General features: G+C 44.5%; 3 protein-coding genes and 1 pseudogene across 3 annotated transcripts; all 4 read left to right on the forward strand.

Annotated features, from left to right (window-relative positions):
- The first annotated feature begins 12,531 nt into the window (after positions 1-12,531).
- LOC123430234 (nudix hydrolase 13, mitochondrial-like) lies at positions 12,532-14,846 on the forward strand. The gene is made up of 4 exons (XM_045114113.1): positions 12,532-13,055; positions 13,142-13,229; positions 13,320-13,403; positions 14,135-14,846. Exons 1-4 carry the CDS (start codon positions 12,979-12,981, stop codon positions 14,519-14,521), a joined length of 636 nt encoding a protein of 211 aa, XP_044970048.1. The 5' UTR covers positions 12,532-12,978; the 3' UTR covers positions 14,522-14,846.
- Positions 14,847-27,754: 12,908 nt separating this feature from the next.
- LOC123428085 (GDSL esterase/lipase ACHE-like) lies at positions 27,755-28,183 on the forward strand. The gene has a single exon (XM_045112249.1). The coding sequence runs from the start codon at positions 27,755-27,757 to the stop codon at positions 28,181-28,183; it is 429 nt and encodes a 142-aa protein (XP_044968184.1).
- Positions 28,184-28,270: 87 nt separating this feature from the next.
- Positions 28,271-28,740, forward strand: LOC123428086. Its single transcript, XM_045112250.1, has 2 exons — positions 28,271-28,294; positions 28,444-28,740. The coding sequence occupies exons 1-2, from the start codon at positions 28,271-28,273 to the stop codon at positions 28,738-28,740; spliced, it is 321 nt and encodes a 106-aa protein (XP_044968185.1).
- A 2,480-nt stretch (positions 28,741-31,220) lies between these two features.
- On the forward strand, positions 31,221-33,749 carry LOC123428088 (annotated as a pseudogene).
- The last annotated feature ends 38,340 nt before the right edge of the window (positions 33,750-72,089 follow it).

The raw sequence follows: 72,089 nt of genomic DNA on the forward strand, positions 1-72,089 counted from the left end.
AGGTCATTCTACCGCCTCTACTAACGACTCTGACGGAATTGTCATTCAACTCATTAAGCAAGTCATTTTGAGCTTTAAGTACTTGTTCTACCTGAGTAGTAACCATAGAGGCATGTTTACTCAGAAGCTTAAGATCATTGATGTTTCTGTCCACACAAGCACTTAAATGACTAAGCATACGAGCATTTTTTTCCAATTGTCTGCTAACATAATCGTTGAAACTCTGTTGTTTGGCAAAAAAGTTATCAAATTCATCCATGCATAAGCTAGCAGGTTTATTAAAAGGAATATTACTCTCATCAAACCTAGGCAGAGAATTTACTTCTACTACCTGTATCGGGTTATCGAGACCATGGATCTCTTCGATAGGTGGTAGATTTTTGACATCTTCAGATTTAATGCCTTTCTCTCATATAGATTTCTTGGCTTCTTGCATATCTTCAGGACTGAGGAATAGAATATATGTTTTCTTCGGAGTTGGCTTAGGAGGTGGTTCGGGAATAGTCCAAGCATTCTCATTGCACAAGATGTTATTCAATAGAATCTCAGCTTGTTCTACAGTTCGTTCACTAAAAACACTACTGGAACAACTATCTAGATGGTCTTTAGAAGCATCGGTAAGTCCATTATAGAAGATATCAAGTATTTCATTCTTCTCAAGAGTGTGATCAGGCAAAGCATTCAGCAGCTGGATAAGCCTCCCCCAAGCTTGTGGGAGACTCTCTTCTTTAGCTTGAGCAAAGTTGTATATTTCCTGCAAGGCAGCTTGCTTCTTATGGGCAGGGAAATATTTTTCAGAGAAGTAGTAGACCATATGCTGGGGTCTACGCAAGAGAAGTGAACCAAGTCTTAGCATCATCCTTTAGCGAGAAAGGAAACAGCTTGAGCATATAGTAGTGGCGGATCTTTTCCTCACTAGTGAATAGGGTGGCTATATCGTGCAGTTTGGTAAGATGGGCTACAACCGTTTCAGACTCATAACTGTGAAAAGGATCAGATTCGACCAGAGTGATTAACTCAGGTCGACAGAGAATTCATAATCCTTATCGGTCACAAAGATAGGCGAAGTGGCAAACTTCGGGTCGCATTTCATCCTAGCGTTCAGAGATTTTTCTTTCCACTTGCATAGTAGTTTCTCAACATCATAGCTATCCTTACATGCAAGAAAATCTTCAGCTATCCCTCCCTCCATAACATAGCGCGTATCAGGCATATCAGGCAATTCAGGCATAGTAGCAGGTTCTACTTCAATAGTACCAGCAGTTTCAGAAGTATCATCACATCTAGTAGAAGCTCTAGCAATATGTGCATCAAGGAATGCACCAAGTGGCAAAGCAGTATCAGGCATAGCAGGCATAGTATCAAGCATAGCATCATCAGGCATAGTATCAAGCATGGCATCATCAGGCATAGTATCAAGCATAGCAGCATCATAAGCATCATGGGCAGCAGAAGTAGCATCATCAAGCACACGCGACATATCAAGATTTCTAGCCGGAGGCGAAGTCGCAAACTTACTCAAAACTGAAGGTGAATCAAGTGCAGAGCTAGATGGCAGTTCCTTACCTCTCCTCGTAATGGAAGGCAAGATTTTAGTTCTTGGATCTTTCGGATTCCTCATAGTGGTCAGCAGACGTCAATCCCAAGTGACTCAGAGAATATAGTTGTGCCTCCCCGGAACGGTGCCAGAAAAAGCCTTGATAACCCACACGTGTAGGGGATCGCAACAGTTTTTGAGGGTAGAGTATTCGACCCAAATTTGTTGGTTCGCACAACGGGAAGCGAAAGAATATTCTCAAGTATAAGGAGCTGAGTTTGTCAGATTCAACCACACCTGAAAGATTAGTGTATGCAAGCAAATTATCAGTAGCAAAGTAGTATGATAGCAACGGTGCCAGAAACGGTCTGTTGACGGCAGACTATTCCTAACTGTTGTATCAATGGCGCCAGTAGGTTGCACGTGGACGGGAAATATTCTTCCCCGACAACAGTGTCGAAAAGGTCTTGCAACAAGTAACAACGAAGTAGCAAGGAACAGCAGTAGCAGCAGCAGCATAGTAACAGCAGTAGCAACAGAAGCAACAAAGTGGCCCAATCCCTTTTGTAGCAAGGGACAAGCCTAGACAAAGTAACGTAGCGAGGACCAGTAGTAAAAGACTCGTACGCAGTGGATCGGTGATGGATGAGTATGACGGATGTGATTCATCATGTAACAGCTATAACATGGAGAGATATGTGACTAGATCCCGTGCGTCAATCTAATGTAGGCATGTATTCCGTATGTAGTCATACGTGCTTAGGGAAAAGAACTTGCATGACATCTATTGTCCATCCCTCCCGTGGCAGCGGGGTCCTATTGGAAACTACGGGATATTAAGGTTCTCCTTTTAATAAAGAATTGGACCAACGCATTAACATGCGGTGAATACATGAACTCCTCATACTATGGTCATCTCCGGGAGTGGTTCTGGTTATTGTCACTCCGGGGTTGCCGGGTCATAACACATAGTAGGTGACTACAACTTGCAAGATAGGATCTAAAACACACATATATTGGCAACAACATAATAGGTTCAGATCTGAAATCATGGCACTCGGGCCATAGTGACAAGCATTAAGCATAGCCAAGTAGTAGCAACATCAATCTAGAACATAGTGGATACTAGGGATCAATCCCCGTCAAAAACTAACTCGATTACATGATAGATCTCATCCAACTCATCACCGTCCAGCAAGCCTACGATGAGATTACTCACGAACGATGAAGAGCATCATGGAATTATCGATGGAGAAAGGTTGATGATGAGGATGGCGACGATTTCCCCTCTCTGGAGCCTGAAACGGACTCCAGATCTGCCCTCCAGATGAAGAACAGGATGTGGCGGCGCCTCCGTATCGCAAAACACGATGAAACCTTCTCTGTGATTTTCCGAGCGAGACAGAAGATATAGAGCTGAGTTTGGGGGCGGTGGAGCCACGTGGGCCCCACAAGCCCTCACGGCGCGCCCACGGGGGTGGCCGCGGCCTGTGGGCTTGTGGCCCACTGGTCCACCTCCTCCGGTGGATCTTTGCGCAGGTATTTTTCTTTTATTCCAAAAAAAATCTCCGTAAATTTTCAGGACATTCCGAGAACTTTTATTTCTGCACAAAAACAACACCATGGCAATTCTAATGAAAACAGTGTCAGTCCGGCTTAGTTCCATTCAAATCATGCAAATTAGAGACGAAAACGAAGGCAAAAGAGTTCGAAAAAGTAGATATGACGGAGACGTATCAAATGGCAGGTAGATACCGCATATAGGTAGGTATGGTGGACTCATACGGAACAACTTTGGGTTTATGAAAGTGGATGCACAAGCAATATTCCCGCTTAGTACAAGTGAAGGCTAGCAAAAGACTGGGAAGCGACCAACTAGAGAGCGACAACAGTCATCAATATGCATTGAAATTAACCAATGTTGAGTGCAAGCATGAGTAGGATATAAATCGCCATAAACATGAATATCGTAGAGTCCATGTTGATTTTGTTTGAACTACATGCGTGAACATATGCCAAGTCAAGCCACTTGAATCATTCAAAGGAGGATACCGTCCTATCATACTACATCATAATCATCGTGAAATTCATGTTGGCATCCAAGACAAACCATTATAAGGTCCTAGCTAATTAAGCATGGCATCAGAAACTATGATCTCTAAGTTGTCATTGCAAACATGTTTCTCTCATAACAATGTTGAATTAGGAATGATGAGCTAGTCATATTTACAAAAACAAAATAGGTCGAGTTCATACCAACTTTTCCAGGCTCAGTCACTTCATCATATATCGTCATTATTGCCTTTCACTTGCACGACCGAATGATGTGAATAATAATAAGAGTGTTCGTGCATTGGACTAAGTTGGAATCTGCAAGCAAATTCAGAGGAGAAGACAAAGTAATATGGCTCTTTGACGGATAAACAATAATGCATATGAGAGCCACTAATCATTTTAATCATGGTCTTCTACCTGGACCCGAAGAAAAAGAAAACTATTTACACGGGAAAGCTCCCAACAAGCAAAAGAAAAACGGGAAATCTTTTTGGGTTTTATTTTTTAATTACCACTAAGCATGCTGGAAAGTAAACTTACAACTATTTTTTTTGTTTTATCATTTTTAAACAAACACACGAGAAGAATGCAAGAAAAAGAAATAAACTAGCATGGATGATACAATGGAAGAGTGTGAACACCGACTATCAAAGTGAATGTCTGAGCATGAATATAAAGTCGGTGAGAGACATGTACTCCCCCAAGCTTAGGCTTTTGCCTAAGTTGGTCTAGTTCCACGGCTGGTCTGGGTGATATCCAAAATCATAATGGGGGTTGTAATAGGATGCGGCAGCTACCGCCTGAATAGCCGCCTCACGAAGCCGAGCAGCCTTCACCTCCCTCTCATACTCCTCTGCCTCTCCTCTAGTTATGTAATATCTCCGTTTTCCCTGAAAGTCAAAGAAGGCAGGAGCAGGAAGGGTAATATGGAAAACACGATGTCGGTTAAATATTAACCAGTATAGGAGGGATTCATTATCCCTCTCAAGGAACTGATAACGTATCATAGCGGCACGGTCAAGGAAAGCTGTATGGAGCGGGGGATCTCCTGAGCGGATGGGTATTCCAAGAGAATTTGCTATGCAAGTGGCATAGATCCCACCGAAGAAATCTCCTTCATTAGCATTATTATTTAGCCTCCTAGCAATTATAGCTCCCATGTTGAAACTTCTATCACCCGTTACTGCGCTCTTAAGAATACTAAGGTCAGGTGCGCACAGGTGACTATGGTCATGCTTGCCGTTAACGCATCTACCTATGAAGAGGGCAAAATAATGTAAGGTAGGAAAATGAATGCTCCCCATGATAGCCTGTGGAATATCTCTAGTTTCTCCAACAGTTATACTAGAAATAAAATCTCTAACCGAAGACTTAGGAGGGTCATTGAGACTACCCCAATCAAGTATCTTGCATATTCTATTAAAATCCTCTAAATTCATAGTATACGATTTGTCATAAAGATCAAACAGTATGGATGTGTCATGGCCAACTAAAAATTTGAATCTACGAACAAAAGAGGCAGTGAGTGTAGTATAATATTCACATTTGTTGGAGATGAATTCTTTGAGCCCGGCATTGCGAACAAATGTATCAAACTCGTTCTTGAAACCTGCATCAATCATGAATTCATCGGAAGGCCATTCACATGGTTGGCACCGGTGCGTTCCTCGGCTGATAAGGATCGGGCTCTGATACGTCCATTTTGCATCATGCTTTCATGTTGATATTTATCGCTTTATGGACTGTTATTATACTTTGTGGTGCCATACTTATGCCTTTTCTCTCTTATTTTGCAAGGTTTATTTGAAGAGGGAGAATACCGGCAGTTGGAATTCTGGACTGGAAAAGGAGCAAGTCTGAGTCCTCTATTTTGCGCAACTCCAAATGCCCTGAAAATCAACGTGGAATTTTTTGGGGATATATAAAAAATACTGGGCGAAAGAAGTGTCAGAGGGGAGCTGTCAGGGGCCCACAAGCCTGGTGGGCGTGGCCTACCCCCTGGCCGCGGCAACAGGGCTTGTGGGCACCCTGGTGGCCCACTGGCCCCCCTCTTTTGCTATATGAAGGGTTTCGTCCGGAAAAAAATCAGGGTGGAGCTTTTTCATGGATTCTCCGCCGCCACGAGGCGGAACTTGAGCAGAACCAATCTAGAGCTCCGGCAGGACGATCCTACCAGGGAAACTTCCCTCCCGGAGGGGGAAATCGTCGCCATCGTCATCACCAACACTCCTGTCGTTGTAGGGGAGTCATCTCCATCAAAATCTTCATCAGCACCATCTCCTCTCCAAACCCTAGTTCATCTCTTGTAACCAATCTCCGTCTCGCGACTCCGATTGGTACTTGTAAGGTTGCTAGTAGTGTTGATTACTCTTTGTAGTTGATGCTAGTTGGATTACTTGGTGGAAGAGTTTATGTTCAGATTCTTGATGCTACTCATTACACCTCTGATCATGATTATGATTATGCTTTGTGAGTAGTTACTTTTGTTCCTGAGGATATGGGATAAGTCATGCTAATAGTAGTCATGTGAATTTGGCATTCGTTCGGTATTCTGATATGTTGTATGTTGTTTTTCCTCTAGTGGTGTTATGTGAACGTCGACTACATAACACTTCACCATATTTGAGCCTAGAGGAAGGCCTTGGGGAGTAGTAAGTAGATGATGGGTTGCTAGAGTGACAGAAGCTTAAACCCCAGTCTATGCGTTGCTTCGTAAGGGGCTGATTTGGATCCACTAGTTTAATGCTATGGTTAGACGTTGTCTTAATTCTTCTTTCGTAGTTGCGGATGCTTGCGAGAGGGGTTAATCATAAGTGGGATGCTTGTCCAAGTAAGGGCAGTACCCAAGCGCCGGTCCACCCACATATCAAACTATCAAAGTAACGAACGTGAATCATATGAACATGATGAAACTAGCATGACAGAAATTCCCGTGTGTCCTCAGGAGCGTTTTACTTCCTATAAGACTTTGTTCAGGCTTATCCCTTGCTACAAAAGGGATTATGCCACTTTGCTGCACCGTTGCTACTACTTGTTACTTGTTACTTTTCACTTGCTACGTTTCACCTCACTACACCATCACTTGTTACTGCTACTTTCAGTGCTTGTAGTTATTACCTTGCTGAAAACCGTTTATCAGACCCTTCTGCTCCTCATTGGGTTCGACACTCTTACTTATGGAAAGGACTACGATTGATCCCCTATACTTGTGGGTCATCAGGCTCCCGAATTGCGAGACGGGGACCCCTTTTGCTTGAGGAACCACCATGATAGTTCTTCCTGGACATCTTCCTTTTCCTGAAATAATTCTAAAAACTTTAGTGACTCAAAATAAAAGTGAACAAAGTTTAACAAAACTCATAGCAACTACCCCTACAAGTGCCTAGAGGCCATATCATGCATCAAAACTACTTGGGACCAACTAAAATTAACATGCAAAACTCAAGAACAGGGTCACCAAGGCAGCAATAATATGCAATGAATAAAGCACTAGAATAAAAATTAATTGGACCAATGGAGGGGTCACATACCAAGGAACAATTCCCCAAAACAGTTTGGTGAATGGGGCTTTGCACAAGGATATCAAAAAATGCAGCAAAATGAGCAAGAACACGGGTTTGAGCTGTGGAATGATTTTTTCTGAAGGTAGACGAAGAAGATGGGTGCTGGAATAAGTGGAGGGGGCACGTGGGACCCACGAACCTGCCAAGCGCGCCTAGGTGGGTGGGCGCGCCTCCTAGGCTCGTGGCCCACTGGTGCACCCCCCTGACTAGTTATCTATCTCAGAAATTCTTAAATATTCCAGAAAAAATCATACTTGAATTTCAGGGCATTTGGAGAACTTTTATTTTCAGGTCATTTTTTATTGAACGGATAATGCAGAAAACAAGAAAATAACAGAAAGTAAAAGTTGGGAACAGAAGGTTGTGACTTCTAGATTCATCCATCTCATGGTCATCAAAAGAGATCCGTCAATGAGGTCGATCAAGTCTCCTTGACAAACTTTTTTTCGAATCACATAAAACCAGAGAATTTTCGAATAATCACTAGGTTACCTCAACGGGGGTGTGCATATCCCCAATAACAAGTATATCATATTTCATCTTGACAATAGGTATAGGGAATTCAAAGCTTTCAATAATAATTGATGAAGATTTTTCATTAGCATTAATGCAATGAACTCGATATTGTTTCTTCGGAAAGTGCACCGTGTGCTCATTACCATTAACATGGAAAGTGACATTGCCTTTGTTGCAATCAATAACAGCCCCTGCAGTGTTTAAAAGGGGTCTTCCAAGGATGACCGCCATGGCATCATCCTCGGGAATATCAAGAATAACAAAGTCCGTTAAGATAGTAACGTTCGCAACCACAACAGGCACATCCTCGCAAATGTCGATAGGTAAAGCAGTTGATTTGTCGGCCATTTTGAAAGAAATTTCAGTAGGTGTCAACTTATCCAATTCAAGTCTACAATATAAAGAGAGAGTCATAACACTAACACCGACTCCAAGATCACATAAAGCAGCTCTAACATAATTTCCTTTAATGGAGCAAGGTATAGTGGGCACTCCGGGATCACCTAGTTTCTTAGGAGTCCCACCCTTAAAAGTGTAATTAGCAAGCATGGCGGAAATCTCAACAGCAGGTATCTTTCTTTTATTAGTCACAATATATTTCATGTACTTATCATAAGGAGACATTTTAAGCATATGAGTCAAACGCATTTGCAAAAAGATAGGTCTAATCATTTCAACAAAGAGGTCAAAATCCTCATCATCCTTTTTCTTGGATGGTTTGGGAGGAAAGGGCATGGTTTTCTGAACCCATGGTTCTCTTTCTTTACCATGCTTCCTAGCAATAAAATCATTCTTATCATATCTCTTGTTCTTAGGTTGTGGGTTATCAAGATCAATAGCAGGTTCAATCTCCACATCATTATCATTACTAGGTTGAGCATCAATATGAACACCATTATCAATATTATCACTAGGCTCATGTTCATCATCAGATTGTGTTTCGGCATCAGAAATAGAAACATCATTTGGATTCTCAGGTGTAACAACAACATGTTTACTAGAATACAAGTTCCTATCATCTTTCTTTTTCTTCCTAATACCAGGATGACTAGGTGCATCAGTATTAACTCCTTGAGAATCTTGTTCAATTCTCTTAGGATGGCCCTCAGGATACAAAGGTTCCTGAGTCATTCTACTACCTCTAGTAACAACTCTAACAGAATTATCATTCAATTCATTAAGCAAGTCATTTTGAGCCTTAAGTACTTGTTCTACTTGAGTAGTGACCATAGAAGCATGTTTACCAATAAGCTTAAGATCATTAACATTTCTATCCACACAAGCACTTATATGATTAATCATACGAGCATTTTGTTTCAGTTGTCTGCTAACATAATCATTAAAACTTTGTTGTTTGCCAACAAAGTTGTCAAATTCATCTAAGCATAAGCTAGCAGGTTTATCATAAGGCATATCACTCTCATTGAATCTATGAAGAGAATTTACCTCTATTACCTGTGTCAGGTTATCAAGACCATGTATTTCTTAAATAGGTGGTAGATTCTTAATATCTTCAGATTTAATACCTTTCTCTTGCATAGATTTCTTGGCTTCTTGCATATCTTCAGGACTGAGGAATAAAATACATCTTTTCTTCGGAGTTGGCTTCGGAGGTGGTTCGGGAATAGTCCAAGCATTATCATTGCTCAAGATATTATTCAATAGAATTTCAGCTTCTTCCACAGTTCGTTCCCTGAAAACACAACCAACACAACTATCTAGGTGGTCCCTAGAAGCATCGGTTAGTCCATTATAAAAGATATCAAGTATTTCATTTTTCTTAAGAGGGTGATCAGGCAAAGCATTAAGTAACTGGACAAGCCTCCCCCAAGCTTGTGGGAGACTCTCTTCTTCAATTTGCACAAAGTTATATATATCCTGCAAGGCAGCTTGTTTCTTATGGTCAGGAAAATATTTCTCAGAGAAGTAGTATATCATATCCTCGGGACTACGCACACAACCAGGAGCAAGAGAAGTAAACCAAGTTTTAGCATCACCCTTTAGTGAGAAAGGAAACAACTTAAGGATATAGTAATAGCGAATTTTTTCCTCATTAGTGAATAGGGTGGCTATATTATTCAGTTTAGTAAGATGTGCTACAACAGTTTCAGATTCATAACCATGAAAAGGATCAGATTCAGCGAAAGTGATTAACTCAGGATCGACACAGAATTCATAATCCTTATCAGTAACAAAGATGGGTGAAGTAGCAAACTTAGGATCATATTTCATTCTAGCATTCAGAGATTTTTCTTTCCACTTGCGTAATAAATTCTCAAGATCATAGCTATCCTTACAAGCAAGAAAGTCTTCAGCTACCTCTCCCTCCATAACATAACCCTTAGGTATATTAGGCAGTTCATATCTAGGAGAGCTAGGTCTAACAGGTGTCACAACAGGTTCAACTTCAATAATTTCATCAGTTTTAGAAGTATCATCACATTCAGCAGTAACTCTAGCAATTTGTGCATCAAGAAATTCACCCAGTGGCATATCATTATCAAGCACAGCATCATCATAAGCATCATGGATAGCAGATGTAGCATCATCAAGCACAGGTGACATATCAGAATTACTAGTAGGTGGTGGTGTCGCAAATTTACTCATAACAGAAGGTGAATCAAGTGCAGAGCTAGATGGCAGTTCCTTACCTGTCCTCGTAGTTGAGGGCAAGACTTTAGTTTTTGGATCTCTCAGATTCCTCATAGTGATCAACAGATATAAATCCCAAGTGACTCAGAGAATAGAGCTATGCTCCCCGGCAACGGCGCCAGGAAAAGGTCTTGATAACCCACAAGTATAGGGGATCGCAACAGTTTTCGTGGGTAGAGTATTCAACCCAAATTTATTGATTCGACAGAAGGGGGAGCCAAAGAATACTCTTGAGTATTAGCAGTTGAGTTGTCAATTCAACCACACCTGAAAGACTTAGTATATGCAGCAAAGTTTTAGTAGCAAAGTAATATGATAGTAACGGTAGCGGCGGTAACAGTAGCAGTACTAATTTGTATAGCAAGGGTGACATCAGTAGCGGTAAAGTAACTTAGCAAGGACCAGTATAGGAAAAGATCGTAGGCATTGGATCAGTGATGGATAATTGTGTCGGATGGCATTCATCATGTACCAGTTATAACATAGGGTGATATGTAACTAGCTCCAGTTCGTCAATGTAATGTAGGCATGTATTCCGTATTTAGTCATACGTGCTTATGGAAAAGAACTTGCATGATATCTTTTGTCCTACCCTCCCGTGGCAGCAGGGTCCTAATGGAAAGTAAGGGATATTAAGGTCTACTTTTAATAAAGAACCGGAACAAAGCATTAGCACACGGTGAATACATGGGATCCTCATACTATGGTCATCTCCGGGAGTGGTTAGGGTTATTGTCACTCCGGGGTTGCCAGGTCATAACAAATAGTAGGTGACTATAACTTGCAAGATAGGATCAAGAACACACATATAATGATGAACACATAATAGGTTCAGATCTGAAATCATGGCACTCGGGCCCTAGCGACAAGCATTAACCATAGCAAAGTAGTAGCAACATCAATCTTAGAACATAGTGGATACTAGGGATCAAACCCCATCAAAACTAACTCGATTACATGATAGATCCCATCCAACCCATCACCGTCCAGAAACCTACGATAAGATTACTCACGAACGATGGAGAGCATCATGAAATTGGCGATGGAGGATGGTTGATGATGACGACGGCGTCGATTTCCCCTCTCCGGAGCCCAGAACGGACTCCAGATCTGCCCTCCCGAGGAAGAACGGGCGGAGCCGTCCGTATCGTGAAACGCGATGAACTCTTCTCTCCTATTTTTTTCTGGGCGAGAGAGGTTATATGGAGTTGGAGATGAAGTCGGAGGAGCCACGTGGGCCCCACGAGCCTGCTAGGCGCGCCCTAGGGGGGGCGCCTGCATGGCTCGTGGCCCACGCGTAGCGTATCTTCAGTTGATTCTTTCTCTGATATTTTTATATATTTCATAAAAAATCATCGTAAGTTTCCAGGTCATTACGAAAACTTCTATTTCTGCATAAAAACAACACCATGGCAGTTCAGCTGAAAACAACGTCAGTCCGGGTTAGTTTCATTCAAATCATGCAAATTAGAGTTAAAAAAGGGCAAAAGAGTTTGAAAAAGTAGATACATTGGAGACGTATCAGATGGACGGATCGAAGAGGTCGCCGAGGCGACCGAAGTTCACCCAAGCCCCTGCTCCGGCGTTGCGGGACTTCGCGCCACGCTTGCGCGCCACCTCCCTGCGTCCGTCCGACATGCGAGGCCGAAGGGAGGAGCTGCTGGCTTCGTCTTCTACGTTGCGCTTGCGGCCGCCGAGCACACCGCATCCGCCCTATCCCCCGGCACCCGAACCTATCGCAACGGCTGAAACCCTTGTCGCCTCCATGCCGGAACCCGCGCACGCCATCTTCAACAAGATCAGGCGGAGAAATGGTCCGTAAAACTTGGCCGGAGGAGAAGAGATTCCACATCAGAAGGAGGAGCTCTCCGGCGGAGGCGATCGGGGAATTTGTGGGACGGCAACCCTAAAACACGCCGGCGCCAACATATATGGAGGTAACGGGGACGGTTTATGGGCTGTTCATAAAAAATTTACGGGCCGGACCTTTTTTAACGGTTCTGATCGGATCATTTTTTGACGGGTCTCATAAACCATCCCATAAAGATAGTTCGTGAGACTTTATACGGTATGCCCTTGAGCAGACATCAGAGGCGACGACAACGTCAGGAGCTGCTGCGTGGAAGACAAGGCCGTCCCAGTGGACTGGGACTAGCGTTTCCTTTGTTCTTCCCCCCACATTTATAAATGCTCCGTCCGTCGCTCGTTTGCTCCTCCCGGAACGAACCCAATCACGCAAGCAAAGCAAAGAAGCGACCGGAGCCGCACACCACCCGCACCGGCCCTCGTAATTGCGTCCTCGATCTCCAATCATAGGCCGGCTCGAGGTGCCGCGCTATTCAACGGACCTCTCCCTTTGTTTACTACTCCCGCCCAAATCATTCGCAGTTTTCTCCCCTCCTCTCTGTTTCGAAGAATCAGACCGAGCTTAGCTTCCTAGTTGTTGTGTGGTTGGGCGGTGCTGGTGCGTTAATGGGGGTTGACCTCCTCCTCTTCCTCTTCCTCCTCGCGCCTTTAAATTGCGCGGGAAGAACTGCCAGTTGTGAGAGCCGCACATAACCAGCCCCCCTCCTTTGTTCCGATTGAGTCTCGCCTGGGCTCTCTGTTCCGTGTTGTGTTTCTGTTTCTGCTCTTCCCTTCTTCCCTGACGCTGCAATGGCATCGGAGAAGCTCGTCGCCAGGAAAGGCAGGCTCAGGCAGCGCTACGACAACGAGTACCGCCTCGTCGCCGGGTGAGTATCCATTCATTGGATCATTGTATCTTTCATTCTCTGGGCTCTTCTTGCCCTGACGAGCCGTGTTCCTCTCTCGGGTGCAGGTGCGTCCCGTACCGCGTGGACAAACACGGGCAGCTCGAGGTTCTTATGGTCTCCACAGCCAACAGGGACGATCTTGTCTTCCCCAAGGTAACACCAACTCATAGTAACATCACACATATTTCCTCGGCGACATGCATCCACGTACTCATCGCTGGATGGATGGATTGACTTTTTCAGGGCGGCTGGGAGGACGATGAGGACGTCTATGAGGCGGCATGTCGCGAGGCGCTGGAGGAGGCCGGAGTCAGGGGCAACATCAATGTAACTACTCTATTCACCCATATCATTCCTTGGCATGCATCACCAACCTATAGTAGTACTAGTATCTTGATTACATGAACGGCTAACGGTTCAAGTTTACTGCACCTCTAGGTAATTGGCTGTTTATTTTTTTGTGAGTGAGGTAATTAGCTGATTTAACCTCTAGAGATCGATTGAGCTATATATGATGATATACTAAAATAAGCAGATAGCGGCGAACACGATGATGTGTTCGATAGGGAAAGCAACCAGCCGGGGAATTTTCTCTCTTGATAAAATCTGTCGTGGAGAATTTTTTGGATCTTACATAACAACCAGGAGACAAGACAAGGACATGGCCGTTGACTTTGTAAATTTTTACATATTCGTTGTGAGGTGGTGTAATTCTTTCACGATTCTCCTTCGAGTTGTCTAGTCTGCCGGGGAGCCTTGATTATTGTGAATCCGAATCATTGCCCTCTTTTATTCATCTTTCGCTGGCTTGTCGTCAGAAGCCTTGTCCCCTTGAACAATTTTCAAGCATCTATATATGGCTCCTCCACAGATGAAAGAAAAGAACACATTCAGAGATCTAGCAGATTGCTACGATGCATGTGATGTGTCTGCTGTTTGTCCAACACCGATCGAAACAATCAGCTCCTGTTGGTGACATGTTTGTGATAATTATGTAACATCATTGACATGAATTATAGCTGTTTCTGATACGCAATTACCACGTGTTTTCTCTCCAGAGAAACCCGCTGGGCTTGTGGATGTTCAGGAGCAAGAGCAGAGAGAGCCTGAGCCAGAGCAGCGACTGCCCGCGGGGCGCCTGCAAGGGCCACGTCTTCGCGCTGGAGGTCACCGAGGAGCTCAAGCAATGGCCGGAGCAAGAAACCCACGGAAGGCGGTGGCTCTCTCCAGCAGACGCGTACGGGCTCTGCCGGTACGACTGGATGCGCGAGGCGCTGACGGCATTGCTGGATCGTTGTTCGATTGCATCGCCGACGATCCCTGTAGCGGCGGCGGTGGCCGTGAGCACTGCGGCGCCGGAGCTGAACGAGCACGCTGGCATGTGCATAAGCATGATGCTGATGAAACCGGCAGGCCCCGGGGATCGAGCGGTGGCGCTGTGCTGATCCTTGCAGTGCATGCAAATGAACTGACGACAGGCTGCGGGCGAAGCTAATAAGCAGCCAGAAATATCATCTCATAAGACCTTCCAACATGTTCTCTTTTCGTTCTAATCAGTAATTAGTTATCGTCATAATTACCGAGTGTCACCCGTCATGTATGATCAATTCCTGGCCTCTGTTGATAGCCAACTTGTATGATCGATCTAGTGGCTAGCATTGAGTGATCCGTCTGTTCTGCAATGTTATCAAGTCTTAGGGCCACTTGATCAAGTCGTCTTGTAAATGTTTGCTTCCGTTCCTCAAATGGATTTCCTGAGCAACAAGAAAATTTGTGAATGCTTTTACCATTCGTCGTGGTTCAACATGCTTTGTCATGTTTTGTATAAAGAGAAATATCAAGCGAATATTGCTTTTGGCTCCCGAGCTCACTGGAGGCCTTTAAATTCAAACTTCAAATTCAGTAAAAACTCGTATTTTAATATTTCAAAAAATTCTGAAAAAATATATAGATAGATGAAGGTATAATACACAAGTGTGTAAATTTTCAAAACAAAATACGTTGAAATGAGGGCTTTGTAAAAAAAAACAAATCTGAAACATTTTAACACATATTACTATTCATCATTTCAGACCATGAATTTTTTTTTTTGTAGAGATCGCGTTTCAAAGTATTTTGACCTGAAATTTTACACGCACACGAATCATATCCTTGTTTAGTTGTATATTTTTTCAGATTTTCTGAAACTAAAATTTTGAATTTTGAATTTTTCAAATATTTCGGCCTCCATGGCTCCCGGGAGCCAAAACATCATTCTCAATATCAAGATAGTAGTACCAATACGTCCAACCTCTGCAACAATATAATGTCGAAGAGGTAGTTTAGACATAGAGCTAGGTTGCACATGACCAAATTATTAAAAAGAGCAACTTATTTTTATTTATTTTTAAACACAAGAGAAATTTGTGATCACAAACGAACTCTAGCCCTCTATGGTCATCAAAACTTAAGTAAAGAAGCAAGAAAAGAATGTGTCAGCCTGCCTCCTGGTCCAAACAAACTTGCGTTTGGTGGGCTGGGCCGTCCAAATTGACCCAATCAAGAAACCACTGAAAACAACGATGGCAATTTCGCATCCTCTATCGTTGCTATAGTTTGACATAGCCTGCCTTCTATTGCAGCCACAAAACTTCACCATTTCAACATGAAACCAATCCATCCAGTGCCATGAATCTGGAAAGAAGACAATGTATTAAGTTAATTGCAGGAGTTGGGTATGGTAAGTTGGGTTTTATAGTTAATGTATCGTCCATTTTCTTCTGCGAAAGCTTGTACATTTCATCTAAAATGACCTCCATACTGATTTCGTTTTGTGAATTTCTCCTAGGTTTCAGACTTTTGGAGGCATCTTTTCAGTAAAGGTAGACATAGTGGACCGCCCGTAACTTCCTTCATGTAAGATGAAGATGGAATTGCTCCCCCTATATATGAAAGAATACGTTTAGCTTCAACGGGTCCAAGTGGCAATGCTCGTGCCTTAGTGCCTTACACATTTAATTTATAATACTGTATTTCACTCCCCGCAAGAAAAAAGTTATAAAGAGACATTGCGTTCACCAAATACATTTGAATTCAGAAAAGGCGTATAAGGAATTACGGATACATGGGTGGCATTGAAATGGTCCAGACTCCATAGCATGACTGGTAGGTTTTGGGTGGTTGATAGCCCTCGGCACATGCCAGACAAAAACTTTGTTCAGATTCGCCTCATCATTGTATTATGAATCACCCACGCCCCGAATGTAGCCTGCTGCTTTCATACTTTTCAGAACTCTACGTTGACAAGATGTGTCTATTATAAACTGAAAGTTTTGTCCGTTGCTGTTCTTTCTCTACAAAGTTGATGCAGGGAAGTTTCTTCTTTCCTCTTCATTATCAAGAAAGCTTGGACAGTCGTAACCATCTAAGCTAGGGGAACACAATATTGACTTAGCCATCAGGTTATTTGGTTCATGCCAACAAATCTTCTGCCCCAATCGGATCATGCAACACCTCCACATGGCTGGGTGGGCCATGAGCCCATGACCCATGTATCGACCCTCATTTTTGGTCATGACCCCTACTTACTTAATTAGTACTAGCAAAAGGCCCGTGCGTTGCAACGAAAGAAAAAAATATCACACGTTTTCAAATTTTTTATAATCATTTTGATTTATTAAAATAATAAGCTAACTAACTAATGTAGTCAGTCTTATCCTATTTTGTTGAAAAATCAACCCGTCCATTGTTAATTCCACCATGATGAGAAATTGAGCGGGACAAGCAAAGCAAAACAAAGAAGCTACCTGAATTGATCAATGGACTGTTATCTTATTTCACTCATGGGGTAGAGAATATGGGATCAGATGACAAACTGAAGGTGGTGTTCTATTCTCTCTCTACAACAATGCAATCTCACATTCAATACATTCATTCATCAGAAAACAAATTCCCATAAAACAAAAGTTCTTGCCGGTGCTTGGCACACGGTTGGAGGCATGGGGAGGGGATCTCACCAGATGATGAGTTCCTGCCAGAGGAGGGGATACATTGAGGGGAGCAAGGGTTAGGCGCCTCTATCTGGCCATAAGGAGTCGTCGTTGCCGTGCCATAACCTCGAAGTTCTCCATGTGAGCCATGGAGGCCCGCCTCCACCTGCAAGTACTTCGCTCCGCCGCGCCTTATCCGCGCGCTGCCGCTGTTCTGCATCAAGCAGACGCATCATCCCAAGTCGTTGTAGCTATCGCATTGATTTGATCCAGAAGCTGTGCTCGAGCGCCGAAACGGGGGCAGCAAGCAAGCAGAGGTACGACCGCGGAGGCGGGTAGGTTGAGATCAACAACAGTGGTGGTTGAGGTCGGCCGCGGCGGCGAGTGGTGTGGCAGCGACCTGGGCACAGGCCAGGATGGACCAGGGTCGACGCGATGCGCTCGAGCGCCGCAACGGGGGCAGTGAGCGGGGAGAGGTACAACCACGGAGGCGGGTGGGTTGAGATCGGCAGCGGTGGCGGTTGAGGTCGGCCACGGCGGCGAGTGGTGTGGCGGCGGCCTGGGCACAGGCCAGGGTGGCCCAGGGTCGACGGGAGGAGGCGATGCGTACGGCTATAATTTTTACAGTGAATCGTTTTTTCCTTTTGCGTTGCAGATAAATGATGGAGCGCGGGTTGAATAACAAAAATTACAGGGGTTTTTTATAAAAATATCGTGGTGGGTTTTCCGACGGAAGCAATAGCCGCTTTATTATTAGGTATAGATATAGATTCCCTCTGTAAAGAAATACAACATCGTTTTTGTTTGGATCGCTACTTTACGCAGGGAGGACTAGTTTTGTTCATTGGTACTGTACTAGCAAAATGGCCCGTGCGTTGCACCGGGTGTACAAAAAAAATACTTAGACAGTTCAAAAAAAATATGCTTAGACAATATGAAAATCAGAAGTTAAGACATTATATATTTTTATATTTACATGTTTAATATTTTCCAATTTCATGGTCAAAATTTATCAAACCATATTTAGTTTTTTATACACATTCTATATTTTTTCGTATACATCAGGAATATTTTTTATATGTGTTTGATATTTTCCAAGTACATGATTAGCATTTTTTTCATATTAATTTGTTATGTCTAATTTTTTGCATATACATTGTATTTTTTGTGTATGTTTTTTATACATTGGAAACATTTTTATATGCACATTTAATATTTTTTAAATGCATGCTCGAAAAATTCAAAAAGAAGTAAAAATTATGTAGTTATTTTTCATTACGCATTGTACCATTTTTCTATATAATGATTTTTTTATTCAATTTTGGCATTCCTTCAGTGCATGATTAACATTTTATCAAAGTTTGCATATATAGGTGATTTTTATAAATAAAATATTCAGAATATATCCAAATAAAACAAAAAGAAATAATTAAAAAAATAAGTGCTCAAGGCCATACTGAACCGGCCCAGTCTCGCAGTTGGCGACAGAGAAAATAGGGGGAGAAAAGTGTGATGGAGATGGATCGAACCCGCGTCTACGTCTCCAGGTTTTAAGCGTGCAACAACAACCACTTGGGATGGCCGTGCTGTTGTGATGTCTTGATGGATCTATTTCTATTGAAGGAGAGGAACGGCCGATTTATTAGAGCATTCTCTTCGTTTATGCCGAGCTTTCTCTTCGTTTGAAGCATTGTGCATTCGGGAGCTAAATAACACTGTATATAAACAACACACAGACACGGACTGAGAGACAGACAGACAAGGGTCGCGCATCAGCGAGCGCGGAGGGAGAAGACCGACAGCGCTAGTGGTTACTGGTTAGCTAGCTCGGGAAGGCCTGCCATGGCGAGTGGGCCGAACGGGGGAGGCTGTTGGGGAACGTCGCATGAGAAACAAAAAAAATTCTACGCGCACGAAGACCTATCATGGTGATGTTCATCTACGAGAGGGGATTTCCGATCTACGTACCCTTGTAGATCGCACAGCAGAAGCGTTAGTGAACGCGGTTGATGTAGTGGAACGTCCTCACGTCCCTCGATCCGCCCCGCGAACCGTCCCACGAACCGTCCTGCGATCCGTCCCACGATCTAGTGCCGAACGGACGGCACCTCCGCGTTCAGCACACGTACAGCTCGACGATGATCTCGGCCTTCTTGATCCAGCAAGAGAGACGGAGAGGTAGATGAGTTCTCCGGCAGCGTGACGGCGCTCCGGAGGTTGGTGATGATCTTATCTCGGCAGGGCTCCACCCGAGCTCCGCAGAAACGCGATCTAGAGGTAAAACCGTGGAGGTATGTGGTCGGGCTGCCTTGGAAAAGTTGTCTCAAATCATCCCTAATTGCTCCATATATATAGGAGGAGGGAGGGGAGGCTTGCCTTGAGGCTCAAGGATCCCCAAGGGCTGCGCCACCAAGGGAGGAGGAGTCCTCCTCCAATCCTAGTCCAACTAGGATTGGAAAGTGGAGTCCTTCTCTCCTTTCCCACCTCCTTTTTTTTCTATCTCTTTGATTTTCTATCCTTGGCGCATAGGGCCCTCTTGGGCTGTCCCACCAGACCACCAAGGGCTGGTGCACCACCCCCAAGGCCTATGGGCTTCCCCGGGGTGGGTTGCCCCCCTCCCCGGTGAACATCCGGAACCCATCCGTCATTCCCGGTACATTCCCGGCAACTCCGAAAACCTTCCGGTAATCAAATGAGGTCATCCTATATATCAATCTTCGTTTCCGGACCATTCCGGAAACCCTCGTGACGTCCGTGATCTCATCCCGGACTCCGAACAACATTCGGTAACCAACCATATAACTCAAATAGGCATAAAACAACGTCGAACCTTAAGTGTGCAGACCCTGCGGGTTCGAGAACTATGTAGACATGACCCGAGTGACTCCTCGGTCAATATCCAATAGCGGGACCTGGATGCCCATATTGGATCCCACATATTCTACGAAGATCTTATCGTTTGAACCTCAGTGGCAAGGATTCATATAATCCCGTATGTCATTCCCTTTGTCCTTCGGTATGTTACTTGCCCGAGATTCGATCGTCAGTATCCGCATACCTATTTCAATCTCGTTTACCAGCAAGTCTCTTTACTCGTTCCGTAATACAAGATCCCGCAACTTACACTAAGTCACATTGCTTGCAAGGCTTGTGTGTGATGTTGTATTACCCAATGGGCCCCGAGATACCTCTTCGTCACACGGAGTGACAAATCCCAGTCTCGATCCATACTAACTCAACGAACACCTTCGGAGTTACCTGTAGAGCATCTTTATAGTCACCAGTTACGTTGCGATGTTTGATACACACAAAGCATTCCCCCGGTGTCACTGAGTTATATGATCTCATGGTCATAGGAACAAATACTTGACACGCAGAAAACAGTAGCAACAAAATGACACGATCAACATGCTACGTCTATTAGTTTGGGTCTAGTCCATCACGTGATTCTTCTAATGACGTGATCCAGTTATCAAACAACAACACCTTGTACATAATCAGAAGACCCTCACTATCTTTGATCAACTGGCTAGCCAACTAGAGGCTTGCTAGGGACAGTGTTTTGTCTATGTATCCACACATGTATATAAGTCTTCATTCAATACAATTATAGCATGGATAATAAACGATTATCTTGATACAGGAATTATAATAATAACTATATTTATTATTGCCTCTAGGGCATAATTCCAACAGTCTCCCACTTGCACTAGAGTCAATAATCTAGCCCTCACATCATCATGCGAATTACATTGTAATAAATCTAACACCCATACAGTTCTGGTGTTGATCATGCTTTGCCCGTGGAAGAGGTTTAGTCAGCGGGTCTGCCACATTCAGATATGTGTGCACTTTGCATATATTTACGTCCTCCCCTTCGACGTAGTCGCGGATGAGGTTGAAGCGTCATTTGATGTGTCTCGTCTTCTTGTGAAACCGTGGTTCCTTTGCTAAGGCAATGGCACCCGTGTTGTCACAGAACAAGGCTATTGGATTCAGTGCGCTTGGCACCACTCCAAGATCCGTCATGAACTGCTTCATCTAGACACCCTCCTTAGCCTCCTCCGAGGCAGCCATGTACTCCGCTTCACATGTAGAATCTGCTACGACGCTTTGCTTGGAACTGCACCAGCTTACCGCACCCCCATTAAGAATAAATACGTATCCAGTTTGCGACTTAGAGTCGTCCGGATCTGTGTCAAAGCTTGAATCGACGTAACCCTTTACGGCGAGCTCTTCGTCACCTCCATACACGAGAAACATCTCTTTAGTCCTTTTCAGGTACTTCAGGATATTCTTGACCGCCGTCCAGTGATCCACTCCTGGATTACTCTGGAACCTGCCTGCCATACTTATGGCCAGGCTAACGTCCGGTCTAGTGCACAGCATTGCATACATGATAGATCCTATGGCTGAAGCATAGGGGACGGTGCTCATATGCTCTCTATCTTTATCAGTGGGCACTGAGTCTTACTCAATCTCGTACCTTGTAAAACTGGCAAGAACCCTTTCTTGGACTGTTCCATTTTGAACCTTTTCAAAACTTTATCAAGGTATGTGATTTGTGAAAGTCCTATCAGGCGTTTCGATCTATCCCTGTAGATCTTAATGCCTAGAATGTAAGCAGCTTCTCCTAGGTCCTTCATAGAGAAACTTTTATTCACGTAATCCTTTATGCTCTCCAAAAACTCTACGTTGTTTCCAATCAGTAATATGTCATCCACATATAATATTAGAAACGCCACAGAGCTCCCACTCACTTTCTTGTAAATACAAGATTCTCCAACCACTTGTATAAACCCAAATGCTTTGATCACCTCATCAAAGCGTTTGTTCCAACTCCGAGATGCTTGCACCAGTCCATAAATGGATCGCTGGAGCTTGCACACCTTGTTAGCATTCTTAGGATCGACAAAACCTTCGGGTTGCGTCATATACAACTCTTCCTTAAGGAAACCGCTAAGGAACGCCGTTTTGACATCCATCTGCCAAATTTCATAATCGAAAAATGCAGCTATTGCTAACATGATTCTGACGGACTTAAGCATCGCTACGGGTGAGAATGTCTCATCGTAGTCAACTCCTTGAACTTGTGAAAAACCTTTTTCCACAAGTCGAGCTTTTATAAACGATCACATTGCCGTCAGCGTCCGTCTTCTTCTTAAAGATCCATTTATTCTGAATAGCCTTGCGGCCCTCAGGTAGTACTTTCAAAGTCCACACTTTGTTTTCATACATGGATCCTATCTCGGACTTCATGGCCTCCAGCCATTTGTTGGAATCTGGGCCCACCATTGCTTCTTCATAATTTGCAGGTTCATTATTGTCTAACAACATGATTGAAAAAACGGGATTACCGTACCACTCTGGAGCAGCACGTGGTCTCGTCGACCTGCGTGGTTCGATAGGAACTTGAACCGGAGTTTCATGATCATCATCATTAAATTCCTCCTCAACCGGCGTCGCAACGACAGGGGTTTCCCCTTGCCCTGCGCCACCATCCAGAGGGATGAGAGGTTCGACAACCTCATGAAGTTCTATCTTCCTCCCACTCAATTCTCTCGAGAGAAACTCCTTCTCGAGAAAAGCTCTGTTTTTAGCAACAAACACTTTGCCCTCGGATTTGAGATAGAAGGTGTACCCAACTGTCTCTTTTGGGTAACCTATGAAGATGCACTTTTCCGCTTTGGGTTCCAACTTTTCAGGCTGAAGCTTTTTGACATAAGCATCACATCCCCAAACTTTAAGAAACGACAACTTTGGCCTTTTGCCATACCACAGTTCGTATGGTGTCGTCTCAACGAATTTTGATCGTGCCCTATTTAAAGTGAATGCAGTTGTGTCTAATGCATAACCCCAAAACGATAACGGCAAATCGGTAAGAGACATCATAGAACGCACCATCTCTAATAAAGTACGATTATGACGTTCGGACACACCATTACGATGTGGTGTTCCAGGCGGTGTCAACTGTGAAACAATTCCACATTGTCTTAAGTGAGCACCAAACTCGAAACTCAGATATTCACCCCCACGATCAGACCGTAGGAACTTGATCTTCTTGTTACGATGATTTTCAACTTCACTCTGAAATTGCTTGAACTTTTCAAATGTTTCAGACTTGTGCTTCATTAAGTAGACATAACCATATATACTCAAATCGTCAGTGAAGGAGAGAAAATAACGATATCCGCCGCGTGCCTCCACGCTCATCGGACCGCACACATCGGTATGTATGATTTCCAATAAGTCACTGGCACGCTCCATTGTTCCGGAGAACGGAGTTTTAGTCATCTTGCCCATGAGGCATGGTTCGCACGTGTCAAGTGAATCAAAGTCAAGTGGTATGGAGTTTCTCCATGCGCTTTACACCAATATGACCTAAGCGGCAGTGCCACAAAAACATGGCGCTATCATTGTTAACTCTAACTCTTTTGGTCTCAATGTTATGTATATGTGTATCACTATCAAGATTCAATATGAACAATCCTCTCACATTGGGTGCATGACCATAAAAGATGTTACTCATAGAAATAGAACAACCATTATTCTCTGACTTAAAAGAGTAACCGTCTCGCAATAAACAAGATCCAGATATAATGTTCATGCTAACCGCAGGCACTAAATAACAATTATTCAAGTTCATAACTAATCCCGATGGTAATTGAAGTGAAATTGTGCCGACGGCGATTGCATCAACCTTGGAACCATTTCCTACGCGCATCATCACTTCATCTTTCGCCAGCCTTCGCCTATTCCGCAGTTCCTGTTTCGAGTTGCAAATGAGCAACAGAACCGGTATCGAATACCCAGGCACTACTACGAGAGCCGGTTAAGTACAATCAATAACATGTATATCAAATATACCTGATTTTTCTTTGGCCGCCTTCTTATCAGCCAGATACTTAGGGCAGTTGCGCTTCCAGTGACCCATACCCTTGCAATAGTAGCACTCTGTTTCAGGCTTAGGTCCAGCTTTGGGTTTCTTCGTTGGATTGGCAACAGGCTTGCCACTCTTCTTTGAATTGCCCTTCTTGCCTTTGTCGTTTCTCTTGAAACTAGTGGTCTTATTCACCATCAACACTTGATGCTCTTTACGGAGTTCAGACTCTGCGGCTTTCAGCATCGCAAACAACTCGCCGGGTGACTTGTTCATCCCTTGCATGTTGTAGTTCAACACAAAGCCCTTAGAGCTTGGCGGCAGTGATTGAAGAATTCTGTCAGTGATAGCCTCTTGCGGGGGTTCAATCCCCAGCTCAGCTAGACGGTTTGAGTACCCAGACATTTTGAGCACAAATTCACTGACAGACGAATTCTCCTCCATCTTGCAAGCATAGAATTTATCGGAGGTCTCATACCTCTCAATCCGGGCGTTCTTCTGAAAGATAAACTTCAACTCCTGGAACATCTCATATGCTCCATGACGCTCAAAGTGACGTTGAAGTCCCGGTTCTAAGCCATACAAGACTGCACATTGAACTACTGAGTAGTCCTCCTGACGTGTTAACCAAGCGTTCTTAGCATCCTGGTCAGCCGTAGCGGGTGGTTCATCTCCTAGCGCAGCATTAAGGACATAATCCTTCTTCCCAGCTTGTAGGATCAACTTAAGATTACGAGCCCAGTCTACAAAGTTGCTTCCATCAACTTTCAACTTAGCTTTCTCTAGGAACGTATTAAAATTCAGGGTGACTGTCGCGTGACCCATGATCTACAACACAAATATATTCAAAGTGGACTTATACTATGTTCAAGATAATTAGAGTTTAACTTAATCAAATTACTTGCTAAACTCCCACTCAAAAAGTACATCTCTCTAGTCATTTGAGTGGTTCATGACCCACTTACACTAGCTCAAGTCTGATCATCACGTGAGTTGAGTATACTTTCACTGGTAAGCATCCCTATGCTAATCATATCAACTATATGATTCATGATCGACCTTTCGGTCTCATGTGTTCCGAGGCCATGTCTGCACATGCTAGGCTCGTCAAGCTTAACCCGAGTATTCCGCGTGTGCAACTGTTTTGCACCCGTTGTATGTGAACGTTGAGTCTATCACACCCGATCATCACGTGGTGTCTCGAAACGACGAACTGTAGCAACGGTGCACAGTCGGGGAGAACACAATTTCGTCTTGAAATTTTAGTGAGAGATCACCTCATAATGCTACCGTCGTTCTAAGAAAAATAAGGTGCATAAAAGGATTAACATCACATGCAATTCATAAGTGACATGATATGGCCATCATCACGTGCTCCTTGTTCTCCATCACCAAAGCACCGGCACGATCTTCTTGTCACCGACGCCACACCATGATCTCCATCAACGTGTCACCATCGGGGTTGTCGTGCTACTCATGCTATTACTACTAAAGCTACATCCTAGCAAAATAGTAAACGCATCTGCAAGCACAAACGTTAGTTTAAAGACAACCCTATGGCTCCTGCCGGTTGCCGTACCATCGACGTGCAAGTCGATATTATCTATTACAACATGATCTCTCATACATCCAATATATCACATCACATTGTTGGCCATATCACATCACAAGCATACCCTGCAAAAACAAGTTAGACGTCCTCTAATTTTGTTGTTGCATGTTTTACGTGGTGACAATGGGTATCTAGTAGGATCGCATCTTACTTACGGAAACACCACAACGGAGATATATGAATTGCTATTTAACCTTATACAAGGACCTCCTCGGTCAAATCCGATTCAACTAAAGTTGGAGAAACCGACACTTGCCAGTCATCTTTGAGCAAGGGGGTTACTCGTAGCGATGAAACCAGTCTCTCGTAAGCGTACGAGTAATGTCGGTCCAAGCCGCTTCAATCCAACAATACCGCGGAATCAAGAAAAGACTAAGGAGGGCAGCAAAACGCACATCACCGCCCACAAAAACTTTTGTGTTCTACTCGAGAAGACATCTACGCATGAACCTAGCTCATGATGCCACTGTTGGGGAACGTCGCATGGGAAACAAAAAATTTCCTACGCGCACGAAGACCTATCATGGTGATGTTCATCTACGAGAGGGGATTTCCGATCTACGTACCCTTGTAGATCGCACAGCAGAAGCGTTAGTGAACGCGGTTGATGTAGTGGAACGTCCTCACGTCCCTCGATCCGCCCCGTGAACCGTCCCATGAACCGTCCCGCGATCCGTCCCACGATCTAGTGCCGAACGGACGACACCTCCACGTTCAGCACACGTACAACTCGACGATGATCTCGGCCTTCTTGATCCAGAAAGAGAAACGGAGAGGTAGATGAGTTCTCCGGCAGCGTGACGGCACTCCAGAGGTTGGTGATGATCTTATCTCGGCAGGGCTCCGCCCGAGCTCCACAGAAACACGATCTAGAGGTAAAACCGTGGAGGTATGTGGTCGGGCTGCGCCACCAAGGGAGGAGGAGTCCTCCTCCAATCCTAGTCCAACTAGGATTGGAAAGTGGAGTTCTTCTCTCCTTTCCCACCTCCTTTTTTTTTCTTTCTCTTTGATTTTCTATCCTTGGCGCATACGGCCCTGTTGGGCTGTCCCACCAGCCCACCAAGGGCTGGTGCGCCACCCCCAAGGCCTATGGGATTCCTCGGGGTGGGATGCCCCCCCCGGTGAACATCCGGAACCCATCCGTCATTCCCGGTACATTCCCGGTAACTCCGAAAACCTTCCGATAATCAAATGAGGTCATCCTATATATCAATCTTCGTTTCCGGAACATTCCGGAAACCCTCGTGACGTCCTTGATCTCATCCGGGACTCCGAACAACATTCGGTAACCAACCATATAACTCAAATACGCATAAAACAACGTCGAACCTTAAGTGTGCAGACCCTGCGGGTTCGAGAACTATGTAGACATGACCCGAGTGACTCCTCGTTCAATATCCAATAGTGGGACCTGGATGCCCATATTGGATCCCACATATTCTACGAAGATCTTATCGTTTGAACCTCAGTGGCAAGGATTCAAATAATCCCGTATGTCATTCCCTTTGTCCTTCGGTATGTTACTTGCCCGAGATTCGATCGTCAGTATCCGCATACCTATTTCAATCTCGTTTACCGGCAAGTCTCTTGACTCATTCCGTAATACAAGATCTCGCAACTTACACTAAGTCACATTGCTTGCAAGGCTTGTGTGTGATGTTGTATTACCGAGTGGGCCCTGAGATACCTCTCCGTCACACGGAGTGACAAATCCCAGTCTCGATCCATACTAACTCAACGAACACCTTCGGAGATACCTGTAGAGCATCTTTATAGTCACCCAATTACGTTACAACGTTTGATACACACAAAGCATTCCTCCGGTGTCAGTGAGTTATATGATCTCATGGTCATAGGAACAAATACTTGACACGCAGAAAACAGTAGCAACAAAATGACACGATCAACATGCTACGTCTATTAGTTTGGGTCTAGTCCATCACGTGATTCTTCTAATGACGTGATCCAGTTATCAAACAACAACACCTTATACATGATCAGAAGACCCTGACTATCTTTGATCAACTGGCTAGCCAACTAGAGGCTTGCTAGGGACAGTGTTTTGTCTATGTATCCACACATGTATATAAGTCTTCATTCAATACAATTATAGCATGGATAATAAACGATTATCTTGATACAGGAATTATAATAATAACTATATTTATTATTTCCTTTAGGGCATAATTCCAACACAGGCAATGGCGGCGGCGGGCTAATGAAGAACACGAGCCTGCTGCGGCTGCAGTACTACTGCGTGCTGGGGGCGGTGGCCGGAGCCGTCATGTTTGCCACGCTCCGCTACATGCCGGCCGCCGGCAGCGGCGCGGCCCTCTCCACCACCTCCGCCCTCGCCACGGCGGCGGCGCCCGCCGGGGCCGGCGACCACTGGAAGAGCAAGGGGATGGCGCAGGCACCCACGAAGGCGGCGGCGAAGGTGGCGAGGAAGCCGAAGGAGGTGGTGGTGTTCAACTTCGACGACTCCAACTCGGACACGGGCGGGGTGGCGGCGATAATGGGGATCCGCATCGCGCCGCCGGAGGGGCGCGCCTTTTTCCACCACCCCACTGGCAGGCTCTCCGACGGCCGCGTCATCCTCGACCCGCACTGTGCTGTGGTGCTCCATCTAGCTCGCCTTTTCGCCTAGCTTAGCTTAGCTTCCAAATCTGCTCCACGGCTCCAGCAGCAGGAGGAGGAGGATAATATATGTGCATCTCCGAGAGCCAGATCATCCATGGAGAAGGAGAGCCACAAGGAGGTGAGCCCAATTCCCATCCCCACCCGACGAATCCTTGCGGGGAGATTGAATCCTCCTGCTGTCCATCCGTCTATGGATTTTCTTTCCTTTTTTCGCGATCTGGTTGTGCCGATGCTTGATGGAAGATTCCGATGCGTGCGTGCGTGCAGGGGGAGGGGGCGACGGCGTGGATGATGGTCCCGGCGTTCGGGGACTGGGACATGAAGAACGGAGCCATGCCGAACTACTCCATGGACTTCTCCAAGATCCGAAAGATGCGCAAGCAGAACAAGAAGGAGCTCTCCCGCGCCAGCCTCGGCGGCGACGACGACCTCCTCGCCCACCACAAGCAGCAGCAGCAGCAGCCATCCAAGCCCCCCAGCCCACGGAGGTGGCCGCTGATGCCCGGAACGTTGGAGACGCGCGCCATCGAGGGAGCTCGAGATGCGGCGGATTCTGCTGGATAGGATAGATGGGGGCACGGCAGAGGAACCGTCACGTTCTCGTGCGAATAGGATAGATCGACTTACAGACGGACTGCGGATTGAATACCCAAAAATGAAGGGGCTTTTGTGCAAAAATATCGACGACGTACGACAGAAGCGTTCCGTGCTTTATTATTAGGGGAAAATTAATCCTAGCTAGCATGCGAACAAAAGGGAGGTTTTATTTGTTAGGTTCTCCTATATCTAGATAGCTAGCTACAATATTCGCTAGTGGATATCCATGTGGAATGCATGAATTCTACAAACTTGGAAAATTAGGGTTGTGCTTGTGATGGATGTAAATTTTTTCGTGAATACACATTGTTGTGTATCATTTTATTGATAGATAGAATGAATGTCCAAGTAGCCGTTTGAGGACGGGTACACAAATTTACGTCCCCAAGAGCAAAACATGAGCATGGAAGGAGTCTGCTCAACCTCGGTACATTGATTTTAGACTAGGAATCATTACATCTTGTTGGAAAATTAGGCAGGTTCATGATTAATTTCAATAAATAATTCATGACCAAAACATAAGATAGCATGCAATACTCTAGCAATCTAGAAGAGCAATCGAACATGCAGATCATCATCACGCACGACGTAGCAACTACAACGAGTAACATTAATAGATTACGAGTAACATACTGTACGTTAGTTGCTGCAGGAGCGGCTATGTTGATGATGATGTTGGCAACGATCTTTTGTTGATGACGATAAAAACGACGATGAGTAGCACCGTCCGACTTAGACGGTTGACGACCCGTGGTGAAAGATTTGAGCAGTCGCGCAAAGCACTTCCGAAAAACCTAATTCATCATATCCCAGTGCAGGATCGTAAGGATGAACGGTTTCAGAGACCTGCTCTCTCGCACGCCGATGCACATCGGCGTTCGAGATGAGGTAGACTACGACGGCGGCGCAAGTTGTGAGACGAGGCAAAACCCTAGGTGTTTTCGATGTCTTTGGCCGACCATGGTAAGGAGTATATATAGAAGGACCAAAGTCGGTACCGTGTCACGATCACGATCTCAAACCGACTTGGTTTCCAAGTCGTATACTTACCGGACAAGAAATTCTCAACTTGTGTGCCAACACATAAAAATTAAAATGCAAAAGGAAACCGTGCTCCCGCAAGGCAACAGACCGGAATTCAGAGGAACATTCGCGCGCATGACGCACGTACGCACCGCCCGGCCCGGCCAGGCGAGCAAGCGCGCGCGTGTGGTCTTCTCCTTTCTCTTCTCAACACAAACTTAAAGTGATGGGGAGAACTCACTATATAAATAGGTTCAACTCTTCCTCAACTAGCGGTGTGGAACTAAACTTTAGCACCACCATACCACCACTTGTCATTTTACTCATGGGCTCATTTGAGATTTCAGAATTTTGTAGATGGGCCAAGCACATTAATTCTAACAATTCCCCACAAGATCTGAAATTCCCATTTAGAGATTTGCCTTTTCTGTCCACTTGTTTAATATACCGCAGAGACTGTTAAGTTGAACTTCTGCCTAGAACTTTAAGCTACATCCATCCACAACTTGACAATGGACTATGTCTTGAATGTCTAGTGTTGTGTGACCAGTTTTCACTCAAAGTCTTAACCAGTACCTCGCTGCCAGTAGACTACCCCATGGTTTGGAGCATATACGTCGTACTCCCTGGTCTCTTCGGGAGCTTACTATAGATTACCCAAATCTCCTAGATTGCGACGTTTTATAATCGGAGCTCATATAGGTGTGTTCTTTCAAGATTGCTCTGTTGGATAACATCTTTGCTATCTCTTCCTAATAATAAAGCAAATTGGGTTTTTGGTCGTCCGTCATGGCATTTTTGCAAAAAGACCCTTCCATTTTCTGTTAATAAACCCGCAGTCCTTTCTTTAGTGAGGAAAACGTTTCACTTTTATGATTAAGACCCTATATGTTTTCTGAGGCGAGGAGTCAGATCCAATCGGCGCCTGCGTGGTCCGGCGGCCTTGTGACGACGTCGGCCAGGAGCAGCGACCAGGTCATCCCGGCACCCTTCTCTTCTCCTTCCTCACGTTTTCACTCCCCTGCCCTCTCTCTCTCTCTCTCTGACGCATCTACCTCTCTTCGTTCTTTTCTCTGCAGGAGCACCCTTCTCCCTCCACCCTCCGCCGCGGCCGCGACCGCCCCACCGCCACCTCCGTCCTCCGTACCCCCAGCACGCCTCCTCCGTCCGCCGCCCGGTCGTATTGTTACCTTGGGTCTGGGCAGGGTGATCTCGCCGGATCGCCGTCCATGTCCGAAACCCGGCGACAGACACGGCCCTCTCGGGCACAAGGACCTGCCACCAGCCGCCCGGCTTTGGATTATTGCTTACAATGATGGCTGTTCCGAGGGGAAGGGGGTGTTGGTCGGTGGTGACGGGTGCAGAGGAAGAGGGGCGATTTTGATACTGTTCTTGGGTGGAGGGGTGCAGGGCTGAGAAGGGCGATGGGGGCGGGGGAGGAGGATGCGGCGGCGGCATGGGAGAAGGTGGAGGCGAAGGAGGAGAGGATCATGGTTTCTGTGCGGGTGCGGCCCCTAAACGGCAGGGAGTCCGGCGACAGCTCCGACTGGGAGTGCATCAGCCCCACCACCGTCATGTTCCGGAGTACCGTCCCTGACCGCGCCATGTTCCCCACCGCCTACACCTATGGTAAGCAGAAGCACCGGCAGAGCTCAATTTTGCAAATAATGCATGGCAATGTTGGCCACAATTGTTGTTCTTGATGTTGAAACCTCGCAGGGATTTCATTCGGCAGTCAGATTTCTCAGTTTGTTCTTCTTTCGTGTCCTTTTCAGACAGGGTGTTTGGCCCCAATTGCTCTACTAGACAGGTCTACGAGGAAGGAGCAAAAGAAGTTTCTCTATCAGTTGTCAGTGGAATCAACTGTATGTACAAAACAAACGATGCAACTCCGTTACGTCGCTAATTTGGTCTTTGGATGAACTGATGTTGACCAACTAGCATTTGCACATGAATCTCTTATCGACAGCAAGCATATTTGCATATGGGCAAACAAGCAGCGGAAAGACTTACACAATGACTGGAATTACTGAGTACAATGTTATGGACATTTATGACTACATAGAGAAGGTGTGCGTGTGCGTATGCGTGGCACGGATGATGTTATACTTCACTTCGTGAGATGATATTTGCCTCATTGTTTGTCATTGCTACAACACCCTGATAGAGAATTCGTGCTGAAATTCTCAGCAATAGAGATATATAATGAAGCTGTGAGGGATCTTCTGAGCCATGATACGACACCTCTTAGACTGCTTGACGATCCTGAGGTACTCCATTCTCCTTTGCTTAAGCTTACTATAACTATTTTTTACCCAACCCTAGGCTGATCTCCCACTTCATCATTTGAATTCAAACAGAAAGGGACTACTGTTGAAAAGCTTACCGAGGAAACATTGAGGGACAAGGACCATCTTAGGGATCTTCTTGGAATGTGTGAAGGTGCGGGCAAAAATTTCTAGAAACAAAACATGCACCATGTTTGTTCTTTGAATCATTTGCTTAATTTGGTATGTAATGCAGCTCAAAGAGAGATTGGAGAAACGGCTTTGAACGAAGAGAGTTCTAGGTCCCACCAAATACTCAGGCTGGTTAGTGGCTCTCTTATATATTTATTTTACACTACACTTGTTGACCCACCCGCAAAAAAAGGTGATTTTGTTGACAAGTTTTTGTTACATTCAGACAATCGAAAGTTCTGTTAAACAGTATTTAGGAAGAAGCAAATCGAGCACCCTGGTGTCTTGTGTGGTACGGAATGTCTTTCTATATTCATGATTATTTGGTACTAGCATGTTTCCATCATCTCTGAGGTTCTTCTTCTGGACAGAACTTTGTTGACCTAGCTGAAAGTGAGCGAGCATCTCAGACTGCTTCAGCTGGTATGAGGTTAAAAGAAGGTAGTCATATGAATTGAAGTCTGCTAACACTCGGAAAGGTTGTTCGCCAACTCAGGTTTGTTTGGTTTGTTTTCTTCTTGCAAGAACTTGTAATCCTAGTGGTTTAGTTCTTATGTAAATAGAGTCCGTTCATAAAAATTATCAGACTTTGCACATATATTTCCTCTTTCTTTTGTATTCACTAGATAAAGTTATTTTGAATTCCATTTTCTGTTACAGTTTGACGTTTCTCCTTTCTGCTCATTTTGTCTGCTCTTTGGAAGATGACCATTACAGCTGTTTGCACATATATTCCTTCTTTCTTTTGTATTCACTGTATACCTTTTCTCGACAAAGGGTAATAAATAATTTTTCCGACTAAGGGTAAAAAAAGAAGAAGACAAAGGGTAATATATTAACATGAAAATGATATCAACTACACCTTAGTCTGAACTACTATGTTCCTCTTGCACGAAGGGAAGAAATGGTCATATCCCTTATAGAGATTCAAAGCTGACACGCCATTGTCTGCACCATGAGCCCTGCACACACTCATATTGAGCAATCCAGGAACACACTTCTGTTTGCGACTTGCGCAAAGGAGGTAGTTACAAATGCACAGGTCAATGTAGTGATGTCTGACAAAGCACCACTGAAGCATCTACAGAGAGAGCTCGCAAGATTAGAAAATGAACTGAAAATTCGGGTCGATGAGCTTGGCAGTATGCTTCAGGCACGCGTTTATGGTGGGCGAGCTCGACAGCTTCAAGACGGCCGTCAGTGCCCGCCGCGTAGTGATGGCGAGGGGCAGATTCAGGTTAATTGATTCTCAATCCTTGCGTTAACCTGTGTTCAATGATTCTGAACTTTACTTCAGTTATCTGCCCGCTCTGGAGTCTCAAGTCTGACCTCACCTGAATGGCAAAGCTAAAACTGATAATGGTCTATCGATGCTCCGCAGTAACTACCTATTGCAGACCGCCGTCGAGCATGGCACCGATATGAACAGATATATCATCTTGGATCGGATCAAGACGAACCTCGTGGGTCTGTCACGCCACCAGCACGGGCACTACGTCGTGCAGTCACTCTTCGTGAAGACGACTGGCGAGTCCGAGGGCGAGCTGCTACGGCGCCTCATTAAGGCGTTCGGAAACCTGGACGTGGCACAGCTTATCGAGCTGGTGCATGATCCTTTCACCAGTCATGTCCTCAGTAACCTGCTTGACACAGCCAGGATCGTAAGTACCTCTACCTCATCATCGCCGTGTCTTATACATTGATGGTTTGCTCGTTGGTCGGCGGACCATCTGATACTGACACATGTTGTGAATTGTGATCGTGGCGCAACACTTGAAGGGCCGATTCGGATGGAGGCTGGCAAAGAAGCTCGCTTCGCTACAAGTCTATCAACTGGGTCTGGAAGTAGGGAACTCCAACGTCCTGCGGGTGGTGTACTCCTTGAATCGGATGGGCATTAGACTATAGTTACCGATTCTGTGTTCTTACAATGTTGCGGATCTCAAGTTTTCTGGGGAAGGCTCGATGTGGCCATGGTGCCTTGGTTCAAATTGTCAGTCCGAGCTTGATATGTACGTCTGTACCGTACTACATAATTAATGTCCGTTTATGTTGCACGCAGCAAACAATGTTGAGTAACGAATTCGTCTCCCCTTGAAAGGTTACTTTGAAGGCTGAAACCTTCTTTTGCGCCTTACTTTGATCGACTAGCTAATAAATTAACCACATATAATCAAGTTTACCTTTTGTATTGTACAAGCATGGGCATATATAAAATTCATTATTTAGGTTTTGAACAATAATATAGAAGGTCATGTAGTATACTTTTTGTAATTATTCAAATGACTGGCACGAGGTTTAGCAAGAATGTTTATGATGACCTAGATGTGCACCTTTTCATAGTGGTTGTCGTGGTTTGCTGGTTAAAGGTATGTGGTATTTTTTTTCTTCTCCCGTTGCAACGCATGGGCAATTTTTCTAGTAATAGCCAACATAATCACATTAAGGCATGTTGCCAACCTGCCTTGCAGCACTTACGCCTTACAACTCTCAGAGTTTTGCATCTTCACTTAGAGACGGTCACTTATTACTCTCATTTGTTAACCAATAGCTTGTTCTTCCTAGGTCCTAATTCACGCGATCTCAGATCACAAAGGTGTTGGGTAACGTAGCATAAATTCAAAAAAAATTCCTGCGCCATATTCAGATCTTCCTATGGAGAGACTAGCAACGAGAGAGGGGAGAGTGCATCTTCATACCTTTGAAGATCGCTAAGCGGAAGCGTTGCTAGAACGCGGTTGATGGAGTCGTACTCGCGGCGATTCAGATCGCCGTGTGATTCCGATCTAGTGCCGAACCATGGCACCTCCGCGTTCAACACACGTGCAGCCCGGTGACGTCTCCTGCACTTTGATCCAGCAAGGAGGAGGGAGAGGTTGGGGAAGATCTCTGGAAGCACGACGGCGTGGTGTCGATGGAGAGACGAGGTCTCCTGGCAGGGCTTCGCCGAGAGAGATGGAAAACCGTGTCTCCAAAGGCCAAAAACCCCACTATATATAGGGGGAAGGAAGGGGTGGCGCCCCCTTTAGGGTTTCCCCCTTGAGGGGACGGCAACCCTAGATGGGAGAGGAGGTGGCGGCCAGGGAGGAGAGGGGTTGGCGCACCCCTAGGTGGGCCTTAGGCCCTCTAGCGCCTAGGGTTTCCCCTTCCTCCCTCTCTGGTGCGCCTGGGCCGAGTGTGGAGGGCGCACCAACCCACCTAGGGGCTGGTTCCCTCCCATACTTGGCCCATGTAGCCTTCCGGGGCTTGTGGCCCCTCCCGGTGGGCCTCCGGAACCCTTTCGATGGTCCCGACACTTTGCGTGTGGTGCCCGAAACATTTCCGGCGTCCAAACCCATCCATCCTATATATCAATCTTTACCTCCGGACCATTCCGGAGCTCCTCGTGACGTTCAGGATCTCATCCGGGAATCCGAACATCCTTTGGTAACCTCGTATAACAATTCCCTATAACCCTGGCGACATCGAACCTTAAGTGTGTAGACCCTACGAGTTCGGGAATCATGCAGACATGACCGAGACACTCTCCGACCAATAACTATCAGCGGGATCTGGATACCCATGGTGGCTCCCACATGTTCCACGATGATCTCATCGGAGGAACCACGATGTCAAGGATTCAATCAATCCCGTATACAATTCCCTTTGTCTGGCGGTATAGAACTTGCCCGAGATTCGATCGTCGGTATACCTATACCTTGTTCAATCTCGTTACCGGTAAGTCTCTTTACTCGTTCCGTAGCACATCATCACGTGACTAACTCCTTAGTCACACTGAGCTCATTATGATGATGTTCTACCAAGTGGGCCCAGAGGTACCTCTCCGTCACACGGAGTGACAAATCCCGATCTTGATTCATGCCAACCCAACAGACACTTTTGGAGATACCCGTAGTGCACCTTTATAGTCACACAGTTACGTTGTGACGTTTGATACACCCAAAGCATTCCTACGGTATCCGGGAGTTGCACAATCTCACGGTCGAAGGAAAAGACACTTGACATTAGAGAATCTTTAGCATACGAACAATATGATCTAGTACTATGCTTAGGACTGGGTCTTGTCCATCACATCATTCTTCCAATGATGTGATCCCGTTATCAATGACATCTAATGTCCACGATGAGGAAACCATGATCATCTATTGATTAACGAGCTAGCCAACTAGAGGATTGCTAGGGACACATTGTGATCTATTCATTCACACATGTATTACTATTTCCTGTTAATACAATTATGGCATGAACAATAGACGATTATCATGAACAAGGAAATATGATAATAACCATTTTATTATTGCCTCTATGGCATATTTCCAACAAAAGGTTGGGTTACTACTATGGTGTAACATCTATGGGTCTCATACCCATCTCCCTTGATGCAATATCTATCACATTTTGTTATAGTCCCTTTGTAAAGGGATCTGCGAGGTTTTTGTCTGTTTGAATATACGTAACAGTTATTACTCCGGAGTTTCTCAACTTCGTGACATATTTCAAATGTCTCTTCACGTGTCTTGATGACTTTGCGTTATCCCTAGAATTATTCACTTTAGCGATAATCGTTTGGTTGTCATAATTCATAATAATAGCCGGTACGGGTTTTTCAACCACAGGAAAGTCCATCAAGAGTTCACGCACCATTCTGCCTCAACAATGGCTGTGTCTAAACCAGTTAGTTCTGCTTCCATAGTTGACCTTGTCAATATGGTTTGCTTGCAAGATCTCCATGACACTACACCACCTCTATGAGTAAATACATACCCACTTGTAGTGTAGAGTACATCAACATCACAGATCCAATTTGAATCACTATATCGTTCTAGCAAAGAGGGGTGCCCTGAATAGTGAATTCCATAACTCATAGTACCTCTCAGATAGTGCAAGACCCTTTCTAGTGCATGCCAATGATCATTACCCAGGTTGGACATGAACCTACTCAGTTTTTTCACAACAAAAAAAGATGTCTCGTCTTGTAGCGCTAGCTAGGTACATGAGTGAACCGACAATTTGACAGTATCTTAATTGATATCTCGTTTCTCTTTTGTTCTTTCTAAGTGTCACACTAGGATCATAAGGTGTTGGAGAAGGCTTGCTATCCATAAAGCCGAAACGGCTCAAGACATTCTCAGCATAGTGAGATTGCGTTAGAGTAATCTCACTCTCATTCTTGATAAGTTTGATGTTTAGGATCACATCGGCTTCGCCCAGATCTTTCATGTCAAAACTCTTTGATAGGAAAGACTTGACCTCATTGATTGCAACAATGTTTGTACCAAAGATCAATATGTCATCCACATACAAACATAATATGACACTATTGCCTCCACCATGGCGATAGTATACACACCTATCAGCCTTGTTAATGACAAATCCGACAGAAGTCAGAGTTCTTTCAAACTTCTCATGTCGTCGCTTAGGTGCTTGTTTTAGAACATACAAAGATTTTAACGACCTGCACACCTTTCTATCTTCTCCTTTTACCACAAACCATCAGGCTGATCCATATAAATTTCCTCTTCCAATTCTACATTTAGGAAAGCTGTCTGTACATCCATTTGATGAATGATCAGACCATAAGAGGCATCCAGGAAAAGTAGCATCCGAATGGTGATTATTCTAGCAAGAAGTGAATAGGTGTCAAAGTAATATTCGCCTTCTTTCTGAGTGTAGACGTTGGCCACAAGTCATTCCTTGTAGTTATCAATAGTCCCATTAGGCCTTAACTTCTTTTTGAACACCCATTTACAACCCATAGGTTTACAACCATAAGGTCGTTCAGTTAACTCCCAAGTCCCGTTAGAAAGAATTGAGTCCATCTCATTATGAATATCTTCTTTCCAATCATCTACATCCGGAGATGCATATGCCTCTTCAATAGACTTGGGAGTATCGTACACAAGGTATACGATGAAATCATCACCAAAGGATTTTGCAACCCTTCGTCTCTTGCTCCTTACAGGAGCTTCATCGTTATCCTTCTCACGGACTCCCTCGGGTGTTTGTTCAATATAATCATCAAATGTACTATATTCGGAATTTATCTGAGAAGAAATTCTAGCCATGCTATGCATATATTTCATAGGAAATATATTCTCAAAAAATGTTTCATCACGAGATTCCATTATAGTATCTACATGCATATTAGGAACCTCAAATTTAACTACTGAAAATCTATAAGCAATGCTCCGTTCAGCATAACCCAAAAAACCACAATCCACTGTCTTTGGTCCAAGTTTGCATTTCTTAGGGATAGGAATATTGACCTTTGCCAAACATCTCCAACTGTGCAAATAAGAAAGTGATGGTTTTCTCTCGACCCACTCTTCATAAGGGGTTTTCTCTTTATTTTTCTTAGGAACTCTATTCAGGACATGACATGCAGTCAACAAAGCCTGCCCCACCATGACTTAGATAAACTAGCAGTGTCTAACATGGCGTTCACCAAGTCAGTCAACATGCAGTTTTTCCTCTTGGCAGCCCCATTTGATTGGGGAAAATAGGGAGGCGTACTCTCATGAATGATACCATGTTCCTCACAAAATTCATCAAATACTTTGGGAAAATACTCTCCACCACGAAGCGACCTAAGACGCTTGATCTTTCTCTCTAGTTGATTTTCAACTTCAGCTTTATAAATCTTAAAGTTATCTAGAGCTTCATCTATCGGTTGCAACAAATAAACATAGCAAAATCTAGTCGCATCATCAATTAGTGTCATGAAATATCTCTTTACACCTTTTGTCAACACACCATTCATCTCACATAGATCAGAATGTATGAGTTCTAGAGGTACCAAGTTTCTCTCCTCGGCAGCCGTGTGAGGCTTTCAAGGTTGCTTCGATTGCACACAACTATGGCACTTAGAACCTTTGGCAAGCGTGAAATTATGAATTCAACTCATACTGTATAGCCGAGACATTAAACCAAAATTAATATGACATAAACAAGAATGTCAAACACTTGTATCATCATTAATACTAGCACAAATTTGGTTTACTGACTTATTGCAAAAATCTGAAAGGGAAAAGCGAAACAAGCCTCCGCACTCATAGCCTTTGCCTATAAATTATCCAAATCTCGACACAATTACTTTATTTGACTATAAAACTACTTTAAACCCATCTTGACATAGAAGGGAGCCGCTAACTAGATTCTTATTCATAGTAGGGACATGCTGCACGTTCCTTAGTTGCATGATCTTTCCCGAAGTAAACTTCAAATCTATCGTGCCAATGCCACGAACAGAAGCATACGACCCATTCCCCATTAGGACAAAAGAATCCCTTGCGACCTGATAAGAAGTAAACAAAGAGACGTTAGCACACACATGAACGTTAACACCTGAATCAATCCACCATGAAGATGATTGAAATACTTAAAGAAAAATAGAAAAATTACCATACCCATGAATATTCCTAGCGGTCACCATGTTGACAGTCTTGGAGATTGTTTTCCCTCTGCGGTCTGCATGTTCTGGGCATTCCTTGGAAAAGTGTCCGAGCTTCCCACAGGCGTAGCACTCTAGCTCAGCCTTGTTGAACTTCTTCTTGAAGGTAGTAGTCTTTATAGGTTTGTTGAAAATAGGCGTGTTCTTTCCTTTGTTCTTTTTCTGTGGATACCTTTGTACCATGTTGGCATTAGGCTGAACCTCGCCTCCTTTCTCAGTAGTTTCTTTAGCCCGAGCTTTCTCTTCAGCATCAAGAGATGCAATCAGATTTTCAACTGATATCTCCTGTCTCTTAGTTTCTCCATGAAGGGGGAAACTTTGTAATCATGCACACAGCCACAAATTTATCGGGTATATCACACTTAAGGAGTTCGAATTCCTTCACAATACACTGTATCTCATGAGCTTTCTCAACCATAGAACGGTTATTCACCATCTTGTAGTCATGAAAATTCTCCATGATGTACATTTCACTGCCTGCATCTGTCGCACGAAATTTATCTTTCAGTGCATCCACAGTGTCTTTCCATCTTGTATGTGCATGTACACATCACACAGACAGTCAACAAAAACACTCAAAACACATCCCACAAACATAGTGTTGGCTTCCTCGAACTTTCTCTGATCTTCATCAAAAGCTCCCTCTCGCATGCTAGCACTAACATGGAAAACTTACAGAGCGGTAAGCCACAACGTGTATCTCACTTCCCACCTCTTGAAGTGCACACCGGTAAACTTATCCGGCCTCAGTGCGTCAGCAAATCCAACCATATTAATTCAGAAAACTGCCTACAATTAGGTTTTTGGATTGTTGGAAATTTAGGCAAGTTCCTGATTAATTCCAGTAAATAATTCATGACCAAAACAAAAGATAGCATGCAATACTCTAGCAATCTAGAAGAGGAATCGAACATGCAGATCATCATCAGCACGAAGTAGCAACTACAACGAGTAATATTAACAGATTACGAGTAACGTATTGTTCGTTAGTTGAAGTAGGAACGGCTGTGTTGATGATGATGTTGGCAACGATCTTTTGTTGATGGCGATGAAGACGACGATGAGTAGCACTGCCCGACTTGGACGGTAGACGACCCGTGGTGCAGGATTTGGGCAGTCGCACAAGGCGCTTCCCAAAAACCTAATTCGTCCTCTCCCGGTGCAGGATCGCAAGGACGAACGGTTCCGGAGGCCTGCTCTCTCGCACGCTGATGCAGCCGGCGTTCGAGATGAGGTAGACTACGACGGCGGCGCAAGTTGTGAGAAGAGGCAAAACCCTAGGTGTTTTCGGTGTCTTTGGCCGACCACCGTAAGCAGTATATGTAGAAGGATCAAAGCCGGTACCGTGTCACGATCAGGATCTCAAACCGACTTGATTTCCAAGCTGTATACTTACCGGACAAGAAATTCTCAACTTGTCTACCAACACAGAAAAAAATCGGCAAGGAAGGTTGTGCCCTCGCTAGGCAAGGGACCAGAATTCGGCGGACCATTCACGCTCATGTCGCACGTACGCGCGGCCTGGCCAAGCTAGGCGAGCGATTGCGTGCGTGTGGTCTTCTCCTTTCTCTTCTCAACACACACTTTGAGTGGTAGGGAGAACTCATCATATAAAGAGGTTTAACTCTTCCTCAACTAGTGGTATGGAACTAAACTTTAGCACCACCACACCACCATTTGCCATTTTACTCATGGGCTCATTTGATATTTCAGAATTTTGTAGATGGGCCAAGCCCATTAATTATAACACATCTAGCCCTTTTGCTCCGGCCCGTGCCCAAAGCCTAGCCTCTTGGATGGTGCAGACGAGCTTGTTGGTAGATGGCCGGAGGTTATTGAACAGAACATTGTTTCGGTGTTTTCAGATATTACATGCGGTTAAGGCTGTAAGAGACTTGAGGCTCTTCCGCAAGCTTGCCGGAGAGGCGGTGGGAGAGGTGGACCACCAGGGGAAGAAGCTTGCGCCGGAGTTTGGCAGGGACACCGGGAGGCGACACCTAGATGGGATTTCATGCGAGGTAATTTAATACAGAGATGTTTTCTTTACAGGTGTATCATACCGACTAATTAGCAATTTAGGCCAGAAACAAAATGACTGATCGAGGCATGTATTTTTTGCATGGGTATTTAGAAATAAAACAATGATCCAAATAGAGCCTAAATGGAATTACTACTCACAGGCAGTAGATGGTAGTCCGGTCAAGCGGACAACCTGTTTGACCGCACGAGATACACCCTCATCACAGGAGAAATTTGGTTATTTGCCATTTTTAATATGAAGCTTCTCAAAATTGCCACTTTCATGATTGGCTTCGCAAAATTGCCACCCAGATCGTTACCTCCTTGATTACTATGCCATTTCCCTTCTTTTATCCATTTCTTTTGTTCTTTCTTAGTTAAAGGCACCGGAAAAGACCAAATTACCCTAAGGCTGTGTACACGTACTAATATCCGTATGCAGCTGGTTCGACAAAAAGGAGAACGAGCCACACAAAAAAATCGTGTTCGGTAGCCTGCTCGCACGCCGTCGCACCCCCCTGTTCGGCCGCTCGCCGGGGGTCAAGAGGAGCCGAGGAGGGATGGGCATGTGACCGCGTAGGAGCTGCCGTCCGCCGGTAAGAATTCTTCTGGGCGACTGCCTAGCGCAAGGACGATAAGTTTACCTAGAGGTGGAAGATTAAGTTTTCTAAATTGAAAGAGTGAGTACAAGTGCTGTTTTAGTAGAGAAATAGAGTTGCGTTACATTGGTATTTTAGATTATCCTTGTGCTCGGGTCTTGATCATGCCACTTTTCTTAAATCATCCGTTCATATTTTGTCTCAGAAACCAAGTTTCTCATTCTTGTATCAGCTGCCAGATGTGCTGCTGTTTGTAGGACTGTAGCTGCCATGCTCTCGTTTTGGTTCCAGGATGTTGTTCTAGCTATAATTGAATAGCATTCCAAATTTTCTTGGTGCAAGTTTTTGGACTGAAAGTCGCACACCAGTGGATTCAGCTATTACCACCCTAATGGGAAGTGAAGTCAATGAGATGAGGGGGCACTGAATCAATTTTTCACACCTTAATTTGAAGATGAGAAAAACTGTACTGTAGCATTCCATTCGATGTATTGAGGAGACCAAAATTTTGAAACAAACAGTATTAAACGACATAAACTGAGCATAATCTGCTACGAGAGATGCTACATCCACGTAAAAAAATTAAGTATGCTTACAGGTTAGTCAGACTTGGCCACGTTTGATTGGATTAAGGGGAGGTTGAGGCCCACCCCCGCTGAAAATCAAGGGGAAGATTAGTAGTAGTTTAAGGGAAGAACGTAAGATTTTGTAGAGCTTATTCGTAAGTCTAACATTACTCAACTGCTACATATTCAGAAAGATTGCGTTCATGTCGCCACTGCTGTACCGGGCGATGGGCAGCATGCGATGCCAACAAGATCGGCGACATGTGTCATCAAAGAAATCAGCAGCATCCAGGAGATCGGGGTCACACAACATCGAGGAGATGGGGATGGCGTCCAACGATTGACGCAATACATCCAGGCGATAGGGGTCAAGGATGGTATTGTCGGCCGGCAGCACGCTCTCGTCCGCTTGAAGTCTGATTGCATGCGCAAGTACGTGTAGATAGCATCAGGGGCATTTTGGTCTTTTCCAATGCCTATAAATAGGAAAAGGAAAAGGAAATCAATAAAAGGAGGTAAATGGCATAGTAATCAAAGTGCACATAACCTGGATGGCATTTTTACGAAGTCAATCTTGACAGTGGTAATTTTGCGAAACCCCGTATTAAAAGTGACAAATAATCAAATTTCTCCTCATCACAGGTGTGGGTCAATAAGAAACAATGCTAGAGATAACCCTATGTGGAATCAAAAATGCGTTTTAGCCTGATGTGGAACAACCATCACTGGTTTGAAAATACCTTCGAGGAAACAGAAATGTTACACATTCCAGTTCACATCATTAGTCCCAGAACTTTATATGTTTATAAAGGATGAATTTTATTAGCTTTAAATGAACTATCAAGTGGATACAAACCCAATAAACACACGCACGACCTCTTCACATTTAGAATGCACACAACCAATACTAATGCAAACACATAAAAACACACCGACAAATATAAAAGTCACCCAACACCAAAACTCCGTCTAAGTGAGGAAAATATAATAACCCCAAAGCGAACAACTACAATTGCCAAACTACAACAACAATCATATCCGAATCAACCATTTGTGGACACCATAAAGACAATGAGATTCTTTAACAACAACACCTTCAAGAAAGAAATGTCGCCCAAGCATTATGTTCACCGGATTCATCCACCAAATCCCAGATTCTTAGTTTTCACCGAGAAGAACAAGTCCGAGTATATCCAACCAGTGCCTTCAACTAGATAACGACACAACAACATTGTCAATGTCATGCATAACCAACCCTGGTCAAACCTAAAGTTTTCACTCCGGAGGTCGAGGCCGGGTACTCAAGAAGCACCGTCAACTCGGACTCAATCATGTTTTGTCGCAACCAATTTTCCACAATCCCACATCAACACTGGGCTAGAAATTGCACTCCCACCACTGCACAAACCCACCCTCTGCATCAAGTCATTAGTTGTAGATTGCATCTCATCGTCAAAAGCAAACTGGTCAGAGTGAGAACCACCAAAACCAACAAAGGAGCATTACGGTTGCATCCCGCAACATCACCAATTTAGGCTAGATGCCTCAAGAACGACATGCATGACACCATTCACATCAAAGATCCATTCGTAACGGACATCTCCCATTCCGATTCAGAAGTAGGACCTTGCTACTATCCGATCCGGTGGGCTGGTTGAGGGCTTGAGGCTACACCATGCGGGGCACAGCCTCTGACCTGGCTCTAGGCACACCAACAGGAGCACGCTAGGACCTAAGGCACTAGCCTGATCCTTTGGAGCGCCACTCTGAGTGATCGAATCGTTGGATACGATGCAAACTGGGACGTGGAGGAGCGCACTATTGAGGAAGAGGCCAAGAGTAATCGTGGAAGCAATCAAAGAGGGGAGCAAGAGAAGGAAGGGGCACCCCATCGCGACCACGGTCCGACAGGTTAACTCACACTTCGTTGCACCTTTCTTCAATCGTGGGATTGTCTTTTTTCTCTAGCAGGTTGTTGTGATCAGTTGTTTCGTTTGGGTTTTATCTGCGTTGGCTTGGGTTTTAATTATGTTCTTGTGGCGTTTTTCGTCGTTCGTATATCATACTAGGGCGCTGCTAGAGACTGTATTTTTTTTTTAGAGGATATTGTACTAAGGTGCTGCTAGAGATGGTATTTATTGTGAGAGGAGAGTGGAATCGTTCGGTGCTATGTTATGTTGTCCTCATACATTTTGGCCTTGGTGTCAGTCCGTGGTCATTCGGTGTGCCCCTTGGTGGGGGGGGGGGGGGGGGGGTCTCTATTCTATGGTGAAAGCGGCGAATTGCTGCTATAATTTTCACATATGCCGCCCCCACAAAGCCCGCACTCGGTCATCTTGCCTCCTTGCTCCACTCATGTGGTGACATTTTTTCTACTCGCCCCACTACTATCTTATAAAAATCCGACTATTTTTTTTAAGTTTGCTAGCTCTTCATAGATTTTAAACATTTTTAAAATGTTGCAAAAATATCATGATTTTTTTAAAATGTTTCTGGATCTAAAAAATATTCCTGAATATATATTTTTTTGCAAGTTTGAAATAAAGTTTGCATGTTTCAAAAAAATCACAATATTAAAAGGGGGCTGCTACGCATCCACCGACGGATGTTTTATATACATCCGTCACCCGCACGACCGTACGATCGAGGCGAGCAGAAACAATGAAAATCGTTTTGTTGAAACGACGGTCAAGTTGCAGAAACAATCGTTTTGTTGTAAAAAAAATAACTTTGGACCTAACAATTCCTGAAACAACTGTCGAGTTTCAGAAACAATTTGCTTGTTGCAGGATTTTTTTTCTTCGTTTTTGCCGAAGAATTTTTTGCAACAAAGGTCATGTTTTAGGAATTTTTGCAACAAAGGTCAAGTTGCAGAAGCACTACCTAGCGAGAAGGGAAACTCTTGGCGGCGGGGCGGCCGACGAGCTCTAGGCGGCGGGGCGGCCGGCGAGCTCTTGGCGGCGGGGCGGCCGGCGAGCTCTTGGCTTGCTTACGGTGGAAGCCGTCGTCGCCATGCCTGGGTTCCCTCCTTCTGCAACTACTTCCAAGCTGAAGGAACAACGTCCTGAAACAATGGAGTTGTTTCAGGAAAACGGGTCACGGCTCGTCCGCCCGGCCACATGGCAAACAAAGGAGGCGGTGGACGCGAGAGCAGGATCCGTGGGGTTGAAAGGTAACGTTTCCCATATTAAAATTGTTTGTAAAATTTCAAAATATTTGTGAATTATCTCTTTGATGATTTTTAAACAAAAGTTCACGGATTTGTTAGAAAAAACATGAATTTGAAGGTGTTTAGAAAATGTTCATGAATTTTTAATAAAGTTCATGAATTAAAATGTGAAAATGGAAAACTAAAAAGAGAAAATAGAAGAAAAAACAAAAAATGAAGCCTCAAGCAACGAGGCACACGCTTACACCCTTAGGCCTTGTTCGGTTACACCTCTTTTTAAGAGGATTGTAGGGGATTGGGGTGGATTTTGATTTGTATCAGATTATATCCACCTCAATCCCTTTCAAACCCATCCTAACCCTGTGTCAATCGAACAAGGCCCCAGCAACCCCCATGGCCCCCGGTGCATTAGAAGGATCCAAATCCAGGAAATTTGATATCTTAGTACAATAGATGCATCACATGGGCCTGCATCTAGGACATGCTGCGCTTGAATTGTTTGTGCATTTGCTTGTCAAGTGGTTTGATAATTGCCAATCCGAAACGCATAACTATATGAAATCAATTTCAGTTAAAATCGCCAACATATATGCACCCATCTTAGGTCCTTTGATGCCGGAATGGCTAGAGGTGTGATTACCCGTGGGACGCAAGGTAGCAAATGTTAGACCATCCAGTGAAGGTATTCGTCCAAACAGAACGCCCCATGGACCAACGATAAGTTATGTATCACAGATAAAACTTCACATGTGCCCCCAATAACATCACAAATGTGTCAATCTTACTAGTTTTGCTAATTGTACAAGATATTTAAGGATAATGTGGTAGTTTTTTTCTTCATTTTTTGCATTTTTATAAATAATATTTTGCAATAAAATTGAAGTACAAGGTAACTGAAACTCTTTACCGAAAATTATTAGAAAAACGATCTTCCCTAAAAACATTTTCCAAATATTCACTTGAAGAAATAAGTTGTGATTGAGGACACTTTGAAAATATTGACTTTGTATGACGTGGACCCCCTTAACATTACAAATTTCCCTATAATTCAAAGATGAACAAAAGATTTAGAAAATGAGCTAACTCTTCACGGCCTAGTTCTTTTGTTAATTCTTCAAAGGGGCGCACTGAATCCTTCAATGTTCCTTCACATTTTTTTAGGGGTCACTGTTTTCAGTTAAACCAAATCTTCAGGGACTTCCATCTATGCATACTCACAAACACATTATTCCCTTAACCATTTTTTCCATCAATACTCCAGAACCTCAAAGGGGGCACTGGATGCACTTATAGAGGTTTTATGGGGGGCCTTTGGACCTAGTACCTGAAAACTCAGACTTGTCGAGGGGCCAAACTTAGTTCAAGCTTTCCATTTGGGATGCACATAGTTTCTTGTTTCTTGGTATACGAAGGTAAGTTGGTGGTTAGGATCTTACCATTGGAGTGGTATACCTCGGATGGCTTGCACAAATATAGAAATTATGGCGCGACAGATATCTATCCCTCGTTTAGGGCTCTAGCATATCTATGTTCGCTTCCCACACACGGTTGAGTCTGACTAAGATCTAGGGTCAGACTCTTGAGTCAAGTTAAACTCAATTGGGTGGCTTCCTAGACATGGATGCAATGTAGGGGAAGCATCATAGTCGAGCAAAAACCCGTTGATGTGTGTAATATAATATGATTAGTTCGCTTGAAAGGATTATGTAATGTGTATGGATAACTTGGTGCACCCATGCAAAGATATATCTATTCAAATAGCTGAGTCTGTGGTTATGGATGACTTGAAGCTTTTTAACTTGATCATAGAACAACTTCAACCTTAGCAATCAAATCTTTCCACCCGTGGGAGTGCCTTGGGAATTCTTATTCAAGGGAGTCATGGAGGGGAATGCAAGGAAGTGGTATTTTTGCAGTTAGGTAGGAGGATAGAGTAGTTTATCTATGTCTCTCCTTCACCTTGTATACTCTATCTTAACTCATCTCTAATAGATGCAAGTTGTGGCATCTCTTTATAGAACGCCTAGTGCTTGTCCCGAGTGTACCACATCACCCTTCCGGGATAATGTGGCATACTAGTATAGATCTGATGTAAGCCTTGTAGAGTACGTCATGTACTCACGCTTCCTATAAACAATCTGACGCAAAGAACTACTACTACGATGATGCCATTGCATGATACTACATTAAGTACTACGACGGAGACAAGTATATAGGAGATCCAGGGTGGTTGCCTGAGACCTCATGGGATGGGATCGTCTACTTTCCTTTTCACCCTCTTAGGCATTCCCATCTTGTGTGTACTGAGACCTACTTTCCTTTTCACCCTCTTAGGCATTCTCATCTTGTGTGTACTGAGACCTACATCATTTTCCTCTATGCATGAATGACATGTCGAGCCATGTGGCTTTTGATTGTAATAATTTGGACTGTGACTCATCGAAGTCCTATTTATATTTATTTCCTCTTTCTACTTGTTTCCGTACGTGCTAGCAGCAAAGCACTAAATTTGGAATAGTTCTGCATTCATGGCCTCACAGGCGAGCTGCGTCAACATGAGAATGGTGAATCATAGATAACACAAATGCTCAAATAACCTATCACATTCATCATCAGATATGACAATATGTTTAGCATTCTCCATGTTTCGTGTAGAAAACGCATTTGGTAGTTGAACCTCGTGAGGTGAGAGACATTCACATGTGGTTGCCAAAAAAGATATGCTTATGATGCAAGCAATTGACGTAATCGTGAAGAACAAAATACAACTAAGTCAACCATACCTTTAGCGGGCTGCGGAAAAAAATCACTCAGAGAGGTGGCTTATCTGAGGCGGTCTGGTAACTGCCTGACATCACTGACCTGCCGCCTCTTATAGGTAGTGAAAATTATCATAAATTGGATTTTTGGACCAAGAGGAGTGACAACATATGTAGTAGCTACTCAGATATGATTAGTTTCAAATAATAATCAACTACTCTATCCATTACATGTCTTTTGCGACTTGCCTCGACAAACATTTTTAGTTTGACTATCAATGAAGAGAGAATCGCCAACAACAAATTCATACTATTAAGTTATCCATAATGAAAATATGCTTTCGTAATTTATTTATTTGAAATAAATAAATTTCCAAATAAATCCTTGGTCATCCATTTGATGAAATGTATTATGACATGTTGATTTTATTTTAGATGTGCAATTGTCAAGCTGAGATTGAAATAACTCAAGTCATGTAAGTACGTAGGATATAGCCACGTTATATGCATGGTGCCATGTAATGTCTTTAACTTTTGAATAGGTGAACTCTTTTGACAATTATAGGATTTTTTTTGCAAAAATGCCTAAGGCCATATATTAAATATCACACGCACTTACAAACATATTCTTATGAGAAAATTGAAATATATTCAAAATCTTGAGGGTATCAAAGTCTTCTTCCCGCGGCAACCATCGGCAGCGCGCTCTAAGCATAGCTCGATGCCATCTTAAGGCCTCCACCATGGCAGGGATTTTAAAAAAACCATGAGCTTGTAGAAGTAGTGGTCAAAAAGTCGTTGACGCAGACCAGGTGACGCCATCAGCCATAGTCCGTGAAGCAAATCACCGCTCCTAAGAGAAAAAACACCGCCATGGGACTTTAGAAACTGTGAAGACCACGAAAGCCGACAATCCAAATGGATGCATAGGAAACTAAAACAGGGCATATCCCAAAAGACCCACGAGAGACACATCTCCACTTACACTCTCCACTGACGAAAAATGCACAGTCGAGCGAGGATATGGCAGATGGAACATTATTCATACCGTGGGGAAACGCCGCCGCGTCGCCACCTCAAAGCAAACATAAAGGCTCCCTAGAGAAAACCTAGGAAAAGCACACATGTCGATCTACGACCGGTCCGAGCTTGATGTCAAGATCACGGTTGTCTAGAACCATCCACCTATACCCTCTTCGCTGATGTCCCATCTATGTCGAGCCACCAATGAAGTCCTGCATGTTGGACCCTCTACCCGCAGTTGGCGTCACCAACACTAATGTTGCACACCCCTAGATGAATATCGAATCATACTGAAGAAGAAGCCACTTGGGAACGCGAGGATCGTCATCGTGAAGAATACCTTGATATTTTCCCTTCTACCTCTTAATTATTGGACGAGAATTTGTTTTAGGGGAGGAGAGTTGTAACACCCCAATGTATTAAGCTATAGTGATCCCTCATGATTATTCTAAGTCACTTTGATTTGCAATGCTTGATCACTTGGGTTCAAATCTCATTTCATATTTCGCCTCTCAGTTCAATTCAAATTTAAAGTGAGAAATTAAATTTGGGAACATGGTTGGAAAATAGTTCACCATTTAGCTAGTATCCCATAACAAATATTGGTTAAGGAAAACAACATCACCTAATTGCTTGTTTGGCTCCTATCATTTCAAACATTGCCAAAACAACATTTTTAAATGCTTTTCCAACTATGAAAAATGCAAACTATTTTTAAATATCTCCCAAACTCTTTGTGGCAGTGCCAAATAGTACAATGGGATTAGTAGGCCAAGTTACATATTTTTCATAACTCATTTGCTATTAAAAATAAAAGTGAAACAAAACAAATAGAAAGAATAACAAAGGAAACTAAAAAACTAAAAGGAAAGAACCCCGTGTTCCCCTGATCCTTGGCCCACTCGATCGGCTCAGCCCAACTCCCTCTTGGGTCGTCCCCTACCCAAATACAGGGACCGACCGGAGTACGCGCCTGCTCGTCCACGCCGCACGCAGCTCTCCGCCATACCTGGCCAAACGAGACGGCATGGCACGATATGGCATGGTCTGTTGTAAATGGGCCCGGCATGGCACGGCCCATATCAGCACGTTTACTAATCAAGCTGTGTCATGCCAGTCCGTGAGCTGTGCCTCCAGGCCGAGGCACGGCCCGGTTATTAAATGGACCGGCATGTTGGCCCGATTAGCACGCTGGGCCGCATATTTTTGGCCTCATGGGCTTATTTTTTGGCTTATTGGACCATATATTATGTATATATATATATATTAAAAAATCTAAAAAAATAGGTCGTGCCGTACCGGCCCGAGTGCCCATGCTCCAGGCCCAGGCATGACCCGAGACGTGTTGCGTGCCTGGCATGGGCCCGTTTAAGTCGTGTCGTGCGTGGCCCATGGCGGGCCGTGCCAGCGGGCTCCCGGTCCAAGATGTTTAGCCCGGTCCGTTTGGCCAGCTATACTCTCCGCCACACGCAGCCACACCCACGAGGAGGGATAAGGACGCCACCTCCCGCCTCCTCAGTCTCCGCCCACTCCCATCCACTTCCCCCCTCTCCCAAGCGCTCCCCTTGCTAGCACCCCCTCTCCCGAGCACCATCGCTGATGTACACCTCGCACCGCTGAGGCCATCGACCACCTCCTGCTTCACCAACATGTCCATGGTGCTCGCCATCAACCACTACAGCCTACGGTGCCACTAGGCCGGGCTAGAAGCCACCGCAGCGCCCGCTCCACCGTCTTCTTCCTCCTCGGGGCACCGGAGCTCCACCGCCATGATTCTCTCCACCGAGTGCTCCTTGAGCCCGTTTGGATCCCTCTCCGGTGCCACGCTGTCATGGCTTGTCCTGGGGCCACCCCAGGGTCACTGGCCGGTGGGCTCCAAGGGCTCGCTAACCCGTTGACTTGCAGCCCGAGTCACTAACTCGTGGGCCACCCCCACTAATCTAAGTAAAACTAATTCGATGAATTAAGTTAATTCCATTAAGTCACTCACATGCGGGCCCTAGTGGCTAATTAAACGATGTTAAACTTTTGGTCAATGACATGTGGGACCGAGTGGTCAGGTTTGACCTAGACTAGCTCGGTTAACTGTTGATGCCAAGCTGACGTAATGTGACGCAATAAATTTAGTTTCAAATTATTAATGATTCTAGAAATTATTTAAACTTTGAAAATGCACATAACTTCAACAGTAACTCACATGAAAATAATTCATATATGAAAGTTGCTCGAAAAAATATAACGAATCCGAATATGTCATCCACATACGTGTCACACGCCCATAACACTACAAACGTGGAACCTTCCTTTCTGGATTGTCTGTCCAATAACTCTCTAAAGCCCGGGAAATATGCACGAATATTTTCGCGCTCTGTCTGTAACGTGTAGCACTGCGTTAGGTCAACCTTAGAAGATCATATTGCCTTGTCATGCATCGTGATGCATTTGTTTGCTTTATATTTATTGTTTCTTCCCCTCTTCTCTCTGATACACCCCGAGACTGACGCTGCTACTGGACATGACTACATCTCTAACGTCCAGCCACTTGCAGCAGAGCTTCCAGGAAAGCAAAACCCCCTTGATCATTCGTATATCACCCATTCCTTCTCTCTCATCCTTGCACTATATTTTACTAATGTTTTCGATAGCTCCTATTCTAATCCATAGCCTGCTTTTGAGTTGCTGTTGTATTTTACTTGTTACCCTATATGCTTAGTATACGCTGGTTAGTGATCCATCAGTGAGCTTCCCCCTTGTCCTTGTTGCCCCGCTATATTACGGATAGATTTGATCCAGGTGATCGACGTGCCAAGACCGACACATCATCGCACACGCCCTTAGTTTTACGACTCTGTAGATCTACTATCGAGTGCCGAGGGTGATACCTCCTACCTCACTCGTGATGATATTTGTGTACCGTAGCTAGTCGGTTGTGGGTTACCAAGGGTGATTCCTCTTTCATCACTGATGACCCACAAGTATAGGGGATCAATCATAGTCCTTTCGATAAGTAAGAGTGTCGAACCCAACGAGGAGCAGAAAGATCTGACAAGTGGTTTTCAGCAAGGAAAAATCTGCACGCATTGAAATTGTCGGTAACAAGTGATTGTGTGGTGAGACGATTCATAGCAAGCAACAAGTAACAAAAGTAGCAATGGTGCAACAAAGTGTCCCAATCTCTTTCGAAGCAAGGGACAAGCCTGGACAAAGTCTTATAGGAGGAAAAATGCTCCCGAGGACACACGGGAATTTCTGTCATGCTAGTTTCATCATGTTCATATGATTCGCGTTCGTTACTTTGATAGTTTGATATGTGAGTGGACCGGCGCTTGGGTACTGCCCTTATTTGGAAAAGCATCCCAGTTATGATTAACCCCTCTCACAAGCATCCGCAACTACGAAAGAAGAACTAAGACAAAGTCTAACCATAGCATTAAACTAGTGGATCCAAATCAGCCCCTTACGAAGCAACGCATAAACTAGGGTTTAAGCTTCTTTCACTCTAGCAACCCATCATCTACTTACTACTTCACAATGCCTTCCTCTAGGCCCAAATAATGGTGAAGTGTTATGTAGTCGACGTTCACATAACACCACTAGAGGAAAAACAACATACACCATATCAAAATACCGAACGGATACCAAATTCACATGACTATTATTAGCATGACTTATGCCATGTCCTCAGGAACAAAAGTAAATACTCACAAAGCATAATCATAATCATGATCAGAGGTGTAATGAGTAGCATCAAGGATCTGAACATAAACTCTTCCACCAAGTAATCCAACTAGCATCAACTACAAAGAGTAATCAACACTACTAGCAACCTTACAAGTACCAATCGGAGTTGCGAGACGGAGATTGGTTACAAGAGATGAACTAGGGTTTGGAGATGAGATGGTGCTGATGAAGATGTTGATGGTAACGAGTCCCCTCCAATGAGAGGAGTGTTGGTGATGACGATGGCGACGATTTCCCCCTCCGGGAGGGAAGTTTCCCCAGCAGGATCGTCCTGCCGGAGCTCTAGATTGGTTCTGCTCAAGTTCCGCCTCGTGGCGGCGGCGAAATCACGAAAAATCTCCCTCCTCATTTTTTTTCTGGACGAAACCCTCCATATAGCAAAAGAGGGGGCAAGTTGGCCAGCAGGGTATCCACAAGCCCCCATGGCGCGGCCTGGGGGGTGGCCGCGCCGTGCAGGCTTGTGGCCACCCCCTGGCGCCCCTGTGGCGCTTCTTCGGCCCAGTATTTTTTATATATTGGGAAAAAAATCTCCGTTGATTTTCACGGTGTTTGGAGTTGCGCAGAATAGGTATCTCAACTTTGCTCCACTTTCAGGCCAGAATTCCAGTTGCCGGTATTCTCCCTCTTCATGTAAACCTTGCAAAATAAGAGAGAAAAGGTTTAAGAATAGTACTGCGAAGTGAAATAACAGCAAAAGAAGCGATAAATATCAACGTGAAAACATGATGCAAAATGGACGTATCAACTCCCCCAAGCTTAGACCTCGCTTGTCCTCAAGCGAAAGCCTAGCTCACTAAATATGTCCACATGTTTAGGGAGAGAGGTGTCGACAAAACAAGATACGAACATGCATGCATCATGATCAAGATCAGAACAGCAATACCAACATATAATCTCTCATGCTAAAGTGATAATTCCTTCACAAAGTAAAGCATGGATCAAGAACCTTACCGAGCAGTAAGAACCGATAGCCTTTAGTCATTGAAGCAATTGCAATTTATCACAACATTAGAAAGAGTCAAATAAGAGCTTGTAAATCAAATCCACATACTCAATCATTGTTTCGTTCTCTACAATTGCTAAACTCACGTGGTACTCATGAGATCAAAGTTTCAGCTGGACACTGAGAAAGATAGGGCTTATAGTTTTGCCTCCCAACTATTTACCTCAAGGGTGATGTCAAAATTAATAACTCATGAATGCCTACCTCCAAGTTGACATATGAATATAGATCTTTCCCAAGCATGTGATGGTAGCCAAGACAAAGGCAAAATAAGGAATTGGTGAAGATCACCATGACTCTTTCAGGGGCAAAAAGTAAAGGTACAAGATAGGCCCTTCGCAGAGGGAAGCAGAGGTTGTCATGCGCTTTTGAGGTTTGGATGCATGTCCTCTTAGTGCGGAGGAACGTCACTTTATATTGCCCCATGTGATAAAGAACTTTATTATGAAGTCTGTCGCTTTTATGTCTTCCTCATCACAGGTTCATACAAAGCTTATTTTCCACACACTAAGATATCATACATATTAGAGAGCAATTTTCATTGCTTGCACCGATGACAACTTACTTGAGGGATCTTATTCAATCCATAGGTAGGTGTTGGGGCATAGTTTATGCCTAAGTAATTTTGGTCATTGATGACAGTACCGCAAAGGACTAACCGTGTGTGTTAAGATTTCAGATAACACACGTCAACGGTACAAGACGACTCGCCCCCTCTTTCATGGAACAGAAGCACGGTGTTCTCTACGATTCTCTTTATTTGAGTCATAGGAAAGCCGTACTATTAAGAGGGGAACCGTAGTGGAAAGGTTTGGGTGGAATCAATCTTGCACGCGCACACTACACCTCTTTTCCCCTTGCCGACAACTTTGGAGTGGCTCCCGCCTTTGTGTTTCTCTCTTCTTTGCAAATGGTCCCCCAACGGTAGTACCGCTGGGCCTAGCGGTAGTACCGCTCGCCCTAGCGGTAGTACCGCTGGAGTGCGAGCGGTAGTACCGCTGCAGCCAGCGGTAGTACCGCTAGCTGGCGGTAGTACCGCCCATGGTCAGCTATACACTCTAGCGGTAGTACCGCTGCAGCCAGCGGTAGTACCGCTAGCTGGCGGTAGTACCGCTCCAGGTGCTGAGTACTGCCTTCCTAGCGGTAGTACTTGGATGGACCTTTTTGCGAAGACTTTCTTGGTGGTGGTAGTGACAATGCACTACCATGGGCCCAGCGGTAGTACCGCTGCAGCCAGCGGTAGTACCGCTGGATCGAGCGGTAGTACCGCTGGAGTGCTAGCGGTAGTACGGCTGCATCCAGCGGTAGTACCGCTAGGCATGGGTTGTGAGTGGGAAAACAGTTGGATTCCCCCCCACTATATAAAGGGTTCTTCTAGCTGAGGAACCTTATCTCTTACCCTCCCAAGCTCCATTGTTGCTCCCTAAGCTCAAAAGTGCCCGATCTCTCTCCCTAGCCAATCAACCTTGTTGATTCTTTAGGGATTAGTTGAGAAGGCCTAGATCTACACTTCCACCAAGAGAAAAGTTGATTCCCCCACCAATCCCTTGAGGATCTTGTTACTCTTGGGTGTTTGAGCATCCTAGACGGTTGAGGTCACCTCGAAGCCACATTCCATTGTGGTGAAGCTTCGTGGTCTTGTTGGGAGCCTCCAAGCTTTGTGTGGAGTTTGCCCCAACCTCGTTTGTAAAGGTTCGGTCGCCGCCTTCAAGGGCACCTATAGTGGAATCACGGTACCTTGCATCGTGCTAGGGCGTGAGGAGAATACGGTGGCCTTAGTGGCTTATTGGGGAGCATTGTACCTCCACACCGCTCCAACGGAGACGTACTTCCTGTCAAAGTGAAGGAACTTCGGTAACACATCCTCGTCTTCATTGGTTCCACTTGTGGTTATCTCTAACCTTTACTTTGTGTATGCTTATGTTGTTATCTATCTCTTACTTGTCTTAGTAGCTCTCGTTGTTAGCTTCATTACGGTTCACCCCATTTTTGTTATATTTGTGAACCCGTATGTTGTTTACCCTAACTTGCTAAGATTAATTAAAAAGTGGTCGTTGCCTATTCACCCCCCCTCTAGTCAACCAGATCGATCCTTTCAATTGGTATCAGAGCCATGTCTCTTTATTAAGGGTTTCACCACCCGAAGAGTATGGAAGGCGTAGAGGGAATTAACCATGGGCAACCCGAGGCCATGGACTTGACTTCGGTCACAAGGGACGACTTGAATACGGCTATGGCCGCCCTCAAGACATCCTTGACGAACGAAGTCAAGACCATGCTTAAAGAGTTAATTGAGGGATTTAAAAGTCCACCCGAACCGGTGTTAGTGGTTAAACCCATCATCACCGATTCGGAGGCCAATTCCTCTAAGGAAGCGGCTAAAGGTATGCGACCTTCCTCATCTCACGAAAAGGATGGGACTGGAACCTATGACTCAGTTCCACCCCCATGGTCTATGGAGGAACAGTTCCAACTATGAAGTGATACTTGATAAGGCCGATGAGTTTGTGATGAAGGAAGACGAGGACCCTCGTGATCTCTATCGGAGGGTGACTGCTATTGCTATGGCTCTCAAGGATCATGGGAGCAAGGATGTGGATGATACATGGGTCAAGCGAAAGTTTCTCAAAGCCATCATGCCTTTCAACAAAGCCATGTCATCTGTCATTCGTCAGCGGCCAGACTTCCACTCCTTGTCTTCCAGTGAGGTGTTGGATGAATTTATTGCAATGTCAATCATGAACGAAACAGCCGACAATGCACTTCCTCGTGTTCGCTCAAAGACAACTTCACCCAACCTTGCGTTGAAAGCAAAAGCAATGTTTGAAGAAGAAGAGGATGAGGAAGATGAGAGCTGCCCTGAAGACACAAAGTATGCCTATCATGAGCACATGGCTCTTGCGTCAAGGCAATTCTCGGGCAACAAGAGGAACTCAAGACCCACCTTCACCAAGAACAACTCAAGTGGATTCAAACCCAAGCAACGAGTGAGGACGTGTTATAACTGTGGTAACGTGAGCCACTTCGTGGCCGAATGTCCCTATGAGAAAAGGGAAGACAACGGGGGCAAGCTCATTCGCAAAGACAAAACCAAATCATTTCCAATCAAGAACAACTTTGTGAAGAAACCCCACCCAAAAGGGATGGTGGCCCTTGAAGAGTACCCTTCCGATGATGATGATGATGATGATGATGATACAGTGGCAACGGCAACTGTTGCTAGTGCCACTACCTCTCCCGAGAAGGTGTCTCTCTTCAACGCCCCCAACGAGAACCACATCACCAAGTGCCTCATGGCAAAAGGTATCAATCAGGTAACCCCCATCATTAAGACCAACATCGTTACTACTCCTTCATTGTTAAATTGTGTTGATGATAGTGATGTTGGGGAACTTAATGAGCATGATCTTGACAAGTTTCTGTGAACTATTAAGGGAGAATCCAAGAAGCACTTTGTTGCTCTCTTGGAACAACTGGGTGAGGCCAATGACCTCATTGAGTCTCATGAGGAGACCATCTCCGAGTTTCAGGGACACAGTCGTGACTATGACGATGAAATTGCTTAATTATCTATTGCTCTAGAAAAGGAGCGCACTCTTCGTTTGGCTCTTTAGGAGTCATATAACGATGACTGCGCTAAAATGCAAAAGAAACTAGATCATGATGTTGTTCTTACTCGTATGCTTAAGTCTGAAAAGTATGCTCTTAGGGTTAGCCATGACAGACTCAAAGTGGAGGTTGACACACTTGACAAGGCCCACAAGGTCTTGAAAGGTGTTCATTTCTCTCTGAAAGAGTTTCATGATCAACTCCAAGCAAAGCTTACCAAGGAGATCTCTACTTGTCCTCTGCAGCGACCCGACTCAAGACGAGTCAAGCCTTTGTGTTTCTGTGCCATCCCTGGATCAGTATGCTGGCACACATAGTACATCAATGTATATATCAAAGTGCAATCACATGTAAATAGCGTAAAACTGATATATACCTTAATTATTTCAGCGGAAGCAGTCAAGGGAGTGGAGTCCCAATAAACACCAACGGCAAGTTGAGTGTAGACCGTAACCCTGAATCGTACTCTTACTCATCGAAGAAAAATATTTGCAACATAAGATGTTGCAGCCGTGTAGGTCAGCATATTGAATATGCCGGCAAGTCACATAAGAGAGGGGTGAAAAGTAATCATCTATACTATATGCATATATGGCAGGTGGGGCTATAAGTTTTTAGCGAAAAGCAAGTTTTCTCCTACATCAAGAGGGGGCTAAAAGCAAAATGTTACTACATTGTTGGTTGTTAATGAGATGGTTCCGCCAACCAGTTCTCGTACCCGAGTTGTCAATAATTACCCTCATCAAATATATATAAGGGTGTTGAGAAATCCAGATAACTTCAGTTCCTTTGGCTCAAGTTGTCCATGACCGTGGACACGGCTAATCGATTAGGTCTGAGTACTCTGCAGAGTTTTGCACACGTTCCCCACAAGATTTGATCGCCTCCGTGTATGTCCTCGCTCTTCAGGGTGTTTGAAGACCGGATGATCAAAACATGGTCTTTCAGCGGGTCCCTCTGAATCCTTGTCGGTGCCCATCCATTCCTACCGTTCTTCTACATCTGCTAGCACCGCCTGTCCAGAGTCGCCGCATTGTCCAACCAAGCCAGAGCCCATAATGACTTGTGGCTGTGAAGGTAAGCCTTGGGTCTTGAAAATATCCGTCCGTCTCTTTGAGCCTGGGTGAAGCTTTCCGCAAGATGTCATGGCCGTCTCCAGCATCCCGGGTCATCCACTGGTTTCTCCAGGGAGCCGATCAACCGTCCTTTACCCAGAGTTGCATTGCATCCGAGGTCTTGAAAATCTTGTCTTAACCGGTCTTGATTATTTAATCAACCTCGCATCACTCGTGTTATGCACTCAACCGAAATCCCGTCTACTCAAGCATAGCAATATGAAGTTTGTCGTCCCGGGGCCAAGTATCGGGGTTGTTGTGTGCCTACCACATGATACTACAATCTATACTAAAATTTCCAAGTACCTAAGCAGCATACAATTTGGGCATAGGATGGTAGAACTACGATGCATAAAACATAGGTGATAGTATGATCAAAGTGACTTGCCTGGTGATGTTGACGAAGAAGAATTTTCGTTCTCGGGAAATACGTGATAGAACTATCCGCCACTCTCCGATGAAATCTATATAATCAAACATAGTATTCACATAAGCACTCACACTAGCGATCATTCTAGCAATCAATTAACAAACAGCAATAAAAGTTGATGCAATCAAAAATCAATAAGAGAGAGCGGATAAAAATCCAAAGGAAACTTCAAAGAAGCTAGGAAGCCTTCTACTACATCAAACACTATATAGTTTTTGTTCTAACTGAAAATAAAACACTAAAATAGAAAAAATAACAGAAAACAAAATATAAAATAACTAAGATAACAGAAGTAAAATTTACAAAGCAATATTATTTTATAAGTATTTTCAAAATAGGAAATCAAACTAGCAATGCAATCAATTCGCAAGTTAGTATAGAACTAGAATTGATTCCATGCAAACAAGTAAAAATAAATAAAATAAAATTTTGTTATTGTTGAAAAGTTACTGGTAAATATCAGAAAACAAAATATAACTTGTCACAATTACAAAAAAAAACAAATTAAGAACAATTAATACAAAAAAATAGCAAGAAAACAAAAAAGGCTAAAACAGAATCTGTTTCGCTTAAAACCCTAAGTAAAAATATTTAAAAAAAATTAAACTTAAACTACTGAAAGATATGATCAATAGGAAGCAGCAGCAAAAAGAATCAAATTAAAAGCTATTTTTAAACTCCCGGAATAAGCAAAACAAGCTTTAATTCAAATCTGATCTAAGTCAATTTTTATAAATCCAAAGATAGACAAATTATATATCTACGGAAACTGCACAAAATTTTTGATCCAACGCAAAAAGAATCACCTAATTCGGAGTTATAGACTAATAGATATGAATTTTCTAAGATTGCAATTTTCTGAAAAAACTGCAATGCGGGATTTCGTGAATCTCACCATGTGTGACAGAGAGGAAGAACTCCGGCGAGGTAGCTGCTCCGGCGAGGTGGGGAGGTCGCCGGCGGGGAGGGGGAACGGCGGAGGGGGTCCCGGAGGCGAGGAAGGGGGCGTCAGCGGCTCCTGGGCGTTCTTCTGTTCGGCTCCTTGCAGGAACAACAATGGTGGGGGCGTCGTGGCTAGGGGCAGGAAGAAGGCGAGGTGATGGGGAAAATGGAACGAGGAGAGGAGGGACGTTCTTATAGGGGTGGTGGGAGGCTCGGGAAGGAAGTGTAGCCCGCGAATCGGGGGAGGGAAGCTTCCTAGGAAGCTTCTACCATGGCCACAGAAGGAAGCTCATGAGGAGGAAGAAGAAGGTCGGATTGGGCGAGATTGGTTTCCTAACGTGACCCAAGTACATTCCTAAAATAAGAGATCTCTTTCCCTTTTTATTAAAACAGGAATTAATACGATTAAAAGGAAATAGAATATCCTCGGAATATAGGGGTATAATATATTAAAATTTTCAGAAAAATAAATCCAAAAAGATGGGCATTTTTTCACTACAAAAATAAATACTTCAAAAAAATGTTTTTTTAGAAAATCCCTAAATAGGTTTATTTTGTTTTTGCAAATATTTTTCAAATAAACCTTGGGTTTTATGGTCCAAATATTTCAAAGGAATATCCCCGGTTTTGGAGGGTCATGTTTCTCCTCTCTTTTTCTCTTGTTTGACAAAGTATTGTTCCCGGCATTCCGTGAGTGAAGAAGAAAACAAAATGCAAATGAAAAATCGAAAGGAAATTCAAGTGCCACCTTGGTTCAAATTCTTTGTAGTTGAAGAAGTCATGCTATCTCTTCTCGCTGGTTTTGAAAAGATGAATTTGAACTCACAGGAAACGGGGAACTCATTTTATTCCCTCTCATTCAAAAGTTTTTGAAAAGTTTCAAATTTCACTCAAGTTTCAATCACTCAAACAAACAAACAAACAATCAATCTAATAATTTTATTAACATTCCAAAATTTATAATTTTGGGATGTTACATCCTCCCTTTGTGTTAATTGATAATGCTTGTGCAACTAATCCCTGTTGTGAGCATGTACATCTTGTGGAGGAAAATGCCAAGTTAAAGGAGAAACTTGAGAAGGGCCTTGTGGCCTGCATACAAGGTGAGAAGAGCCTGAACGACGTCTTGAGCACTCAAAAAGGTGTTGTAGGAAAGGAGGGACTTGGACTTACCTCCTAGTCAAAAGGTAAAAGGAGGAACATGAACAAACGATCTCCTACCCTCATGGACATCTTTGTCAAAGAGGGTGAGGGGACTCAGAAGGTGAACAGGAACAAGGTGGACTATGGAAACCTCAAGAAGGGCAAAACCATTCCTACCAACACAGCCGACAAACTCAATTCTTCTTATGTCTTATGTCATGCTAGTGATGGGCATGTTTATGCCAGATTTGTTGGTTCCTACGATGAGTACATTGAATGGGCTATCTGGGGTCCTAAGACCCTTGTCTGTAACATGAAAGGACCCATTAAAAAAGGGTACCTAAAACCAAGCCTTGATCTATTGCACGAGTTTGCTTCTGGTGGGGTGTCATGGTTGCTCGATAGTGGAGCAACAAATCATATGACCGGAAGCAAGGACTTAGTGGTGGATGTGCATCCTTCTCCATCTATGCCCACCCATGTCCAATTCGCCGATGCATCCTCGTCAAAGGTATTGGGATTTGGTAAGGTGGTCATCTCTCAAGAGTTATCTATTGAGAAGGTCATGCTTGTTGAGTCACTTGCCTACAATTTACTTTCGGTTCGTCAACTTGCAATTATGGGTTTTTCCACATTCTTTAATCTTGATATTGTGGTCCTCCTGTGGAGCAAGACTCTTAAAGTAGCCTATGTTGGATATGTCGAAAATGGTCTTTATGTGGTGAACTTTTCAAAGCGACCCACTAAGACCGCGACGTGTTTAATGGCTAAAGTTGATGTGGGCTGGCTTTGGCATCGCCATTTAGCTCATGTCAATATGAGATCTTTGCAAAGTCTTCTAATAGGGGACCATATTCGTGGACTAACAAATGTGAGTTTTGCTAAAGATCGTGCTTGCAGTGCCTGCATTGAAGGAAAGATTCATGAAACTGCTCATCGTCCAACGACTCTCATCTACACTAAGAGGCCATTGGAGCTCCTCCATATGGATCTGTTTGGCCCTCCATCATTTGATAGTCTTGGAGGCAGAAAGTACTGCTTGGTGATTGTTGACGACTACTCAAGATACACCTGGGTATATTTCTTCAAAAGGAAGAGTGAAACTCAAGAAACTGTCATCAATATTCCTAATGAAGCTCAACGTCAACATGAAGCAAAGATCTTGATGATTAGAAGTGACAACGGCACCGAGTTCAAGAACTACACCTTGGATGAATTTCTAGGTGCTGAGGGAATAAAACATCAATATTCAGCACCATATACCCCTCAACAAAACGGCATGACAGAAAGGAAGAACCGGACCTTGATAGACGTTGCAAGAACAATGATGGCGGAATTCAAATCTCCATATAACTTTTGGGCAGAGGCCATCAACACAGCATGTCATGCGTCCAATCGGCTCTATATCCGCAAAGGCTTGAACAAGACTCCATATGAGATTCTAACTAGAAACAAACCCAATCTCAAGTACTTCCGGGTATTCGGTTGTTAGTGTTTCATGCTCAAGAAAGGTGCACGTTTAGCTAAATTTGATTCTAGAGCACATGAGGGCATCTTTGTTGGTTATGCTACAAACTCTCATGCTTACCGTGTCCTCAACAAGTCCACCGAACTCATTGAGGAGACGTGTAACATGGAGTTTGATGAAAATAATGGCTCCCAAGTGGAGCAAAGTGGTCTTTGTGATGTAGGTGATGAAATTCCTCCCCAAGCCATAAGAAGAATGGGGATTGGTCAAATACTCCCCATTGAGGAACCCCTTGTGGCCGAAGGAGAAGGACAATGCTCTACTCAAATGGAGCCATCACCTCGACAAGCCCCACACGCTTCCGATGAACAAAGATAAGACTCTCAACAAAATGAACAAGCTCAAGGTCAAGATAAATTGCCGAACAATGATGATGTGTCCCATGATATTCAAGCACTCACCCAAGGCTCCGAACCTGCTCATGATCAAGATCAAGTGCAACCACGAGATCCAGACCAAGTAGAAGCACAAGATCAAGATCAAGAGCAACCACAAATACAAGAACAAACAAGTGAACCTGCTCAAGTCGAAAGTCAAGATGATCAGGATACTGTCTCACAATTCCCTTCTGCAGCACCAACAGTCGGTGCCAAGGGAGGCTCAAGACGCAAGGGCAAGCAAAGTAAACAAGTCGATGCTCCCCAGTTATCCAATGAAGAACTCTTGGAGCGTCGAGCAGCCAAGATTGCGAACAAGCTGAGAGTGAAGTCACATCTTATGAAGAATGTACTTGGCAGTTTAAAAAGGGGAGTATCCACCCGTCAACAGATTTGGAATTATTGTGAGCATCACGCGTTTGTTTCGTATTGTGAACCTCAACAGGTACAGGAAGCGCTCGATGATGAGGATTGGCTTATGGCCATGCATGAAGAACTTAATAACTTCGAGCGCAACCAAGTCTGGGATTTAGTGCCAAGGGCAACGGAGGAACATAATGTCATCGGGACCAAATGGATATTCAAGAACAAGCAAGATGCCAATGGGATTCTGATTCGAAACAAGGCAAGATTGGTGGCTCAAGGCTACTCCCATGTCGAGGGTATCGACTACGGTGAAACCTTTGCCCCTATTGCTCGTCTAGAATCTATTCGCATGTTGCTTGCATTTGCTTCTCATCATAACTTCAAATTACAACAAATGGATGTGAAAAGTGCCTTTCTTAATGGTCCTTTAAATTAGTTGGTCTATGTCAAACAACCCCGGGATTCGAACATCCCAAGCTCCCCAATCATGTGTACAAACTTAATAAGGCACTCTATGGCCTTAAACAAGCCCCACGTGCGTGGTATGAGTATCTTACTGAGTTGTTACAAGATCGTGGGTTTGAAATTGGGAAGATAGATCCCACTCTTTTTACTAAGAGGGTTAAAGGGGATTTGTTCATATGCCAACTATATGTTGATGATATTATCTTTGGCTCTCCTAGCATTTCCTTCAATGAAGAATTTGCCGCACTAATGACTGAGAAATTTGAGATGTCCATGATGGGAGGGTTAAAGTTCTTCCTCGGGTTCGAGATTAAACAAGGCCTAGAAGGGACCTTCATCAAACAAGCCAAGTACACTCAAGACATGCTCAAACGGTTCGAGCTTGAAGATGTCAAACCGGTCAAGTTCCCCATGCCAACAAGATGCAAGCTTGACAGGGATCCCAATGGTAAAGCAGTGGATCAAAAGGTATATCGCTCCATGATTGGATCCCTCCTTTACCTTTGTGCATCTAGACCAGATATTATTTGAGTGTAGGGATATGTGCACGGTTTCAATCCGCACCAAAAGAAAGTCATTATATGGCTGTTAAGCGAATCTTTCGATATTTGGCTCATACCCCAAACTTTGGCCTATGGTATCCCAAAGTTGCAAACTTCAACCTAGTTGGCTATTCTGACTCAGATTGGGCAGGAGATTGTGTGGAGAGGAAGTCAACTTCTGGAGGATGCCAATTCCTTGGTCGCTCACTTGTAAGTTGGTCTTCCAAGAAGCAGAATTGCGTCTCTCTATCATCCACCGAAGCTGAGTATGTGGCAGCTGCAAGTTGTTGTGCACAATTGCTATGGATGAGGCAAACTTTAAAGGATTACAGTGTCACTTGTGACAAAGTGCCTCTTCTATGTGACAATCAAAGTGCTATCAAGATTTCCCTCAACCCAGTGCAACATAGCAAAACCAAGCATATTGATATTCGCCATCACTTCATTCGTGAACATATCAAGCTAGGTGATATTGAGGTTCACTTCATCCACACTGAAGAGCAACTTGCAGATATTTTCACTAAGCCCCTTGATGAAGCAAGGTTCCGGGAGTTAAGGCATGAGCTAAATATCATTGATTCAAGTAATGTGGATTTAAGCTAGGCACATTGCACCTTACTATGCATTCTATCTTGTTCTAGATGTAGGCATGGACATAGGGGAGTGTTGTTCTCTCAATGAACTTTCCTCCCCCCATTATGCATAAATCAATCAAGTCTTTCACTTTGGCCATTACTAAATGGCACTTGTGCTTCAAAGACGAGCGTTGGTCATGAACCCAATGATAATTCTTCGCGGTGCCATACCTTTGTCTCAAACATAGGTGGCCTCGCCCCCCCCATCTTTCTCTCATATGGAAGAAAGGTTACAAAATGGCAAGTCAATTTATCTTGCTGGTGCTATCTTCTTATTTTCACTAACTTGTCATTTGCCCATGTTCTTCTCATCTCCTAGGTCCCGTTGTGACATTTGCAGCGGTACTACCACCAGGACCCCAGCGTACTACCGCTAGGGATAGCGGTACTACCGCGAGGACCCCAATCTACCACGACCTAACTAGGACATTTTTAGGGTTGTCTCAGGGGAGCAGTACTACCGCCAGGGGGAGCGGTACTACCGCCAGGACCCCAGGGTACTACCGCTGCAACCAGCGGTACCACCACCAGGTAGCGGTACTACCGCCAGGACCACAGCGGTACTACCGCTGGCCCGTACCCCTTAGGCTATATAAAGGAGGGGGAGCCCGTTTTTCCTGCCTCTTTCTTCTTCCTCGTGGCTCCTCCCTCCCCAACCCCGAACTCCCCCTATTTGGATGTCTATCCGTGGAGCCCCTTCTCTCCGTTGAGTTGGAGGATTTGTTCCACTTCTCCTTCCTCCTCCAAGTGCCATGGACCCCGGTAAAGCTCCTCCCTTCCTTCTCTTGGTTGATGATTTCGTGTTCTAGGGTTAGGAGCATTGGTGGTTTGGATCCATGTTTTTGATATTGTGCCTTGTTCTTGGATGGCATGAAGGAGATATTCGAGGGGAGTGTAGGTCCTATGAATCTTTGCTTTTATATTGCCATGCCCTAGGATTTACATGTTTTAGATCAAGCACTTCTTATATGTTTGGATTAGATCTAAAACTTGCATTCTCTTAACTAGGCATGTCCTTGTTTAGATGGTACTTGTGATCCTCATGTGGTTAGGGCCGTGGTGGAGTTCTTAGTGATTATACACAGCCCATGGCCCTCGTAAATTCCATGTAGCCATCTCTATGGGTTCTTTTCATATTCAGATCTGAAAATCAAACCCCAGCGGTACTACCGCCAGGACCCCAGCGGTACTACCGCCAGGGGTAGCGGTACTACCGCCAGGACCACAGCGGTATTACCGCCAGGGGTAGCGGTACTACCGCTCTGACCCCAGCGGTACTACCGCCAGGGGTAGCGGTACTACCGCCAGGAGGATTCTATGTTTAATCTTTTCATTTACTTGGCAATGAGTGTTTACTTTTCTGCCTTTTCTTGTTCATTGCCTTGACTCCTTTTGTCGCTTTTTTTTCGTTGTGTGTTTTGTGTCACAAGTGGTGCTCGCCACTCGAACCCCCACGGGACATACAGTCAAAGCATTATCGCAATCCAGAGGCTCCAGAGGGCTCCGCCACTTTAGGTCTGCAACCCAAAAGGAAGGCCTTCAAGAAGGCCGCTCACAAGGACAAGGGGGTCAACGTTCGCACCATGCCCCTAAGGATTTTCTGTGGTTCCGCAACCAAAACCACTATCTCCAAGAGAGGGCTGTGATCAAGAATGTCGAGCATGTTTGGGCAACGGATCACTGCAGGATCTATCGTGATATCATCAAGCATTTCAAGAAGAGTTTTGTTCCAGTTCAGTGGATTGCCTTGGCTCACCTTCAGTGGAACCTGGATTACTTTGGTGACGCTCTCTCTCTGATTGACAAGCTGGGCATTAAGGAGATCATCTCCTTCAAGAAAGACTTTGATCCAAATGTTGTTGCCCAGTTCTATGTCACGGTTCACTTCTCGCCTGATGACGAGCGCTCCCTGGTTTGGATGACTGGGACTCATAAGATGACAGGTTCCTGGCGTGAATTCATGGCATTCCTCAAGGTTGATTTTCAAGGAGCTGACACTCCACTTGGGTAGCGTCCTCATGCTGCAGCGCCCACTGATAGGGCCTCCGCCAAGGACAGGTTCAGCAACTCTATGTGAAGAAAGGTGTCCTCCCTAGGCATCTGGACATCATGCATCGGATCTTCCGCAACACCCTCTTTACTCGCATTGGCAACTTCGACGAGGTACATGGCTCTGTGGCTGAGATGCTACTGCTCTATGAGGAGGCTATGACTAAGGAGTCTGCCCCTCTTGATATTTCTGATGTGATGTTCACTGAGCTCTGGAACTGCATCATGATGCGCAAGGTTCCCATCTACGGGCCCTACTTGTTTGCTTATATCTGTCAGAAGTGGCAAGACACCTATCCGTTTGAGGAGTTCGACATTCAGGCTGACTATTTTGTGCACGATCCAATCAAGCTTTGCGTCAAGGACAAATGGGCCAACCCATCAACTTCATCCCACCACATGGACACTGACACAGAGACTGCTGCTGACAGAGGAACCGCTTCTGAGTCCCGCTCTTCTGCCATGCCATCTTGGGCCGTGAAACTGCAGGATAAGATGAAGACTCTCTTCTGTATGCAGGCTAAGGGACTGTATCAGACGCACGTGGCCTAGAAGGAGAACCGTCAGAGACACAAGCGTGTCCTAAGGACACTTGACGTTGACATCTCCAGCGGATCAGAGGATGACATCACTCCAGAGTCTGCTTGGATGCGGGCTCAAGGTTACCAGTGGTATGGTGCAGAGGAGGAGGACAATGAAGAGGAGCAGGACGATCTGGATGCTACGTACGAGTCTGGGGATGATGAGGATGAGGAGTGACCACCTGTGTCATTAGGTGTGCCCCTTTTTGGTGTCTTGTGCCAAAGGGGGAGAGAGTCTAGGAGCTGGATTTTCTTTGAGAGTTGAACTTTGCTTAGCTTTGCTTATCTTTCGTGTTTGCTTCGAACTTGGTTTGCTTCTATTTTGCTATCTTTGCTTTGTGTGACGTGAGACATGAACTAGTGTGAGACTTATTTCCATCATATGATGTGAGTCATATGCTCCTTATTTTCATATATCTCTATCTTTTTGTTCACATGTTATTCACTGTGCAAATCCGGTATTGTCATCAATCCACCAAAAAGGGGGAGATTGTTGGGGCATAGTTTATGCCTAAGTAATTTTGGTGATTGATGATAGTACCGCAAAGGACTAACCGTGTGTGTTAAGTTTTCAGATAACACACGTCAACGGCACAAGACGACTCGCCCCCTCTTTCATGGAACAGAAGCACGGTGTTCTCTACGATTCTATTTATTTGAGTCATAGGAAAGCCGTACTATTAAGAGGGGAACCGTAGTGGAAAGGTTTGGGTGGAATCAATCTTGCACGCGCACACTACACCTCTTTTCCCCTTGCCGGCAACTTTGGAGTGGCTCCCGCCTTTGTTTTTCTCTCTTCTTTGCAAATGGTCCCCCAGCGGTAGTACCGCCGGCCCTAGCGGTAGTACCGCTAGCCCTAGCGGTAGTACCGCTGGAGTGCTAGCGGTAGTACCGCTGCAGCTAGCGGTAGTACCGCTAGCTGGCGGTAGTACCGCCCCAGGTCAGCGGTAGTACCGCTCCAGGTGCTGAGTACCGCTCCGGGTGCTGAGTACCGCCATCCTAGCGGTAGTACTTGGACGGACCTTTTTGCGAAGACTTTCTTAGCGGTGGTAGTGCCTATGCACTACCATGGGCCCAGCGATAGTACCGCTGCAGCTAGCAGTAGTACCGCTGGAGTGCGAGCGGTAGTACCGCTGCAGCCAACGGTAGTACCGCTGGATCCAGCGGTAGTACCGCTAGGCACGAGTTGTGAGTGGGAAAACGGTTGGATTCCCCCCCCACTATATAAAAGGTTCTTCTAGCTGTGGAACCTTATCTCTTACCCTCCCAGCTCCATTGTTGTTCCCTAAGCTCAAAAGTGCCCGATCTCTCTCCCTAGCCAATCAAACTTGTTGATTCTTTAGGGATTAGTTGAGAAGGCCTAGATCTACACTTCCACCAAGAGAAAAGTTGATTCCCCCACCAATCCCTTGCGGATCTTGTTACTCTTGGGTGTTTGAGCATCCTAGACGGTTGAGGTCACCTCGAAGCCACATTCGATTGTGGTGAAGCTTCGTGGTCTTGTTGGGAGCCTCCAAGCTTTGTGTGGAGTTTGCCCCAACCTCGTTTGTAAAGGTTCGGTCGCCGCCTTCAAGGGCACCTATAGTGGAATCACGGTACCTTGCATCGTGCGAGGGCGTGAGGATAATACGGTGGCCTTAGTGGCTTATTGGGGAGCATTGTACCTCCACACCGCTCCAACGGAGACGTACTTCCTGTCAAAGGGAAGGAACTTCGGTAACACATCCTCGTCTTCATTGGTTCCACTTGTGGTTATCTCTAACCTTTACTTTGTGCATGCTTATGTTGTTATCTATCTCTTACTTGTCTTAGTAGCTCTCGTTGTTAGCTTCATTACGGTTCACCCCATTGTTGTTATATTTGTGAACCTGTATGTTGTTTACCCTAACTTGCTAAGATTAATTAAAAAGTGGTCGTTGCCTATTCACCCCCCCCCTCTAGTCAACCATATCGATCCTTTCAGTAGGTATGGTGGACACTCATGGCAAAACTAGTTTGATGGTTCATGGATGCACAAGTAGTATCTCTACTTAGTGCGGGAGGTTTTGGCTAATATGAGGTGGAAGCAATCGTCACATGCTAAGGGATCTCTAATCATATAACATTGTTCAGAGCCAAGCAAACACAATTCATTACGTTGTCTTCCTTGTCCAACATCTACTTTTAGGCATGCAATAGTTTGATGAGTGTTCACAATCATAGATGGTGTCAGAGATGATATATTTATATGTGAACCTCTCCTTCCTTATCACTTCCTATTAGTTGCAACAATGACCAAGGTCTACGTTTGCCTACCCTCAACAAGTTTCAATCCTCATTCTTTTTATATGTGAAGCCATCACTTCCCATAAGATCATTACATGATCTTTCATGATTTTGTTCTATTCTCACTATTTTTATAATGGCAAGAGGCAAAGCCCTTCAACTAAGACACTCTTTATTATATGGATTACGAGCAAGAATACATCGGGGGTAACAAAAATAAAAAATCAAAACTAAAACACTAAGACTTTTAAAACTACTAGAGAAAAAGAAAACTGAAAAGGAAAACTAAAACAAAGGTAAAGGCAAAAGATGTGATGGTGATACGATACCGGGGCAACTCCCCCAAGCTTGGCAAAAGCCAAGGGGATTGCCCATACCAATGCTCAGTTGTCTTCCTTTGGTGGTGATGGTGGAGTTGTTGCAACATGAGTTTGATCATCCGTCTACCAAGGCATAGGTGCTCCATCATGGAAGGATGAACGAGTCGCCGGAATCCTCAAATCTACAGCCAACCGTATTGATTTAAATCTATACTCATACTCAAAGTTTTGGTTCTGCACGTCATAGATCTGGCCCTGGAGTTGATCAGCCCTGTCATAGAGCCTGGGGAGGTGCTTCCCAATGTCATTGGCATCCATATTGTGCTTGTTGGTGAACTCTGTGATCATCATGTGGTTGGCGGTGAGTCCAGGATCCACCATCCCTTGGCACTTGAAGACTTGTTGGTCCATTGCTTCGAGCCTCATCTCCACGCTTCCGGTCTTCTTAGGCCCCTCAACATCACGGATGTGCAACATCCCCTCACGCATCTCGATAGATTGAGGGTGTTGCATCACTTCCATGAGGTAGGGATTGATGACCTTCTCGAAGATCTTGTCCTTAGGAGCTTTTGGGGAAGTCATGGCGATCTAGATCTACAACAGAAACAGGCTCGAAACGAAAAACAGAGGAAATCTGCGTGATGCAGGGGTCAGACCAAACGGAAGTATATATAATGATTTTTTCCAGACCAGAAGGAGTCCCCTGCACGAAAACAGAGTCCGGGAGGCACAAGGGGTGGCCACAAGCCCTCACGGCGCGGGCGCACCCCCTGGCCGCCTCCTCGCGCACTTTCCGGTTTACTTCCAATTTTTGAATTTTTGCAAATATTCCAAAACGGAGAAAATTTCCTATGGGGAACGTTTGGGACTCTGATTTCTTACCGAATCACATACCTCTTCGTTTTCGGAGTCTGAAACAGGCTGATAAATGTCCCTTAGGTATTCTTCCGGAGTTATGGTATTGATGATATTGCTTTCAACATTTATGGGAGTACCTAAGATATAATGCTTGATTCTCTACCCATTTACCACTCTCGGACAATTACCTTCCGTGTTGTTGATCTTGATAGCACCGGAACGATATACTTCCTCGACAACATAGGGACCTTCCCATTCAGAGAGAAGTTTGCCTGCAAAG

Source organism: Hordeum vulgare, chromosome 2H (assembly GCF_904849725.1).
Source record: "Hordeum vulgare subsp. vulgare chromosome 2H, MorexV3_pseudomolecules_assembly, whole genome shotgun sequence".
Taxonomy (NCBI): domain Eukaryota; kingdom Viridiplantae; phylum Streptophyta; class Magnoliopsida; order Poales; family Poaceae; genus Hordeum; species Hordeum vulgare.

Excerpts from the sequence above, each read along its gene's own strand:
- LOC123430234 (XM_045114113.1), top strand. The coding sequence starts at position 12,979 with ATGGCATCGGAGAAGCTCGTCGCCAGGAAAGGCAGGCTCAGGCAGCGC. Across the intron at positions 13,056-13,141 it reads GAGTACCGCCTCGTCGCCGG|GTGCGTCCCGTACCGCGTGG; the intron begins GTGAGTATCCAT and ends TCTCGGGTGCAG. Across the intron at positions 13,404-14,134 it reads GAGTCAGGGGCAACATCAAT|AGAAACCCGCTGGGCTTGTG; the intron begins GTAACTACTCTA and ends TTTTCTCTCCAG.
- LOC123428085 (XM_045112249.1), top strand. The coding sequence starts at position 27,755 with ATGAAGAACACGAGCCTGCTGCGGCTGCAGTACTACTGCGTGCTGGGG.
- LOC123428086 (XM_045112250.1), top strand. The coding sequence starts at position 28,271 with ATGGAGAAGGAGAGCCACAAGGAG. Across the intron at positions 28,295-28,443 it reads AGAAGGAGAGCCACAAGGAG|GGGGAGGGGGCGACGGCGTG; the intron begins GTGAGCCCAATT and ends GCGTGCGTGCAG.